The sequence below is a fragment of the Nyctibius grandis genome, chromosome 25 (genome assembly GCF_013368605.1).
Source record: "Nyctibius grandis isolate bNycGra1 chromosome 25, bNycGra1.pri, whole genome shotgun sequence".
NCBI lineage: Eukaryota > Metazoa > Chordata > Aves > Nyctibiiformes > Nyctibiidae > Nyctibius > Nyctibius grandis.
The window spans coordinates 5637866-5698813 of NC_090682.1; the positions used below are offsets into that span (position 1 = coordinate 5637866).

The 60948-nt window shown below is 41.5% G+C and overlaps 2 protein-coding genes across 3 annotated transcripts in view; both read left to right on the plus strand.

Moving 5' to 3' along the window:
• The window catches only part of LAYN (layilin), a 10426-nt gene extending 9277 nt beyond the window's left edge, over positions 1 to 1149 (plus strand). The window contains exons 9-10 of the mRNA XM_068418148.1: positions 1 to 69; positions 787 to 1149. The exon at positions 1 to 69 is cut by the window's left edge and continues 34 nt beyond it. Of these exons, the coding sequence (XP_068274249.1) occupies positions 1 to 69; positions 787 to 1144 (427 nt within the window). The 3' untranslated portion in view covers positions 1145 to 1149. The remainder of the gene's footprint in view (positions 70 to 786) is intronic.
• A 4337-nt stretch (positions 1150 to 5486) lies between these two features.
• SIK2 (salt inducible kinase 2) lies at positions 5487 to 50476 on the plus strand. 2 transcript variants are annotated; one of them, XM_068418276.1, is made up of 15 exons: positions 5487 to 5673; positions 13808 to 13924; positions 14931 to 14994; positions 23500 to 23661; positions 31754 to 31878; positions 34040 to 34163; positions 36244 to 36464; positions 37631 to 37783; positions 40201 to 40365; positions 42573 to 42801; positions 43529 to 43813; positions 43987 to 44150; positions 45229 to 45345; positions 46009 to 46100; positions 46803 to 50476. In XM_068418276.1, exons 1-15 carry the CDS (start codon positions 5524 to 5526, stop codon positions 47380 to 47382), a joined length of 2748 nt encoding a protein of 915 aa, XP_068274377.1. In that variant the 5' UTR covers positions 5487 to 5523; the 3' UTR covers positions 47383 to 50476. The 2 variants fall into 2 exon arrangements, with proteins under 2 accessions (XP_068274377.1, XP_068274378.1); XM_068418277.1 differs by having other exon boundaries at positions 36373 to 36464.
• Positions 50477 to 60948: the final 10472 nt, after the last annotated feature.

Sequence of the window (60948 nt, forward strand, 5' to 3'; positions counted from 1 at the left end):
CAGTATTCCTGTGCTGCTTCTCCTGATGATCATTACAGCCATCTTCTGTTTCTGGCTTTTTGCAAAGAGGTAAGTGACATTTTTGTGTAACAAGTGAACCTGTGATATCTTGTCCTGGCAATCATTTTACAGCTAGCTTCAGAATCCCGTAAGATGCTCTGGAGAGGACTGCTTTCAGCCAAGTAAATGTTTAAAAAGTGACATGGATGCTCCAGGCTGAGTTACTTGTGAAGTAAAATTTTAAGTAAATCACATTATGCCATTTTATTATGTTCACAGACATACAGTAGTTAGGGAATAGTGTAAAACAAGATGATGATTTTGAAGTATTAGCACTTAAGTTTTCTTATTAAATAAAAGATCTGAATTATCGGAAGATCCCCTTCAAAAGTGAAAAACATAGTAATAGAAATAAAAGGATATACATTTGGAGCAAATAACATTTACCAATTTCCTCTCCTTGCTTTCCCTGTGTGCACAGTACCTCTGGTGGGGATGCTGGCAATGGTTTTGGGAGTATCAGTGTCAGAGTTTTGCTACCTCAGCTGGCAGCAGGGTGCAAGGGATACCTCAGCAGGTCCTGCCATGGGGCTACCCTAGGTGTGCAGCCTGCTGCCACACACCTGGAATGGCAAGTAATAAAAATGTCATCCTGAGTCCAGGCTCTGAGCGCCAGCTTTCCTCAAGAGGCATCATTAAATTACTGTCAGAGAGGTGTGGTATTGTTTTGTATTTGCCTCTGTAAAAAAGCATATTGTGACTTGTCCTCTTTCCTCCATCCATAAGGAGGCAGGAGCGAATAGATGCAAGCCCAAAGGAGGAAGATGCATGGCTGTCTAACCCCAGGAGGAACAGTCCAAATCTGGATATTTACAAAGTAATCAAGAAGCAATCAGAAGCGGATCTGGCTGGAACCAGGCCTGACACTAAGAATTCTTCCTTCCGTACACAGGAAGATAAGATGCTTGACAGCCTCTCCAGGGATTATGATGATATGGCAATGAATACATCAACGAGTGGCTTTGTGACATTGGCCAGCACTGAAAGTGGCTTTGTGACCAATGATATCTATGAGCTGTGTGGAGATCGTGTGGGGAGGAGCAAGGAATCGGCCTGGGTGGAGAATGACATTTATGGATATTAAGGAAATGGACAAAAAAAAGCCTGGAATATGGATGACAAAGTGAATATCAATACAAGTTAACCTGACCTACCTATGCACTTGTTTTAATAATATTATATGTGATGCTTATCCTGGTTTTGCATTGTCCCTATATTCTTCTATTTTTTGAAAGAATATGGGTTTTTAAAGATCTAAACTGAAAAGAATGTATATCTTTTGCTTTGCATCAAGCCCCCTTTTGCCCCAGAAATGGCTCGTTAATATTCTTGGTTCTTTTTGTACTCCAAAGATATGTTTTTGAAACCAAAGGACAATCCAAAATCCCTATCTATTTAACTGACCTACTCGTCGTCAAAGGTGTTGAAAGTCAAAAGTCAATCGCTGGTCACACTTGGTTTCTCATAGGTGTCCCCCAGAAAGCTGCCATGGTTGTAGATTGGTCATTGTGTCCATGTCAGCCCATATCCCAGCTGTGTTGGCCTCCCTTACCATCTGCCTATGACACTGACAGACACTTCACAAGAAGGAGAGTAGTGTGGTTTCTGCTTCTTTCTCTCCCTCCTAGTTTTTACTGCCAAGGCAGTGTAAGTGAGTCACAGCACATAACTGTTTTACTTACGCCATTAGGTTGGTTTTAAAGAATCCCAGTAAGTGCTTTGGTGTTATAAGGCGAACTGTATTCCTTCACTTATTCTCCAGCAAAATCAGTTATAATAAATTGTCTGTTTACATATTCACATATTCCAGTATGTAGATTAAATAAGCATTAAGGTGAGGTACTGAGGATAGTTCATGGAATTTCCTCTCTGACAGTGTGAGGAAATGATATCTTATTTTACCATAGTTTTGAAGAAGTCATTTTGAAACCAATATTAGATATCGCCCATTTTCCTGCACTTTTGGAGGAGTAGAAATGAATGGCAGCAGGGCATAGCAACTGCCACACACCTAAATATAAATTCAGGTGAAATGAGAATTTTCCTGTTAGATATGGGGAACAATAATGAGGCCTTGTAACTGACGAAATATTAATTTTATTGTCCAGCAGATCTGTGTAGCAATCTTGAAGCATGGCTAGACTAAGTCATTATGTATAAAAATGTATTTGATTAAAGATATGGTTTAGTTGAGCAGTTCTGGTACCTGGCCCTGCGCGTAGCAAGTAATCTTTTTTACTTATTCTGTCAGATCACGTTTGACCTATTCACAAGCCAAATAAAAATAGTAAATGCCTGTTTGTCTGTGTATTAAAAAAACCCACAACACCCCAAGTTTCGCCATTCTGTATTGGTTGCAGTTATATCAACTTTTCAACAAAGTTTTTGTCCATAGATCTCAGGCAAGCACAGGACTTCTGAACACAGGAGTACTTACTGCAATAAGGCAAGAACTACTGGTCGCTGAAGTTAGTCCTCAGTGTTATGATTTAAACAGCCAAGGGAAATTTTTAAGCTTTATAGCCCTGTCTAGACTTCTCAAATCCTTAGTTCGGATTTACTTAGTGGAGTCTTAAGCAATCTTGAAGATTGCCATGTAACTCTCAGTCATTTCTCAGCCAAACACCCCTATTTAATAGCCTGCAGTATTGTGGCAAGGAAAGATTTCCGTTCATCTCCTTTCCCTGGTTGAATGTTTTCATTAAGAGTATTCACTTTGTTCAGGATACCTTGTGTACACTGTGGTGGGCAGAAAAGTGATGTCTGTCTATGAAGCATCTGAAATTAATTTAGCTCTTGACAGGGTTCCCTAAAAGTTTGCTCTTCTCCATTGCATGGAAACAAATAGGAAAATGAAGCAAAAGCAATTTGCATAAGCCAGGAAACAAAGGTGTGCCAAAGGCTTTGGCAGAAGGTGTTTGATGTTGGACTGAAACAACAGAAATGAGTGCATGACATGGCCATGAGTGCGCTCTGCCAATGTAAACATGCAGGAAGATGTTTCTGGATCTGTGTGCTATTGCTGTCTGTTGCAAACACGGAAATATTTCAGTCAGTTGCCACACTTCCTGGATGTTACAGGTGAGGTTGATGTGCACAATGGCTCTGTCCTGCGTATTTGCAGTATCATCGAGTGTCTGTCAATCCCACCCTCTTCCTCCACCAGACAGTAGTGCAAGATGAAGCCCTGAAAGAAGCAATCCCTTAAAAAAAAAAAAGTCTCCTACCTGTTTTGAAAATGACACCCAGTTAGCAACTATTTCCCATGAAAAGCAAAATCCTGGTATAGGAGAGTAGTTATTGCTGGGCGCTTGCAATGTCCAGGGTTGCTGATGCAGTAATTAGTGTTCCTTTATCAAGAAGTTGTGCGTCTATCCACTTTTACTCGTGTATCCTTGGTCTCTTCTCTCTTTTTTGGCAAGCATTAAGCATCTTTTAGGCATTGAAAAACAGGAAATGAGAGCAAAAAGCTCAAGCCAGGTATTAGAGCTTATGTGTATAAACACGTAAAGCCATATTTTGGCAACTGCGTGCCCTGGTCTTTTGAGCCGCTGGCTTACTGAACTCAGGCAAAGTCAGCTGCATATGCTCAGCATCTTTGGAAGTTATTAGAAGGCGAGGTAATTTTATAATTTCTTTTCTTTGACACCTCCGTTTAGTAGAGCATCACAGCTGTAATGTTACGTACAGGAACATTGACCAGAAGAGGGCATGTGTGCTCCACAGTTTCTGTCGTTCAGCAGATTGTTGAAAATGGCCTGGAAGCTCCTCTGTACCAGTGTCTGTGAGAAGCACCTGAATCACTTGCCTTCAAGCATAGCAAAAGCCATCGATGGTCGTTAAAGGCTGCTGTACAATGAATGTTTTTGTGACTGCAGTTCTTTTAGCAGCGTTATTAAGAAATGTTTTTTGTAACCTGAACTTTCAGGCCAAAAATGGCATTGTGGTGTGCAGCACAAGAAAGTTTCTGCAGAAGTTTCCTATTGCAAACACAAAATCTGACTTAATAATTGATTTTGCACCAGTTTGGTGAGATTTTACATGGATGAAAGATGGCAGGAAGCAAATAAATATTTTATTACTAAAAATTTTATGTATAATAAAGAGACTGAGAGTGAATATTAGGCAATATTTTGCACAATGTAGAAACAGTTACTTTTAACACACCAAGCTTCCATCATGCTAGAATTATTGTTTGGTCAGTGTTTCAGATTTCTGAAAAGCGTCCTATAGGGTGAAACAGGAGTGCAACTTCACAAGTAGCAGCTTGGGATGACACCATTTTCTATTCAAGTAGGATTATGGTAAGCTTGCTCATGCACCTATCAATCATTTAAAAGGGTGAATATCTGACTAACTCAAGTCATCAGTTAGTCATTGCCAGAACTTCTTAAGCAGATAAATAGAACAGTAACAGCGCAGTTATTATCCATGTCAGTCTAAGTCAGCAGTGTCATCTCAAAATGTCATTCCTTAGAGGAATCTCATGAACTGCAAGTGCAGTGAAGGACAAGCATTAACTTTTCACAGAGGCCTTCAGTTCCCTTTGCAGAACAGGCGTTGCTGTTTGACGCGTGACAAATTTAACCAACTTTCCACAAGTATGAGGCAGCTTTACATGTAAGACGTGTATACAAAGGGAAAGCAAGAGACATAAGTTTGTTTTCCAGACCTTTCACCAGCTTTGTTGCCCTCCTCTGGACGCATTCAAGGACTTTCACATCCTTAAATTGTGGGGCCCACAACTGCACACAGTATTCAAGGTGAGTCTTGTGTAATGCTGATTGGGATCTTGGGAGGCTGATGTACTAAGAAAAGGCATCTTTCTCATCTGGAATGACTTGGAAACGCTGCTCACTGACAGGAAGAGGGTATTTCTGTCAAGAAAATACATAGAGTACCCACAGAGCCTCTGATCCAGGTGCAGCAGCTCAAGCTCCTGGGGCCATGGAGACCATGATTCAGGGCCGGAGAGACACCTGGGGCAGACTCGTTGTTTGTCCTCATCCTGCTAACGAGAAGCTCCTGGTGGCCTCATCCCCTCTCCAACAGCGCGCCCAGGTGCGCGGGGCGACAGAGCTGAGAGCACGAAGGGAAGCTTTCCCCTGGCCGCAGCGGCAGAGCAGGGGGGGCACTGCTGGGGAGCGGGTCCCCGCAACGACGCGGAGAGGGCACAGAACAGCGCTGAGGGCCCGGAGCACCCCCGGGCGCCATGACGGCCCGCCACGGGGACCCGCCACCGCGGGGGCCGCCGGGAAGGGGAGGGGAGGGAAGCCGGCGCGGCCGCCGCGCCGCGGTGGCTGCGGTTGCCATGGCGAGGCCCCGCCCCCGCTGACGCGCGCTGTGACGCGCGGTTGGTGGAGGAGGGCGGAGTGGGCGGGGCGGCGCCGGCTCCAGGGCGCCGCAGACAGACTCGAGCCGCCGCCGCTGCTTGCGCCGGAGCCGCCGCCCCCCGCGCCCAGCATGGTAATGGCCGAGCCCCGGCGGCCCCCCCCGCTGCTGCCCCGCGGGCTCGGGCCCGTCCGCGTCGGCTTCTACGATATCGAGGGCACGCTGGGCAAAGGCAACTTCGCCGTGGTCAAGCTGGCGCGGCACCGTATCACGCGTAGCGAGGTGAGGTGAGGCGAGGCGCGGCGGCGGGGGCCGCGGTCGACCCTGCCCCGGCCTAGCGCGGCCGGGCGCCTCCCGCGGCCCCTGGGCCTCAGGGCTCGGGTGCCCGCAGGCGCGGGAGCTCTCGGGCTTTGGAGGTGCGCTGGGGGCGGCGGCCGTAGTGCTTGTGAGGGGGTGCCGCAGGCTTTGCGGGGAGCGGGCCGTAGGGGCTCCGCTCCGCGGGACGTGGAGGGGCGGCTGGCGCGGGGGTTACGGGGCTCCGCTCCCGGGTGCGGAGCGGGGGGCGGGCAGCTGGTCTCAGGGCTGTGGGGCTGTGCTTGGGAGCTGGGCTGTATTGGGGGGTGGCCTGAGTGGCTCGGCGGGGGCGGGCAGCAGCGCCCTTGCTGCTCCTTTTGTCCCTTCCAGCACTGGAGCCTCCTCCTGTGGAGGAGGCGGGGGATATTGTATTTACTTGAGGTGTTCGGCTGCGGGCAGGCTTGGAGCAGGAGCCCTGGCCGCCGTTCTTGTTTATTTTCTTGCTTTCATCTTCCCGGCAAGAGCAGCGATAATACCCCCTAGTCTGGCTGTAGCAGGGTGCCCCTGTGGCTCAGGCCATGGGCCGTGTGTGGCCGTCACAGTAGGTGCTCGGGTTGGGAGGGTGTAGGGGTGGGCAGCTGTTGGCTTGGTTCGTGAGCGTAGCCATCAGGTAGTGATAACTTTCTGTTAGTAGGGAAGGTTCAAACCTTGTGTTGTGCCTGTTTCATGTCCAGAATATTTTATGGTTTCCTGACCTGGCCAGTACTTGCAGATGAGCAGTCCGTTTACCTCGGTAATCTGTTTTGGCAAAGGAACTTTTGTGTGTGCGTCCCCTGAGTTCTTCAATGCATCATCCTACCAGTTAACCAAATTCAACCATTTTTAGTTTCTTTGTTTAACTGCCTCCCCCTGCCATGTATGTTACCCGGTGATTACTCACCTGTAGATTGTTAATATCTTATGTTTTAGCTATAGCAAAAATGATTGTAAGTCTGTGTGAATAAAATGCAATCGTGTTCACTTTTTAAAAACAGGTATCTGATGAGAGTAATGGCTTTGAAAGATCAGCTTCCTCTTATATTTTCTTCTTAGGTGGTTTTAGTTGCTACACCTAGAGGTAGGCTTTTTGTAAAGCTCTGTTATAGTTGCTTTCATTGTTTACTGAAGAAGAGCTTACTGTGCTGCTCTGTACCAGACAAAAGTAAATAAAATATTGTCCAAAGTACAAAGTAAAAAACTGAAAAGACCTGCAATTATTCAGTTACTGTGATCTTGTGTGATAAAATCATTCCTTACAGGAATGAAAAATACCCTTAGTTTGGACTTCAGTTAAGGAAAACAAACCTGCAATGCTAACATTGTTCTGGCCATGCAGTGATAGATGAGCTTTGCATCCCAAGTATTAAAAGTAATTTCTCAAGTTTCATAATAAGCTGATAATTATTTTTAAATCCTTACTTGCTATTACTGAAGAACCAAGCAAAGACCTTGCAATGTTACGTGTTCTGTTCCCCAGTTTGATTCCATATGCCCAACTTCTAAATTCTTCGCTTGAAGATAGTAAGTTGTCGTTTACTTTATAGTTCTCATTTCTTTGACAGACTTTGTGATGGGGATGAAAACTTTCATCTATATTTTTATTTGTCATTTTAGAAAGTATATTTGCTTAGTATTGTTCAAAATAACAAAGGTTACAGAAAACTTAGAGCTTAACAGTTCCCCAACTCTGGTGTGATTTTTCCATCTGTGTCCTAAGAAATTTCTGAATTCCAGTGCATTCTAATACAGTCTTGATTATTTTTTTAACCAGCGTTCCTTTTCTAAGGAGTCTTGTGTCCAGTCTGAAGCTTTTTTTTTTTCCTGCATGATTTTTACAGCAGATTTGACTGTCTTGGAGGCTTGTGTCAAGGTCTTTAATTTTTCACTAGAGCTACATTGACTTTCTGCAGTAAGAGATGCAAGAATGTTTATCTGGAACTTAATTGCTGAGTTAGTTGCTGGAAATATTTACTTGGTCTTTGAGGAAGAGGAACCCTATTAAGATCACTTCTAGTGATGTTAGGAGAAATTAATTCTAGCCAAATACTACTTTGAATAAGCACTTCAAGTTTGGACCACCTCACTTGATTCAGTGTTAGTTCACTACGCACATAAAGTGGAAGTCCTGCTTGTTAATGTTTCTAGATGGAAGGCTGTTTGTATTTCAAGCTTGTTCTAAACTGTTGTTTGAATTTGAGTTGCTAATTTCTCACATTCATCTGTGCCTTTATTAAACTTCCAGTGGAAGAATATTCAGCTTATTAGGTTCTGGAAAGGCTGTACCTGTGTACCATCAGGTCTGTACTGTGGGAATATCTGTGCTGTGTCGCTGTTGAGATTTGCTCAGAAAGCCCTTTTAAAAAGGACTATTCACTTGTCTGAGTTTCTCCTGAATCTCCCTATTTGAACCCTTTAAATTCGGAAACTGTTTGTTGTTGGGCTTCTTAGCATTGGTACTTCGAAATTGTATTTTATATGGCTTTGACCTATAAAAATATTTGCTTTTTTTTCTTACATGACTCTGACTAGCCAATAACTATGTAATTAAAGAAAGATGGGATCTTATTACCTTGAAAGGTCAGCACTTATGGATTATGTACAGAATCCATTCTTTTTGTGGAAGACCTACATATCAGAATGTAAAATGGTAACTTGGACTGAAAATGGTAAATATAGTTGCCATAAATTGTTAGCAAAGTGTAGGTAAAAATAAAATGAAACCAGGCATGAAGCAGAAGATACACGTAAGACAAGGTAGTAGATGGTGTGTGCAAACAAACTCCGAAATCATAACTTGAATCCTACATTAATGCAACAGTAAAATTGCATGACTAAACAGTCAAACAGAAGTGTGAAAGTTAAGAGAAATGGAGGGACTGATGTGTGTTTGTAGTAATAGAGGTAGTCCATGACCCTCTTTAATGACAGTCCATACAGGGTGCCCCAGAGGGGGGCCACATGGTTGAATGTGACCTTTGCTTTGCTTCTTGTTTGTGTGTTTGTTGCCGTTTAAGTTAATGACACGTGCTTTCCTGCCATGCTAATTTATCCTGTTGCCAAGAAATCCTGTGATCTCAGGGTAACTTTTGTTAATGAGGCATGTACAAATAAGCAAATTTTTTTCCTCAGGAGGAGACTAAAAAGAGAATAAAAGTAATTGGAAGCATAAAGTTCAAGTAGATGGATGTTTGCTTCTAGTGAAATATGATGACGTGAAGTAATGAACAGTAATGAAAAGCTGTTGGAATAGATGGAGGTACTACTTGGAAAAAAGTAATGCACTTTAAGGATGAAGGAAGGTCTTTGTGAATAGGCTGTGTGGAAGAGCCATCCTCCCCACCCACCCTCAAAACTCTGTAACTAATACCCCTAAGGATTAGTCATCTACAGAAGAATACCAGCCATTGCTTCTCAGATGAAAATGAAACCCTTCTGACTAGTATGTCCTTACGGTTCACAGTCATGCATTTAGCTGTCTGGTATGTTACAGGTGGTTTGCACTTTTCTCTGAAAATTATCAGATCCTGATACAAGATGTGATACTAGTTTAGATGCAAGTGCCTGATTGAGTGTGCTTAGGTACATGTAAAAGTGAATGAATCAAGCAGAGACAGCAGCTCCCTGTGCCATGCAGCACAGTTTTGAGTTAGTGGAGTAATTCAGTGGCAAAATTACACTATTGCAAAAAAAAAAAAACCCCAAAGACTGGGGGTGCTGATTTAAATGTTTGCAGCTGTGGTCTCTCTAGATCTGTTGCAAGGGAGAGATGAGGAACACATGTCTGGAGGCAGAGAGTGAGAGCTCACAGGTAGATCAGGTTGAGCATAATGAGCTGCACCCTAAGGACCTAGTGTTGCAAAATTTCTGTAATTGTCCTTAATTTGGCATGTGCCGAATCATAGTCAGTTTGCTTGTGCTGTGGCTATGACTGACCATACTAGAGAAATAAGAATTCCTTTCTATATACAGTCAGTCTCTCTGCACTGTCTTCAAAAGATTAAAGTGATGTTCCAACATCTCTGCAAGGTGCTAGTAGTTGTTAGCAAGCTGTATCTTCAGGAACAAAACACACTTTTCAGATAGGAAACTGTTCCCCATCTTGAAGCAGCTTCTCCACCTCTAAGAATTACTTCCCTTTTTCCTGTCATCACGACACAGCTGAGGTTATGGACAAAAGTGCGCTGTTGCTGTTGAATGCACTGTTCCTTCTCACATCGTAATGAAGAAGTTGCTGGATTTTAAGTATTTCCAAGTGGTTTTTCTCTAAATCTTCTATGGCCTTGGCAAGATGCGTGAAAACTGGAGATTCAGAATAGACTGAGATGTCTAATCTGCATTTGACTGTAGAAGCAGTGGTGCCAGCTGCTACTATGCTGCTTCTATAGAAGCATGCCTCTGTGTGCACATATATAATATACACATTGAGAGTTGTACAAGGATTGCAAATAGCAAAATTTTTTCCTTCAAGTAGGCACATGCTTTTCCTCTCTGAGTTCAAAAAGAACCACTTAACAGTACCCAGTAACTCCACATTGTAAGACAAAATATGGTTTGATGTAACATGGTAGGTTTGTAGTTTAAAAAACCTATTTAAACTGGAAATATAGCTTGTTCTTCATTAGTTTGCATCTATTCCTCTTGCATCCTAAATAAGATATTCTTAAGTAGCGGAGAGTTGTGCTCAGGATTATTTCAGATATCTGAGAGACCAAACTAATGTAGTTACGCAACGCACACTTTTATGAATATATTAGTGATAGCTGTCAACTGAATGATCTAGCTAAAGAAGTCCTGTTGTACCTGAATGCCCAGTGTGTAAAATGGAGAATATGTTCATCAGTGATACATGTTAGCCTTATAATTTTGGGAGTAGGTGGGTGATTGTATAGACAGTATAGAATGTTACTGTGTGCTTCTGTGGAGTGTTAACCTTCTGTGACTTGTTGTATCTACCATCACTTTTTACTTGTATGGGGAGGTAAGGAAAGGTTTCAAAACTATTGAAAGAGGACTTTTCTGGAGCCATTCTGCTCCAAGAAATGTGTGACCTGAAGGCTTGTTTTCTTGCTCCCATACTTTCAGAAGATGGATTTGATTTCAGTCTTTCAGTGGTCTTTGGGAATTGTTGTATTTCTAAATGTGTGCAGCAAGGAGATAGGATAGTGTAAAAGAAGTAAGTGTAAATATTTGTGCTAATCAAACTGATGATAGTGTGATGGATAGATGAACAAAGGTTCAGCATGATCCCCAGAGAGCAGGTTACTGTTGGGTTTTTTGGTTGTTTTTTTTTTTTTTTCCAAATTGTCCAACCCCCCCTTATTTATTGCTTTCCTGCAGTTTCACTTCTTTTTTTTTTTTCCCTCTTCTATGCTAGACCTAGCCTCTGTTCTTTGAAGCCCTGTACAGCTTTGCTTTTATTAGCTTTTCTGTACTGCACACATTTCCTATGTGCAAGAAGAGTAAACGGGAAAAAGTCACTGTATTTTTTTGCTTGCATTTGAAGAGAGCTTCATAAAATGCCTAACTATAGGGAGAAAATGCACAGTGATGGTGAAGTGAAATTAAATGAACCAGAGCCAGGGAAGGAGGCAGTCTTAAAAGTTACAAGTGATGGAAGTTTTAGGTAGAGCTTCTACACTGTGTTGTCTGTGTGAAGCTACTGTAAATACCTCAAGTTACTGAGAGGCTGATGCTGTCTGTGTAAATTGCTATTCTAATTAGATTGCTGTTAAACTTTAAATAAAAAAAAAAATGCAGCAGGTTTTTTTTTGCATTACTCCAGATGGGTGAAGGAGGCATTTAGACTTTTGTGAACACCTGATCTGTCCAAGATTGCAGATGCCTTGTTGCTTGGCTGAAAGATGTATTACCGTTTTGTGACAGGAATGCAAGATTGCTACAAATTAATCTTTTCATTGGTTTGTAAATAAGAAATTGTGGACTCCATTCCTCTTAAATCTGGAGGTCACCCACATAACAGGTATAAACTGGGACAGATGTGGAGAATGAAGGAGAAATCAGTTTGTCTCTGGTTCTAGAGAGACAGTATAAAATACATTAGAGGAAGTGGAGAAATGTGACACAATAAATATTTCCTGATGTATGTTTAAGAATTTGGTCTGGCTTTAGTGGTTTGTTTTGATTACTTTGACATTTTGTAACTTTCTAGCAAAGCGATTTCTTCTTAGGGTAATAAATTGTGCCTGCAGAAAATAAACAATAACCAGAAGTCATTTTATTAGGTGTGATCTTAAATTAGGCCAGGGAGACTTAAAGGTATGGGGTTTGTGTGGTGTTTTTTCTTAAGCTGCATGAATGTTTGCATCCTCTGCTGCCACATGGCATATAATCAGACCAAATAAGGAAGCAGCTTGCTGTTCGGCCTTTGTAAGTCAGCGAAAGGGGACCTGCTGAGAGAATGAGCAATTGCTGTAGGGAGTAGTCAAAGGGAGTGCAAATCTGGCAAGAACAAGTGGGAAGTATGCATTTGGATAGTCCAGCCTCATGCATGTTACTGTCCTTCTTTTGCCTGTCCCTTATTCCTTGCATATGTGAAGCCAGGCCTTTATTATCAACTTTTATACATATACCAAGTGTAAAACAGCAAATTAATATTGTAGTTGGAAGGAATGGGAATAGGATGTGGGGGTAACAAATAGGAGCAGAAGCAGGTGATCCACATGTTTTATTTACATGGTTTAGAGATGATGTCTTCATAGTCAAAAGACAGAAACTTTCAAAGGGAGTTCTGTAATCTTTTTGGACCTGCCATCTTGAGCATCTCTTTCCCTGTATGCTTCTCAGTGCACAGTGTACTGTAATGTGGAAGAAGGCAGAGTAGATGTGTTATGGAGAGCGCTGTAAATACAAATAACTAGCAGAAGACAACAGTGGGAAGCACGTTTTGGAAAGATCAGGCATCAGGATCCCCTAAATTACTGCGTGTTATACTAGGATAGAAGAAAGTTGCAAGAGAGCTGGGGAGAAGAGCAATGTGAGAGTGGTTGAATACCGTTTTAGGTACCCCTTCTTCCAAATGTCCACTTTTACATTTTGAAGGATAAAGGCTCTGGAGTAACTCAGGATTAATGGTGAAAACATTGTGGGATGTGAACCTTTTTTTCTTGTTTTCTGTCTAATGGCTGTATGTATTGTTTTTCTTATAAATGTGTATTGGTTTTTGATAAATCTAGTTTCAGTAAGTTCTACATTAATTTGACATTGTTTTAAAAAAAACCCCACACCTATCTTTTGAAAAACAGTTTTAAAAAATTGTTTGTGTTGGAAAATAGTCTTGTTCTGCTTCAGCTATGTAAGAGTGCATCCTGTATCTTAAAAACAAAAACAACTTTTCACTGATTCCAAGGTTAGATTAGTTTATTTACTCATAGTAGAATCTTATTTTTCTGGTGGTTGGGGAAGACAAGTGACTTTTGAAGAGGTTATCAAGCAAAAGCACACTGAAATGAAGTCAATAAATAGTTAATTCTGAATTCAGGTGGGTCCATAATCAGCCTTACTGGAGATAATGAGGTTCACCTCCTGTGGATTTTTGTCTCCTGCGTAGCATCTGTCTCCTATAGTTCAATAGTTCGTGAAATGCAGTTATAATTGGAAGCATTGTATGACTTATATTGTTTGCTCCTGCTTCAGCATAAATAATGCGATATTCAGGGTGAATAAACACCATTTATATATTCAATACTATTTAGTGTTGTTATCCTTTGCATGGTTTTTATAGCAGCTGTATTTTTCTTCTTGGTTTAATTTTTTTTAAATGTCTTCTGTTTGAAATTTTTAGCCTCCTAAGTGTGTGTAGTAATTTGTAATTCACTTTGCACGTATTGGTTAAAAACAAGGTCAATACCACCAAGATCTGTTTTCTAAACTAATTGAGATAGATCTGTTTGCAAGGTTTGGCTGACAGTGTTGTGCTGCTGTATTTTTAAGTGTGGGATGTGTATTTCTGAGCTAGAAGAATGCCCCCAGTTATCTGGTGTTGCATTATTCCCTTTATAATGAGGATAAACTAATGAGGAAAATGTTGGGGAGTTTTAATCTCACTTTTGCTATTTGTCTGCAGGTGGCAATAAAAATCATTGACAAATCTCAGCTGGATGCTGTGAATCTGGAGAAGATCTACCGAGAAGTGCAGATAATGAAAATGCTTGATCACCCACACATTATAAAGCTCTACCAGGTATGGTTAGCAGTGTCTTTTTTCCCCTCTTCCCCTCTCTTTTGCTCCTGTATGAAGAGTTTGCTTTACACCAGTGACTTCTGGCAGATCACCAGTCTGTGACATTTCTGCTTCCGTTAACTCTTTTAAGGCTTTCCTGAGAATATTCCCTTTGGGGTCTGTTACTGTTTTGTTCAGCAAATCATGTGGTGGTTCTGGGATACTGTTTCCTGTTTCAAATAAACCTTGCTCAAGAAACAAATGAAGATTTGTGCATGCTAAAACCAAAGTTTGAATTTAAGTTCATCTGATGATGTCTATAAAGGCAATGTGAGCACAAGGACTTGGACCTATGGTGTTGGAGTTGTTCTGCTGAATAAAGATGAAGATCCTGGTTTAGACTTCTTTAGCTTTAATTTCATCTTCTGGGAAAGAGACTGGCACTTCCTCTTTAAAATACCAATTCACCAAGTAGAGGTGGACCATCGGGAGTTAAATTTCTAACTAGCTTGAGTAATATCTACCACATTTCCTTCTAAATGAATGACAAAACACAAAAATGGTAGAGGAGAGTGTGAGAATAGTTAAATTAAGTCTGGAGATCAGCAAGATCACTTGAAGAGGAGGGTAATTGTTATGTAGTGCTAACCCCTTTACTGTTAAGGGATTGGCTTGTTAGAAATGGATTTGGTAGACAGGTGAGTTTTATTTTTAAAATAGCCTTTGATCAAATTGTCTCACTAGTTTGCTTGTATAATGTGCCCATCACTGTACTGTGTCCATACTACAACCTACACTGGATTTATGAAGTATTTAAAGCTTATCCTTGAGCTTAGCATGCAAATGCTCCCCTTGAAATTGTTGAGGTAACTTCAAAAAACAAAGTGAAAGATTGTGATAACTGTATATACAAGGCAAAGACTTTCACATCTTTACCAGAAGAGAGCAATGAAAATAAATATCCGTTTGGGTGTTTGTTTGCAGGAAGAGCAAAAAGCAATCTCATGTGTGATTTCTCTATCAACAGGTGATGGAAACCAAAAGCATGTTGTACCTTGTGACAGAATTTGCCAAAAATGGAGAAATTTTTGGTAAGCAGGAGAATATTTTTATGTTCAATATTTTAACGTTAACTTCTGAAGCAGGACTTCAATGTTAAATTTGTGTGAAATACAGTATTTTTTTTCAGTTGTAATACTTCACAATGCAACTTTTTTTGTTTTGTAGTGCTCAGCTTGGACTACAATAGAGATTTCATTCTACTTCTTTGGAAAAAGTTGTTAACTTAAATCAGTGCGGGACAATTGTAGTATATAAATATTCTGAGCAGATAACGCTTCACACTTGCTCAGCCCTCTTTTAGTGTACCTGATCACTCAAAGTGTGGAACCATAGAGAATCCTTCAGTATTTTGAAGGACCAGAAGAACTGAGAAAGGCTTACTAAATTTTAAAATCTTCTGCTGATGATTATGTAAAAGGGAGTTTGTGCAGTGGCTGTGCATCAGCCTTTACTCTTCCCAAGGACTGTGGAGCAAATAGTACAAGTGATTCTATGCTCGTGAGGCTTGTGTCCTGGTATTGAAGGTGATTCCTGCACTCTCTTGCCCTTCTTGGTTGTGGTAATGGGCACAGTAAAAAAAAAAAATCTTCTACATATATGTAACATGGACCAGGTTGTGGCAGCCAGGTTGTAGCCTTTGAGCTCTCCTTCGGTTCATCTTGAACAACTGTCATAACTCTAAAAAGTCAAGCTCATGGCATCTACTATGTCATTATCAGTTATCTGTAGGGCATTTTGTCTTCTGTGATTGTACTATGCATACATGTCCCAAGTTACTGTTTGAGATTTTTCTAAGCTATTGAGGCTAGGGTAGCAGTGAAGTCCTCTCACGGAGGGAGAGGCTGAATTTTTTTCCCAGAACTAGTTATATATAGCTGTGCTCCTTTTTAGGCCACAAAGAAGAAACATATGAAATGTGTCACTAAGTGGTTAAATGCATTTCATTTTGACCTGTGTTAGTGCCTTTAACTTAACTGACCTGTGTGAGCGATCAAAGTAAAAATGCTTTTTTCAGCTCCTGCACATGCAACAAAATTTGGGTGAGCCTATGTTCTTCTGACCAAAGATGAGCTTGCTATTCATAAACTTGTTTGAAATGGCCAACAACCTGCAGAATAGCAAGACAATGTTCTAATAAGGCTGGGATGAGAAAATATCAAGAATGTTAGGCCCATTCCAGCATACAGCAAGTTAGCATAGGTCTGTTTTGGGGTCTGGTAATGTTTGACTATCTTGTATGTTTCTCAGGAATGTGGGTTTGGTTGTTTTGGTTTGGGTTTTGTGTTGTGTTTTTCTCTCAACAAACAGCATGATTTGCTTTACACTGATTACTGTCACTGAAACACTGAATAAGAAGAAAGGAGATTCTGTTTTTCTTACCTTCTAAGCTGCTGTTCTCAAACCAGTGCTAATCTTGATGCTCAGCCATGAGTTGCAGGCTGGCCTACAATTCTTTTTTTTTTTTTTTCCTTCCTTCTGAAATCTTTCCATTCATCTTACTACTTGCCTTGGGAGCTACAACATTAGAGGTTGTTTATCTTGCAAGATTTATATGCAGACTTGCATAAGTGTTTAGCATAAGCCAAAAATCTATCTAAAAGTTACCTTTGTACCTACATCAGGTTAAGTTTGTGTATTTTGTGTACTTTTAAGGTTTCATATATGAAACATTGTCAGTACTCAGTCAAGATTCTATAGCTATTAAGTTGCATATACATGACCAGAAGTTTTTTTTTTTCCCCTGCTGCTTTATGTGAGAAAGTGAGGTGGTCACAGGGCAAAACAAATTAACAGAAGCCAAAAAATATAAAACTTTAATCAGCATGGCTAAAGGTTCTCGAAGTAACTTGTATGGTGATTCTTTTTGCCGCCTTATTTGTCTTGGCTTTAATGTGTATCATTTCCTGTAAAACTTTGACTTAAATTCTGAGTTCATTCTGAAGAAGCAAAGCCTTTTGGGCTCTGAGACTTTCCATGTTTGCAGACACAGTTTAGCTAATTCTCTTAGACCTTGATTTCTCATTAAAATAATTAAGGAATCTTTCTGGGTCCATTATTAGAGACTTAATATTTCTGTACAGGTTTTCTCTAAATTAATCATTTTTTTCTGATTTATTGGAATGATTTCTCAAGAGTGGCTCTTGTAATTAAGGATGGCATATTCTGCTATTGTACGTATTTGTCACTGTTATGTTTTTGGAGGAGGAAGCAGAAATGAAGTAACAGCAGAAACATATTAGAATTTCAGAGCAGGGGAAAAAACTCTTCTGTATTTTCTGCAGGCTCTTGAACAGAAAGTGAACTACAACAGTGCGTGCAAGGTGAAGAGCAAATGGTCACTGTGTAGCAATATGTAATAACAGCTTTGTTTTAAGTTTGAACGGTAGCCAGCCCAGTTGGTTTATTTTCCATGAATGAGTCTGGCACATCCTAGTAGAGTAACAGAAGAAAGGAATAGAAAGTAGCAGAGGAGCAGAAATATTCTCAAAGGTAAAGAAAATCTTTTAAGCTGGAGTATTTCATACATAGCAGATACTGTTGCTTTGTTTAGGAATTGGACTGAGGTGTTAAAAGTTATAACCTTTCTTGCTTAATAAAAGCTACTTTCACAAGTCTTATGCTTAATATCCAGGCACTTGGAGTTTTCATGTGCATTTTAGTTGCAGTAACAAAAATTGGAGTTGCTGAGAAACTTTCTATGAAACTGTCAGTTAACATCACCAGGCAGAGTGAAGTCATAGGGCAATGGAATAGAGTTCAGCATGTAGAGTCCTGGTGATTGGAGCGCAGAAGAGGTGGAGCCTGGCTGATCTTTATTTTTTACACTGGGGGACAGGGGGATGGATTCCATGGAAACAGCTCAAATGTTCAAAGTCCCTTCTTGCTGTCTGGGTGTGGGGTTTTTTGTGTTCCCCCCCCCCCAAGTCCTTATCATTCAACTGCTTCTGTCATAAGCAGGATATCATGTCCAGGAGAACTCTGATGTAACTGGAAAGTAGAGAAAAGCAGGGTAGTATTTAAAAAAAAAAAAAAAGCGGGGGAAAAAAAAAAGTAGAAAGATGACTCAAACTGTATGAGCTTTTCCTCCTTCCTGTCCTGATCCTTCTTTGGGTGTATTGAATTTGCCATGTCACATCTAACAATGTGTGAAATAAAGTGTTCCTTTTATAACACCAGTTTTCAAACAGTGCAAGTAGTGAGATGCTCTTCTGGAGTCCTATGCCCAAGTGTCTTCAAAGTTTCTAACACTTTGCCATTTGGGGGGATTTGGGATCCTGCTCTTCGGGGGATTTTACTTTGTTTTCTCTTATAAAGCAGGATGGTTAGAAACCTGTGGAACTTGCTATTTCTGTAGTTAATGAGTCTCCTGACAGCATTTAAGTATTGTGCTGCGTTTTGTTCTTTGACTAACCTTTGATTGCACTTGAAGAGGGGCTCAAACAACAAACCAACCAAACAAAAACTCACTCTAGGTTTATGGCAAGAGCAGCTTATTTAAATTTTTACTCACAGGCTAGTGAGGTGGGAGAAGTATAATGAGAAAGACAAACTTCAGTCTATTGGGGCTGATCTTCCTCTATGTTCCCTCTGTAATCAGTGAGGAGTGAGAGACCTCTCAGGGGGCTGGTTCAGAGCTTTGACTCACCTTCCAGAGGAGCCTCTTTTTCTTCTCTGAGTACAGGAGGAGCTGAGAGAGAGATTAGACTCCCTAGGTTGAAGTTTGCCTTTGTAATAGCTCTTCTGAGTAACTTTTGCTACTCAGTGACGTACAAAATTTGTGAGTGTTTATAGAAGCCCCTTTTCTGTCTTCCTCTTGAATAAGAGACTTTAAAGAACACGGCACACTCTTCAAGATGGTTGTCAGTAGCTGGTAACTGGCAAATGTTCTTTTAATACCATGTCAGGCTTTCAAGTTCACTGTGAGTAGCCTGGTATTAAACCTCACTGAGTCTTTTCAGCTCTGCTAAACCATCATTTCATAGTGCTGTCTGGTAGTTCATGGACAGGATTATTTTTCACCCTTGTACTAACATTCTTCATAGCTTCAGTGAAATTTTCTATACTCAACAGCACTTTTGAATTTGCCTTTTGCCAGTTAATGTCATTGCAGTAAATATGTTTAGCCTAGACACTTCAAATGCTGTTACTTTTTTGTTTTTTTTTTTTTTTAAGAAGGTCTTTAAACTTAATAAAATATTTGAATTAAAAAGGTTTCTGTTGTGCTTAATACTTTACAGATCTACAAAGTTTTTAACTAGCTGTTTCCACTATGTTTTTAGAAGTATCTTTACAGCCACTGTCTTGTAACAGTCTTCAGCATCGCTCACCTGAAGTGTCTAGAACAGCTGAGATGCAGATTATCTGTTAGCTAAACTAACTACAGTGAACCTTTTCTGAAGGGCCAACTCTATAGCTTCTCATCAGTGACTGTTTATATTACAAGAATCCAGACTGCGGAGGGGAAGCTGACTCTTAAGCCTAGAAGCAACGTAATTGTTCAGCAAGGGGACAGGGAATAGCCAAAATTTCAGTTGTGGCTGTTTCTACCTTCTCTTGCTTGCTGTCTGCCATACTGCATGTGCATTTTAAAACCAGTAAACATGACCTAACTACCTGCTTAATGCAAGAAATGTGAAGGCGAGAAAGACTAAGGAACAGTTAAGAGGCAAACATTTCAACTTCAGCTTAACTGCATTTGCATCCTCACTTTGTTATCTTGCATCTCATAGTTGACGTTCCTGATTGTTTAGGTGTTCTTTACAACCTTCAGTCTGTTCTGCAATTGGACAGTAGGTTGTGAGGACCTTGCTGCCTTTTAGGGAACCTACAGGAAATAATGAGATACTGTCAGCTATATTATTGTGCCAATACTCCTACTCTTACACAGGCATCTCTCTGCTTTACTGTGAAGAACCATAAGATTATTCTGGGATTTTCAAAAGTGTTCACAATGGAAACAAAATGTTTATTTCTTACTCTTGCCAGATGCCAGCCAGGACATAGAATCATAGAATCGTTTTGGTTGGAAAGGACCATTAAGATAATAGAGTCCAACCGTTAACTCAGCATTGCCAAGTCCACCTCTAAACCATGTCCCTAAGCATCACATCTACACAGCTTTTAAATACTTCCAGGGATGGTGATATCAACTAATTCATTTAAAAAATTACTTTTGTGGAATGGTAGTAATGCACAGAAATGCAAAATAAACTCCTTTAGTTCAGTCCTGTTTATGCTCTGTTTATGTATGGGGAAATAGATCAGCCCAGGCAGTCGGATGGGTCTCATCTTCTACACGTGCAAAACCAAACATCACTGAGAAGTAGATCCCAAAGTAAATCTGATTTTTGGAATAGCAAGTGCTGAACTTGCATAGAGGCTGGTAAATATTTGGAAAAACATTTCTTATACAAAACAGCAGCCAGATGTGAAAACACTCCTACATTAAATATGTACAGTAATGAGTCATGCAAAGTGTGCTATGGTTGTGCAAATGAAAAATTAACAGTGCTATTATAGTTTTATTGACACTTATCTGAGTGTTTCTCTTGGAAACATGCAGTAACTGACACACAGTTTAACCAAAGTGACCTAAATTCTGTACTGGAAGCTGAAGTAGTGTTCTTTTGTCCTCAAACCAACTTCTACCCAGAACGAGATTCCCTTCATAACTAGTCCTTTGTGATATTACAGTATCCTGGTTCAGTCGATACAGAAGACAGTCTTACAAGTATTCTAGAGTATTTCAGCATAAATACTAAGCCTTAAGGAGACATGTTTGATAGTACATACCTCTGTGCTTACAAAGTCAATTTCTCAGCATCTTACACCTGTTTAAGTGAAGAATAAACTTGAAGTATTTTCAGAAATGCTTCCCCATGAAGGAGACATTCAGATATCTCTTTGATTTCTTGGAGTATTAGTATTCATTTATGTCTGTACCTAGTTTTATCTAGCAGTTTGTCCTGGACAATTTCATACATGTTTGGAGCAGAGATGTAGAAACCTGGACTGGAATGGACTTGAGCAGCTCTCTGCTATGTCCTAGCCTTGGCACAGGATCAGCTGCACCATTCTTGGAAATCTCCCTAGAGAGAGAGGTTCCGTAACCTACTCAGGATCTGAGTTTTTTTTTTAATTATAAATATTCTTTCTAATGTAGATTTCCTTAGCTGAAATTCTAGCAGATTATTACTGCTTCTGTTAATAGGCATTCATAAGACTAGAAATATGATGTGTCCCCTAATAAGGAATTACTTGTTCCTTACTAAGCTTGAACTGGATGAGTGGTGTCTTAACTGTCTTACACTGAACCCAGATCTCAGAAGAGTTGAGGTTGGAAAGGATTTGTAGAGAATGTCTAGTCCAGCCCTGTGGCTCAGAGCAGGTTGCTCAGGACCTATGGATGGAGACTACACTCTCTAGCTAACCTGTTCCAGCATTTGACTGCCTGCACAGAAAAAAAAACCTTTTTCTTAGGTTTAAATTGAATTTCCTATGTTTCAGTTGGTTCACACTGCCTTTTGTCCTTTTGCTGGGTACTTTTGCTGAGAAGAGTCTTTGTCTTCCTCCTGTCAAGTATTTATACACACAGTAAGATTCCCCTCTGTACCGTGCCTTCCCCAGGCTGAACACCTGCAGCTCTCTCCACCTCCACTTGTATGACAAGCATGTCAGTCCCTTAATCATCTTCATTATCCTTCACTGTACTCACTTTGGTATGTACATACCTCTTTAACAGAGCCTTAACATACCAAATTTAAAATGTGTACAATTGTCCACCTAAATGAAAGACCATATTTTAAATGAAAAGCACTGACCACTGGGTTTGCTAGACAATGTCAGAGTCATATGTTTTGAAGTAAATACCATCTTAATCTTTCAGTTGTCCAGTAAACAAATGTACTTTGGACTACTGAAAAGGCTGGACAGGAAGCTGCCTTGTGACAAAGTCCTGCTGCTTTCTGCTGTGGATCCAGTTGAATCTAAGATAGCTTCTGTTTTCTATTTTATTATAGAAAAATGAAAAAAAAAAAACCACCTACCATAGAAACATGTAGCCAGAAGGTATGACATGAGGGTCAGATTTGTCATAGGTAAAGCATAGGTACCTTTGCTATTTCAGTCTTTGCAAGGTACGACAGGGTGCTTTGCTCTAGGTATCTGCAGTAAAAATTAGAGTCATGGTTCTTAGCTCCACAAGGGGTACATATACATATATTCAAACAGTGTCCGGATTCTAGCTATTGTGGCACAATGTCTCTAGCAAGTTTTGGCTGTCTTAAAGTGATTTCTATAACCCAGGGGCTGGCACACTGCCCGTCTCCCAGCCTTTCTTATTTGCCAGCTAGTTAATGCACAAAAAGTATCCTTGCACATACCATCACCTATTAAGATAGACTGCAAATGTTATACTTCCCTGGAGAGAAAGCAGTATATTTCAGAATAAATGACCTGTTCCATGTAGGCTACTAGACTTGGTGAAGTACTTGAGGCCAAGGTGGTTTGGAATATTTAAATAAGTCCTGACAGGCTAGAGCCATAAAAGCAAATGACAGCTTGGATTCGTTAACTTGTTTGCTGCATTGCTAACAAATGATGGATTAACAGCTTAAAGGGCTGGCTTGCATTCAATGTAATTCAGTTTGTGCCTTTGATATCTGACTTCACCTTGATATCATATGATTTGTCAGTCACTTTGTGACTAAATGATATTTAGCTTGCAAATATTATGATCTAGCCTTACTGCCAGGCTTTTGTTTGTTCTTGTGCTTTGCTGGGTTAAACCAGCTGAAAGTGTATTAAGACTTAGGTAGGTTAGAAGCTCTGAGGAGAGTTCTCCGATCTGCAGGTTCCAGAGATCAGATCTAATGTGCTTTGCTTAAAAATGTTTTTTGAGTGATGCTGAAATGAGTATACAGTGACTGAGATCTCTAGTCTGCTGCTTCAGATGGTTTAGGAGCAGCCCCTTCTGTGCTTGCAGAACGTGCCTGGGAGGTAGTAGCAGCAGTGCATGAGATCCTTTCAATACCACCACAAGTAAAACAAAGTTAAGTTACCTCGGTAATGGGGTACAGAACTCATAAAACACCTATGAAATAAGCCTGTTTTACTGAGCATATTAACAAGAGCGTTTATTAATGATTGCATTTGTTTATTTAAAACATATGATTGAAAATACAATTCAGAAGTCACTTTGATAATCAATATGACACTGTCTGGAGCACTTAATGGCAGTGTAGTCTAGTGACCCAAGTGGCAGCGGAGAACTCGTGATGTAGAAGGGTGCAAGGTCACTGAAGTGGTCAGTTCTATACCGAAGGAACAAGGAGTAGACTTTCATTATGCAGCAGCTTTTTCTTACTCTTTTTTTGCATTCTTTTGGAGGGGAGGGTGCAAGAATAATGGGTTGGAAACTGGGATTGGCTGAAATACTTTTTGAGTTTCCTAGTGCTAATTATTTGAGAGAAATCATTTAGTTTCAGGGTTGTTGCTTGCTGTCTAATCCATTTAAACGCCCTTTATTTTAACAGATTACCTTGCCAGCCATGGCCGTCTAAGTGAGTCTGAGGCCAGGCGCAAATTCTGGCAGATCCTCTCAGCAGTGGAGTATTGCCATGGTCGAAAGATTGTTCACCGTGACCTGAAGGCTGAAAATCTTTTGCTTGACAACAACATGAACATCAAAATAGCAGGTACTCAGAATGTAGATGATATTCAGTAACACCTGATTTTATGAAGGCTGTTCCAGTAATTCAGTTGCTGCTGCCCAAGATATTCTGCTGGGCTTAAGGTACAGAAAATCAGAGTGGTAATACATGTAATATTTTTGCATTATGGGTATTACAGTACATGTAGCTAAAATAATTCCTAGATTAGCTCTATTATACTTTCAGGAAAAAGGAAGTAATTTTTAGAGTTGTAGTCATTTTTTGTGGGTGTCATAACATGTCTATAATGCTGCCAGATGTTCAGGTTAAAACAGAGTTAATCAAATAACTTATTTCGACATTAGAAAAACTCAAAATGGAAGCTTACTGATTTTTTTTCTTTTTGCATGCATGATTTCGTTTTAATTATAAATTTAGACACAGCAGATGTTGCTAGCAATGGAGATCATTTTGTCAGTTGTCAACTCATTACAATTCCACAAATCCTTCCATACTGACTTTAGCCCAGTGACACTTGAAATGGGAAGGCTAGATAACATCTTGATTTGGTGGACTGTTGAACTTCAGTCATCAATAATACGAGAGCAGGAAATAAGGCTAGCTGCTGTAAGAAGCTGGTCTGTATAGGGGTAAAGCTTGCTAATTCTGAGAAGGATGTGTGAATAGACAGCCAATCAGGCTGAGAAAGGTAAAGTAATAAAACATTTTGGAGTTGTAGACCACTGCTGGATTATTTTACCCTTGAATTTCCTCTCTGGCATTTCTGAAATGAACATAATATGAGTATAATAACTAATGACATTGAGGTTGAATTGGTGTTGATGTCTCAAAATTCTGAAAACTAATAGAGCTGCTCGCACTGTTTGCTCACAGCTGTTGGTAATAAGGCTGTGTATTTGACAGTGAAAGGGTTTTGGTACTTTGTTGAGCTTTAATCTAGCGGGTTCATCAGCACTACCATTTGTAGACTATTTTTACTTTTCCCATTTCTAGCAGCTACTGACAACCATAGCACCTGGAGATTTATGACTGACATACAATTGTATTTACCAGGACAATGTATGGCTTCAGTAAATACTGTGTCTAAGGGCTACAAGTCATATGGACCCCACTTACTATGAGTAACTGAACTAAATGTAAGGGAAATTTTGTGCTATTTTTCATCTATGCTTGCTTTCTTCACCTTCTGATGTGCCACTTTTCTCCCCGCTTTCACCACCATGTGCTTTCCCTTCTAATTTATTTTCCTCCACATCGGTGTTCTGCACCGTAGCTTGTCACGTTCAGCCTGGCATAGTTTTTCAGAACTCCTCAGGGGCCTCAACGGTGCTGGAGCAGGGCTGTATTCAGAGGTATTCCTTTCATGGATGTCCTTAGCACTGCGGGGGATGCAAGTTCCCTGCCTCCCTGAACACTGCAGTGCAAGCATGACACAGACTCACAAAGACACTACTTCAAAGGCATTTCGGGAGACACGTTAACCGAAGAAAGGTTAGAGACATGAACTATTCTGTCGCAGGGTATTTCAATGCATAGGTTCTCCAGGGACTCAAATAAAAGCATTGATAAATGGTAGTTATTAGATTCCATCAGCTGCCGCTGTCTCTTTCCTCCTCTTAGCTGCTCATGTGCTCTACCTCTGTATTACAGAAAGTTAATTACAGGTGGTGTGTATGTAAATGATCACATTAACTGGCAGTGATTCATACAGTCTGACTCTTTCACGTATCTTTGTCAGGCTTTATCAGACTGATAGTAATTCCCATGTCCCACTTTGGTGATAAAGTAGCTGGAAGAAAGTTGTGACTGCTAAAAACTTCGCAGTGATTTGTGCTGAGACAGTTGTTTGATTTTTCTCTGTAAAAGCAATAGACGATGAATTCCACAGAATAGTTCATCTGTGATTTTGGAGTTATATGGTGCTGTGCAGATTCCTGAGAACAGTCTCTTCCAGTGGGTTCATGTTCTTCATGGTTCATTTATCAAACTATGGAAGAAAAAAGGGCAGCCAGGATCCCACCTCTGAGAGCTAGAATTACCCTCTAATTTGAATTCATCTAGCAATTGAAAAACAACACAGTAACTGATGAATTATTTTGATAGAAAGCTCTGCAGTGTCAGTGTTTGCATTGGGCCTCAGCACTATGCACGGGGCTGTCCTTGGTAATCGCTTCAAGCAGCTATGAAATCCACATAGATACTCATGGCAATTCCAGGCTCTTCCTAACTTCCAGTGGACCTCTTGATTCATTCTGATGCTTCTAAGACTTTTATTAAAAAGTTTTCACTCTTTAAGAATACAACATTTTTTTAGTCAAATACAGAAGCATGCATAAAGTTACTTCTGTGTTTCAGCTACCAGGAGAATAAACTAAGATTCAAAAATAAGCGTTCCTAAAACTGTGAGCTGAGACTGCCACCTTTTATGCTTAAACAAGGAGGCTGGACTGAAATGTAATAGTTTTGTGTTAATATTGCTCTAAAAGGAAGAGGATGGATAGAATTCAAAGGATCTTTCTTTTCAGTCTTAGTAACTGGACAAGAAACAGAGGAAGCATAAAGATCTTAAGGTGAGAGCTTTGATAGACTGTTATTTTCTAGAAGATACTGGGTAGTTGGGAGCAAAAGCTTCAAACTTAAATTTTAGCCAAAGTAACATAAAACAAGGTATTAATCAGTTAAAATGTCCACTGGAAAGGTTGCAGCTGAATAATGCCATACCAGGCAGCATCCATCAGGTTTGACATCGGATCTGTTTTTAGCACTAGTAAGATAAATTGTCTTTGTTCTTCTCAAAGTTACTGTCTGTAGGTAGCTGGATTGTTCATGTACCCTTTATGTTTTGCTGGTTTTTGAAGGAATCATAAGGACTGGATTTCAGTTACTGATCACTGATACAGCATTAGTGATCACTGATATGCTATGCTGTCATCAAATAAAACTTGATCACTGTCTGTACAGTGAAACATCTGCATTTGTGAAAATTAAATACAGCTTTGAATACAGGATGGAATAGTGAGCTTCTCTCTAATACAGGATGGAATAGTGAGCTTCTCTCTGTATACTTCCAGCCCCACAAAACTGCCAGATTAAGATGCCTTATAGATATCTGCAGAAATCATGCCATCTTGATGGTAAAGCTACTGTGTTTGAACCAGATCAGGTAGGAGACTGTTATTTTGAAGTAGGTTGTAGTGCTGGTTTGTCTTGCTGGTGGACAGTAAAATATGCATTGACGTCAGAACTGGCTGATCAGCATTCAGTTCATGAAGTGGGTCAGGTTTGTTTCTGACACACTCATACCTTTCCTTTATCAGCACCTCTCTCCCGATTATCTCCTTTGCTCATATTGCTATTATAACAAAAGATCCATGTGGCTCTATGAAGCCAGGCAGATTGAATTCTGTTGGTAATTTTAGAAGAATGGATTAATTCTAGCTCTGAAGCTAGTGTCCCTTCTAAAGGATTCTTATAGGTACAAATTAGAGACTACCTCATATTGCTAGATGCACAGCAGAAGTTGCAGTGGCTCTGGCAGGGAGGTTCCATTTCTGAAATTGCAAACAGGTCTGAAATCTTAGTCTGTTTCCATTTTTAACGGGAAAACAGATTCCATTTAAATGATGTACTTTAAAAAATTATACCTTCTAAATTCAAGATTATTCTAAGGGCGTAATGAGATTGAGAAACAAAATACCGCAAATGTTGAGAACCAATATTTGCAGATTGCACGAACACAGAGTTTATTCAACTGAACACAATGCTGCAAATGATCATATTTTTTTAACGTGCAGATTCAGGCAAATGTTAAGATGATCACTCCATTATATAATCTCAGTCTTCTGGTAACAAGACCAATTTCAGTCCTTTCAGAATTCTGTGGCTGGCATGGGGGTTTTTTTGAGGGCTGGCACATTTTTCCCTTAAACATCAGTAATGTTCTTAAAATCCATTTCTCTGGAATTAGAAATCTTAACAGTGTTCTTTGGTTAAAAATTATTACCTTTGATCCAGAATGATTATCGTAGATCAGCAATTGCAAAGTACAAACAAGGTGGAGCGAGGAAGAGACAGAATGAGAGGCTAGTGATTGTTTTGTGCTTAATTGAATCCTGGCCATTCTAACACTCCAAAAAGTGGGACAACTAAACTGACATTGCAGTAATTAAAAAGTGAGGAAGCCCAATGGACCAAGCATCCAGTATCCTGTCTAAATCCTGAACTTTTTCTTTTAAATGATACTATTAGTTCTTGAGTTCTTAAGAAATGGTTTAACATCATTTGAAGACGCAAGTGTAGAAAGCATAACGGAAACAAAAAGAGGTAACCGTAATAATTTATGTATCCTAACAAAAAATGCTGATCTCCCTGCACAGGTAATTATTTTGTCCAACAATAGAATATAACTGGATTTCTAAAAATAAGAGCAGATTGCTGAAATATGCAACACTCTTTTTAAGTCCTATGTTACATGAAAAAGTCCAGCATGAATTAGTAGGTATCTGGCTCTTACTGTGCTTTGTATTGTCAATGCATGCTATTTTTTCAGCATAAAATCATAACTGAAGGATACTGGTGTTCCTTGCCCATGAAAAGGGGAAGAAATTGAGGTTTTAGAACTGCAGATTAAAGACAGAACAAAGGAACCATTTTCCAGGTTTATAAGACACATACTCCTAGACAAGGTGCACAGGCTCATGAGGAATTCCATACTATGTTGCTGTTCAGATTTGTTAATGTTTCTTTTTGAAGCGGCTTCCATGTGTTGACACTCACCGAATAGCTAACTTTTAAATCCAGTCTGGATAGGCAAAGAGTTTCACTTTCTCAGGAATTGAAATCTTGTGCATTTCCAAGCAGGTCATGCTTTCCATAGCTGTGCTTACAAATATGCGTACATGTACTTGTGAATCTGATACGAAGATTTACGAGGATGACACCTGAGTAGGAGCTGCAGTTCAGAGATAAAGATTGATATTTATCTGCAGTACTAAGAGGATGTTGAAAATCTGACAAATTCAAGATAAGGGAGAGGTCAGATTTAATGACACCAACACAGATGGCAAAATGCTTCTGAGATAAGAAATTGCTTTATGTCTCCTGAAATATTGTCAAGGTTGCCAAGCCAATTACGTGTGAAGAAAAGTCTCAAAGAGAATAAAAAAAATTCACTACAGAAGTCTAGGAAAAAGGCAGGTGACGTACAGCGATTGGGAGATTTTTTGGTACAAGATTTTTTTGTTTCCCCCTCTGTTATTACAGCTGAAGTTGCAGTTGTTTCAGAACTGAAGTAGGATGTAAAAGGAAGGAGAGCATGAATATTGTATTCAGTGTTCCCTGTGTAGCTTTGGAATCGGAGCTGACCTTGGCCATTTGCACCTCCAGAGTATGGCGACGTGCCAGGATGTCATTGCGTAACTGTTCATGCAACTGCCGGGCATTCTGTGTGCTTGCAGAGCATGACACTGCTACGGATCTCACGTGTGGTCTGACCTTCAGATAGTCTTTCTGGCATTGTAGCCTTCTTACTGATAGGCAGTGGGGCTGTTCTTTGATTATGGACAAGTCTCAAAAGTTCATTGCTGTGAGATTGGGTATCTGATTTTCTGACTTTGAGCTGATACAGTGACCTTGGACAGATGTTGGAGATTTAACCTCTTGATGGTTCCACCTGTATCAGATATTTACAGTAGTGTAAGTGCGGCCTTTCAATACTTAAAAGGGGGCTTATAAGAAAGATGGGGACAAACTTTTTAGCAGGGCCTGTTGCGACAGGAGAAGGTATAACAGTCTTAAACTAAAAGAGGGTAGATTTAGACTAGATAAAAGGAATAAATTTTTTACAATTAAGGTGATGAAACACTGGCACAGGTTGCCCAGAGAGGTGATAGATGCCCCATACCTGGAAGCATTCAAGGTCAGGTTGGACAGGGCGCTGAGCAACCTGATCTTGTTGAAGATGTCTCTGCTTATTGCAGGGAGGGTTTGGACTAGATGACCTTTAAAAGTTTGGGTTAGAAGGGACCATCTATGATTCTATATCTTATTACATGCTAAGGAAAATCTTGAAAGACAGAAGAAAAAAAAATGCTCTAAAAGCCTTTTTCAGTTCTGATGTTCCCAAAATTGCTTCTTCTGCCTATGTTCATTTTTGATATATGTGGCAGGAAGAGTTCTATTAAAAGAAGCACTGGAGCTCTTGTGTCCTTGTGTTAGGAAAGCAACCAAATACCTTTACTGTTAAGTTCAGTGTTAAGTAGTCCGATTCAATGTCCATACTGCTTCTCTTATCTAAGCCTGGTAAGTTTTTGTTCAATATCTCTGTATTACTTTGATTCTGAGGGTTCTGTCGTGGTTTTATAGATCATGGTGTATGTAGAGAAAGCCCGGCTCTTTCCTCTGAGTAACACAACCTATACAAATAGAAGTAAATGAAGTGGTACCAGCAGTGTTTGTACGGTGTCTGCTAACCACAGTGTTTATCAGTTTTCTTATCTGCTGATCAACGCAGCATTGTATTAACATACCTCTGAGGTATTCAGCGCTTGATAGTACTACATCAACAGCCTGATTACTGTTTATCAGCACTGTTGACTTTCACAGGATTCCTCGAGTCACACCAGCATGCAGTATTACTCTGCAGGAGCCTGGTTAGCTACAAGGGTAAAAGCGTTATCACCTTAAGAAAATAAACACCTTCTGTAACCTTCTACTGCATATTTTGCTCCTGTGTGGAAAGAGTGGCAGGGAACAGTTAAATCATTGTTCACACAGGAGTAGACCAGTGATGAATGTAAACAGCGTTGCTGTGCTTGAGTGTCTTTGCATGTCATGTGCCAATGCTCCATTCTGTATTTCCTTCGGAGATACAGCTGAGCAGTTAGTGAATTGAAGCCAGTTTGCCTGAAAGCCTTAAATCCAAAGAATATTTGTCCCTGTTACCAGATCTCTCTCCTTGAGAACTTCTCCTGCTTTTAGTATTAACAGCATTTGTTGTCACAGAGAACATACAGGGTGGCCTGCAATGCAAGTGGAATAGAGGACTAGGCAGTACAGAGCGCTAGTGCTGGGAGCAAAGTGGAGAAATGTTGGCTTCATTGAATTGCATGAGAAAACTCCACTAGACTTCAGTGGAGCAAATATTTTGATTCATGGTGTGAACAGGTGTATCCAAACACTGCACTCCAATGGCTTTTAATTAAAAGCCTGATGAATATTAATGTATATTAATACTGAGGAGTGTCATGGGAAGGAGTGTATGCAGAATGGGTATCTGCAGTGGAGGTAGGATATTAATGTTGTTTGTTGTAATGTTCTAGAAAAAAAAATGCAACCAGGGAGAGCAGCAGCAGAGGAAGCTAGAAAAAAAATGCATCAGACTCTATCTGACTTCATGTCTCTATGCAATAGTAGGGCTGTCATTTTGCTTTTCACTATTGGATTATTACAAATGGTGACTAATACTGAAGTCCCATGGGACCCACGTCTGGTCCCACATTAAGCCATAAAAAGAAACATTTAAAAGAACTGCTTAGTTGTGGAATGGTAAATTTCAGTTGCAGATTGAAAGGGCTATAGACAATCTCAGTAGCAGAGTTTCCTTCCTAGCAAAAGGCTTTGTGTTTTCCCATGCTTGTTGCTTTTGGCAGAGTTCCATCCTCCCATCTCAGGAGTTGATGCTTGTGTTGTCAAAAGTTGTCGTGTATTCAAGGCTACAGAGTACCTAAAGAAAACTCAGGAAATCTCAGCTCCAGTACTGAATCTCATCTATCTTTTGGCAAGTAAATAAGCTCATACATATGCATGATTCAGTTTGTTGAATTTTAGTGAGGGCTGTTTATAAACTTGGATTTAGCAAACTGATAGAAGTTTACTCAAAACTCCTACAGGTTGTGAAGTTTTGCAGTGTGTTTTAATAATTACATAGTTGTCATGAAAATAGCAGTATAGGACATTCAGGTTCCAAATAAATATTCTCAGTGGGAGTACTGCTAAAAGGATTTGTGATAGAACCTTTCGTGAATGAAAGTGAGCTTTCAGGCCTAGTCCATGCATGTATTTATTCTTCGTCATGCAACTGCAGTTTGGAGTGACTTTCCCCTTAATTTCTCAACAGATTTTGGATTTGGAAATTTCTATAAGAGCGGTGAGCCTCTGACGACATGGTGTGGAAGCCCACCATATGCAGCCCCAGAAGTCTTTGAAGGACAGCAATACGAGGGACCCCAGCTGGATATCTGGGTATCATTATTCTTTTTTTAACTGGATTCAAGTAAATTTTAGGAAGCTGGAATAAAGGGGATAATCTTTGATTTTTTTCTTAAGCTGCAGACAAGCTGTTCTTCTTCAGCTTTATTTCTTGAGTGTCATAAAATGCCTCTTAACGTTGAATGGAATTGAAGTTACCTGCCCAGGTAGCTATTAAATGTACACTGTAGGGGTGTATGTTAGTCCAGTAGAGGAAAAACTCTCTCCTCCAAAAGCTCTCCTGACTGAATGCATGAACTTTGCTTTTTTCAGTGCATTTAGTATCTTCTGTGTTAAGCGGGAATTGAACTTGTAAGGCTGTAAGTTCTTGATGAGGTTAAAGGGATTCTGAGCCACAGAGACACAGGAGAGATGATGACTGCTTTGCTCTTTGAGCTGGAAACAAGCACATTTGTGCCACAAACATTTCTACTGCAGGCAACTGCATGGTTTTGAATTGGTGTGTGTCCATGCGTACTACTCTAAGGGAAGAGGACAGAGAGCGCAACCCACATTCTTATTCAATGAAAAAGGGACTAAAATGAAAAGAAGTTCTGTGCACCCTTCACGCATTGTCAGAGACTGCTTTTCATTCCTAATTTGGTTTTGTTTGGGGTTTTTTGTTTGTTTGTTTTTTAATTTTAGTATTCTGGTACTTACAATGAGAGATTCCTATCCTAAAGCAACCAGAGACAGTACAATTTGGCAGTCTCTGCTCTGGCATCAGGTTTGCAGTGATAATATTGCACATAGCATAACAACACGGGCACTGGCATTTTGGTCAGAGCCTGTTACACAAACAGGGCAGTTCATAAGAAGTCACCTTTCGACTGCTAATCTAATTTAATCTGTTTTAACAAATAAAAACTGTGCTTTTAGATACATATATTTGTGTATATGCAAGTATCTCTCTATATACATACACGTTTTTTATATATGTAGCTAGCTAGATTTTTTAAAAAAGGCTACAGCCTTTCTGAACCTTTAGTAACTGGTAAATGAACATACAGCAGACCTCAGCTACGCTTCCTGTTTCAAGTAGCACGGGCACTGTTTGAATGTCAGAAATGAATCTCTGAACTTTGGTAAATATTCTTTAAATATTTAAGATCCTAAATAGTTAACACATTCTCCCTGCCCACAAAGAGCAGCACAGGTGTGTTTATATTTAAGATAAAAACATCATCACTTATCTTCTGAGATGAGTGAAGGATTCTGTATCTCTTTGCAACATCCAATCACAGAATAGGTCTGCTGAAAGTGCTGAGCTTGCAGGAGGAACGCAACAATCCACAGTTCAGTTTTTGGCAGGTTAAGGAAGGAAGGAAAGGACTTTTTAAAATATATATTTAATTTTAAAATCTCTGCGTACTTACAAAGTTTTGAGGTGAATGTTGAATGCCTGCTTTTTCCCCTTGAGAAATCCAGTGCTGTGGCTATCTATGCCAACTGATTGGCATGAGGGTCTGGTGTGGTTATTTCCTCTAGTGTGGCGCTGTATTTTTTTGGCATATACTGTAAGACTATTTCCACTTGCAGTGCCAATTAACTTGCATACTTTCAAAAATTAGTCTGGCAGTTGGAGGAGAGCTCTTGTCCACATTGTCTCCTTTTGCTCATATTAAATAATCCCTCATGCTCAGCGCTGCACACAGCAGTGCAGAATTATGAGTTGGTGTTCCCCTGAACTGTTCATGAAGTTACCAGTGTGCCTCTTACCCAGACTTTTGCATACTGGTAAATGGAAAAGGTTACAGTTTCTTATTTTGAGCGGCTGCTGTTTGAGGTTTGGTTTTGTTCTAACAACATTGAGATTAATAAAAAGTATCTCTAATTCTCACCTGAAGTTGGGGCTCACTTTTCAGGTATCATTCAGTCATCTGCGTGGAGCTTCCTGCTAGCAGCCAGAGTCTCTAACCCATTACACTTCAGCTTACCTGCCTATCAGCACAAGGTACTGCAAGCCTAGCCATTTTGGGTTAGCTGAGTGTTCTTAATGTTTAGGGATCTTCACAAATCTAACTCCTTTTTTTGTGTAAATTTCCTGTTTCTGCAGAACATAATTTTAATTTTTTCTGTGACAGGATTTGGCTAGCCAACCTCAGAGATGTTGCTTGTAGCTTGAAAAATGAAATGAATATTCTCTTTCTTACAGAGCATGGGTGTAGTTCTTTATGTTTTGGTCTGTGGAGCATTACCTTTTGATGGACCAACACTCCCCATCCTGAGGCAACGAGTGCTTGAAGGAAGGTTCAGGATCCCTTATTTTATGTCAGAAGGTAACATTGTGTTCTCTTATGCTCTTAGTGTGGTAAACCTTGAGTAAATTTTAGAACAACCTCTGTTGCCGTACAGCAAAGGGTGGTCCATCTGCACAGTAGATTATAGTATGGCAGACTATTCGGTTTGCAAAGAAACACAAAGAAGCCTAGGTGAACTGTATGCCTTTGCAGTTAGGCTTCTGCTAGGCAAACCAACCCACTTTTCCCTGTGCAATGCATGGAGATTGCAGTGCACCTGTGCCCATGGACACGGAGAGAGTTGAAATGGAAGCTGAAGGATCTCATCCTATTGTAAACAGAAATATGGGGTTGCAGGGGGAAAGGCACATTTGTGTAGCAAATAGCTTTCGTCCTGCAAGGCCATATACATTTTAATGTGGAAAGAAAATACTCTGAGAGCAGTACCACTGTCAAACCTAAGTTGTGGATTGGCTGTTTCCTGGTTTTTGACAGCATCTGCTAAACAAAAGCAAAAAAGTGCACAACCAGTTCAGATGCCAGGTTCTCATTGTCATGTCTCTGGCACTCCCACATGTGACTGAGGGATCTCTCCCTCACTTAATTGCCCCGTCTGTTGGGTGTCACTCTCCCTCATGCCTGTTCAGACAAGAATAAGTGGGGCCATTTTTACACAGGGTTTTATGGTGTCCTTCAGCTTCCCTATATTAAACGGTCTCCAAACCAGATTACTTCAAAACAACCTTCCTGAATCAAATCCTCTTTCAATGTACTACTTTCTGTGCTTTTTTTTAAAGGGAATTAAAAATCTGGTTTTTTCAACCCTGTTGTTAAGTGTTCTGTGGTGTAAAACATTCTGGCCTTCCCCTTTTTGTTTCTGGTGGGATATACTCCTGCACATTGCCTCGGAAAATAGCCACTACAGTGTAGCTATAGTGCACTTGGTTGCTTTTAGCAATGCCATTATGGCACCATGGCAGCCTTTCAGCTTCCTGGGCACATTTTGTGGCCAGCGCTGAACTCTATTGTGTTTCTGTGACTTTGCTGACATAGGGATGCGAGTTAGATCCAGGTATCTTTGTGTGAGTTGTGATGATTGCTGTGACTGCAGTGTGGATGGGCTGTTTCACAGGCTGTTTGCTGCTCCCCTTGCAGATCACATGGTGATGCAGGGAGTGGGGAAGGGTGTGCCTCTTAGCGAAACTGTGAAAACAAGAGAGAGAAACAGGAATAAATAGCCAGAAATCTCTCTCTAAACTATTTGTCAGAACTACCTGAATGGACTGACTCATAACAACTGTACTGTAGCCATATCATGGTCAGCTAGAAATGCATGGCAGATTGATAAGCTCCCTTAAAGGAACTTACACAGACTTCCTATCAGATACAAACTGCACCTTCTTCTCTTGTGCCCTCATCTTCCAAAAACCAACTAAGATCTGAAGAAAAAATGTGATGGTTTTAAGGCTGTCCAGCATGTAGTAGTCAGAAAGCAGCGATGGTTGGGTGTCTTCAGAATTATTGTGGCACCTAAAGCTACTGATTGTGCTTTGGTCCTGGAATTAAAAGACAAACCTGCAGATCCACTGGCTACTATTCACAGCCACAGAGACATCATTTTTACCTTTGTTTCTGTGACCACTAGGGTGGAAATAAAAAAAAAAAAATCCAGACACTAACCCTAGTTTTGCCAGTCCCTCGTTTTATGAGCCTGGACAAGCTATTTCAAACTGCGCTGGAGAAAGGATGCTAATTACTCCCCACCACATTTCACAGAGGTTGTTTGAAGCTTTATCAGTTAATGTTAGCACTATACTTAGAACAGCACAAGCAGCTTCAAAGAGGTATTAAATATTACCATTACTCTCAGGTGGGAGCTGTATAGAAGGAATGGCACTGTCAGCCATAAAATGCATTTAAAGAAGCTGGGGGTTAGTCCTTCTTCATGTGACTTTTAATCTTGTTTTGAGAGATTGTTTTAGCCTTCAGGAAATGTATTTAGCACAGAAGTTAGGTAGAAGTAAGGTAGTTTCCTGTTGTCATGCTCTATATTGGTAGGTCTCCAGTGAATATATGCAAGTACCACTTGGCAGGTTGGTAATTATTTTTTTCTCAACAGAGTGTGAACATCTGATTAGAAGAATGTTGGTCCTAGACCCATCCAAACGGTTAACTATTGCTCAGATTAAGGAGCACAAGTGGATGCTTATAGAAGTTCCTGCACAGAGACCTCTTCTTTATCCACCAGGAGAGGAGAACGAGCCTTCCATTGGAGAGTATAACGAGCAGGTCTTACGGCTAATGCACAGCCTTGGAATAGACCAACAGAAAACTATTGAGGTAAAATAGACTCATTTGAGATATTTGTTCCTGGGGGGAAGGTCTCCTGTTCTGTTTTTTTATGACTAGAACTTATTACCTGGGTTGCTTGCAACATTCTTTATTTCAACAGTTGGCGGGGGGGGGGAACCCAAACTGGTGGTAACCCACGGAAAAGAATAATGTGTTCTGGTCACATATCCCAGGACTAGGTACTGTTGTATTAAATTTTTACTTTACTTTAAACAAGTAAACCTTTCAAAAAATTTGATGTTGCAATTGCTTTAAGCTAGAGGGCGGATAGAAATAGAGCATGCACTATGTAAAAAAAATGATAGTCCAATAGGGCTGCCTGTTACAATGGTGATACTTGCTGCTGCTTACAATTGGTCATTTCTAGAGATTTGTTTGTTAGCTAAGTCGATTCTTAAGCACAGAAGTAAAAAAAAGGACCCATATTAGGTTCCACACTGTTAGATTTCCTGGGTGGGGCTGGATAGATCATTACTTGTCAAATGCAGAGAGAGGAGGGGAAATCAGAATTGAAGGTAAATTAATTTTGAACTTCTGAGAGGGTGGAAAATGAAATTCAAAAAAGGAGAATAAAGGAAGTAAGCAGCTGAATGTCTCTGTCCAGTCCCAAATCATGCTGCTTACCACACATAAATACCAAGACTCCCTATGGAGTTCAGACAGTCATTTCCTTTAGGATGGTTGATACTTCAAACCATGGTGGAGGTTGGCAGATTTCTGCTAGAAGCAGCTAGTTTCTCTACTTTGCAGAGGCTCAATTCCCCATTGCTTCTAGTGACTTAGAACTATATATATATCTCTATATACGCACACTATATATATTCAGCGGGGCCTGGAGCTCAGTCCCTTCTCCAGGTTCAAATCTTTGCGGGTTCAGAGTAGCACCTGAATGTTGGCTACAAGTACTGTTGCAGCCCAGAATGCAGCAAGCTCCTGTGAACTTGCTACTAAACTAAGATGAATGCTTTTCTTTGCCTGGCACTCTGCTTTGAAACTTTCTCAATTCAGAACAACATCTGCCTACCCCACTGCCTCTTAAATTCCACACCCCACACCTCCCCAGATGGCAATTCTTTTCTTCTTCCTGGTCTCATAGAACATAAAAGATAATGCATATTTGGCTGCACCCACACTCTTGTGCTTCTCCTTTTCAGTCTCTGCAGAACAAGAGTTACAACCACTTTGCTGCTATCTATTACTTGTTAGTGGAAAGACTCAAATCACATCGGAGTAGCTTCCCTGTGGAACAGAGACTCGATGCTCGTCAGCGTCGGCCAAGCACCATTGCTGAGCAGACAGTAGCTAAGGTAAGGTCTCATTCCTAGCAGAGGTGGGCTTAAGGCTGTGCAAGACATTCTTCTCTTTCAAAATGGTGTTTCTACATAGATTCACTTAGAAATCAGAAAATAGCAATGGATTCTGTAGTATGTAAACTTGCAGCATCATTTTGGAAAGACATTTTTGGATTTGCCTCTTGTCAGAACTGTATGATGACAAATCAGTTGTCTGGCATGCCTCCTACAACTGCTCCTGCTGCCTCCTCCCCAACCCCTGGGGAGAAAAAAAAGCGGGGGAGTTGGGAGGGGACTGGATAAGTTTTAAATGAGAAAGGGAAGTTGACTGCATTCTGAAGCCCAAAATGCAAACAATGGTTTTGGCTTTAATGGGTATCTGCATGGTTTAACCTTAACTCCCAGTTTATTTCCCAGTTAAATGGGAAGTGCTGTGCTTGTGCTTCCAATTGGAACACTTCCATTTTTGAGAATTTCAAACCTTGTGCTGGGAAGTCATGGGTTAAAATGTTAGAGAAATACCATTTCTGGAGGCTGTGCAACACTTGGAGTATCTTTAATGTGATTGACAAACAAGCTGTTGAATTTATGGAGAGCTATGCTAGCATGGGAGCTAAAGGCATGTAGGCTCTACTTAGTGTTATAAACATAGTCACTCTAAAGGGACCTGTTGAAAATAAAATTACGTTCTGCCCTGCTGTTCTCTAGATAGGCTTCTGTCTCTCATGAAATGAAGCATGGCAAAGAATAGTAAAGAGGTACCCAAAAGAAAATATTAGGATCAACCTATCAGGTTAAGATGCTAATTCATTGTGATATCTTAAGTACCCGATAAGAATATCATTGTCATGAGACTCCTAATGGCTCGAGACTCTGAGATTTGTTCCTAAATAACATCATTTCTTTCAAGATTTGTACCACCTTTTCCTCCTGTGACCCAGCAAGAGTCCAATTTCATGGGAGACTTTGCAGCATGGCTGCAAAACCTCTGTGTGCATAGAGCCAATGTGATGCCTGACTAATTGATTTAAGTCTTAAGGATGTCATGTGTATTTTATCAAGAGCAATTCTGGGTGCTCCTTACATCTGGTTCCAGCCCTTCCCTTGCGGAAGGCTGTCCACTTAGTATCCTCTCTAATTGTACTGACTGATTCAGCACAGGCTCTAAGGCTATTCAGTCTGCTGCTTCTGTAGTAATTTTCTTCAGAAAGAAAGGTCATGTACAGTTTATCGTGTCTTATTCCAATAATTCTCAAGGTTTTTTTAATGTGTTCTTTTGTTTCATTGAGATACACATTCATTGTACAGCTTTTGATTTCTATTAATGCATAACTGGAAACATGAAAGACTTGGCTTAAGATGACTCAGATTTATTGTGGACTCAGAGTAAATATTCTCTCAAGTTCACAGCCTCCTAGGTACTGTATTGCTGCTGTATAGAACAAGTGCCCAGATTCCACTGCCAGAAGCAATCACAACCAACCACGCTGCTCCTTTTTCACTTGAGGCAGCAAGACACTATTTGGTTTTGGATTCTGTTGAAATGAAAGCCACATTGCTTCAGCCATGAAAACATAGAGCCAGGAACAATATGGCTGACAAAGATTAAAACCAGCTATTTTGTTAGATAGTAGTTCTAATGATACAAGGACACAGTACTCAAAAGCAGATTATTAATTATAATATATATTAAAAGCAGGTGGAGACAGATGAACAACAAGGAAGAAAAAACCTCCTAGCAGGCAGTTCCTTATTGTACTAAATTCCTGTGCTTTATAGCCGTATTACTACTTTTTCCTCAGGACTGCAAGCAATCTTGCAGTTACCTTGAGTAACAAGATAATTTGTTTTCACACATGGTGGCACCACAGGCTCCTGTATAAGGCTGCTTGTTTCCTTTTGGACAGGCAAGTTGTGTGGATACTGCACTTCAGGAAATTAAGGTTAAGAAACAGTGAAAACCACTGTTTTCCTAATTGTGCCACGCTTGCCTTCCCTGAGGCACACCTCTCCCTTCAGCAGTGCTCCCTCTGTTAAAGTATCTTCTTTTAGATCCAGCCTGTTCTGTTCTTTCTCATGCTTTTTCCTACAGGAATCAGTGCACGTTAGAAAAGTCACTGAAACTAGCACTATGCCTCATGGTAATATTAAGGGGGTTTGTAGTGAATACAAAAAGGAATTCTAGCATGTCAGGAGTTGAAGGGCACCAAAGGGTCCCAAACACTGTCTTTACTGTGTGTATGTGTTTTGGGGGCGTGGTGCTTTTTTTAAAGTCTAAAGACTAAGAATGTAATTCATCAGGTATGAGGAAATAAAGCTTATACTTCTGCTTTGGAAATGGGCTAGGTATTGTTTATTTTTAATTTGTGACTTTGTATGTTGTTTTCTACCTAAAATTCTTCTGGTGTTTGAGTTCGTAAAATCTTTTTTAGGCACAAGCCGTGGTACCCTCAGTAAACTTGCATTCACAAAATGCAAGGTTGTTGCAGTCTCCAGGTCTCCCCTCAGCTTCAGGAGCAGAAGCCTTTTCATTCCCTCCATCCAACTGCCAGGGAGAGACGGCATTTATGGAGGAAGAAAGAGTTGAGACACCAAAGGTACAGCTTAAAATCACCCTACTGTTTTGTCAAAAATAATTAAGGCTAAAAAAGATTGTTGCCTTTTAAATTACTGCCTAGTAAAAGCACAGCTAGTGGTAGTAGCTGTAGCTCTTCAGTAATTAATTGATGATCAGTTCCTTCTGACAGGGTAGAGTTCATCATCCTAGCGCAAAGCACTGTGGAATCAGGGCCAGAGCATTTGCTAATCCAAACTAATGTCACTTCATTGACCTTAGTGCGCCTCCTGTGTCTTGACACTTGCAGGTAGCTGAGCTGGAGAACCCTGCTGCGTCTCTGCTTTCAGTAGCCTTTTCCTCAAAGACCCAGTGTTCTCAACCGGCTCCCAGGCACTTACTCTTAAGCATATGCTGTCCCCAAAACTCCGGTCTCCAGTAAGTTCTCGGTCCTGGGTAACCTGTCAGGATAGACAGCAAGTCAAATACAAAGACCTTTAGCATCTAAACACTTGATTTCTGCATTTCTTGTACTCGCTGGACAAAATACATTGTGCCTGTTTCCCTAAATTTAAATATTCTGAGCATCAGAGTTCTAGGTATTCCACATTCTTTTTCTGCTTCTCTCTTGCATATAACTTTCAACAGCTGTGTCTTTTTTTGATCAGTAATCTGCCTCTTGTGTTCTTTGCTTACATTCCAGTCTTACCATGCTGTCATTTGTAACAGAAAAATCAGCCTACAAAAGTGGGGGGTTTTCCTTCTTCTTAAATATATTTTTAAGAGTCCTGAAGACTGCTCATATATAGCTTCTAATACAAAGGGTTTACTGCTGAGTATCTAGAGTAACCTACTCAACTACTCATCCAAAAATTCAGACCAATAAGAACAGGAAGGTATAATGGAACTTTAACCATAAGCTTCCATTGCCAGCTAAAGCGATTAAAATACCATGCACTTAAAATTCTGTATCTCTGCCAATTTCATAACAAGCCAGCCAAAAGAGTTACATTTTTGTTAACGTTTTGTTGAATGGTAAATACCCAGCAGGACCTTCTGACTGTCACAAACTATTAGAACTGCAGCATCTCAAATAGGTTGTAGCAGTTCTGAGCCAGGCCATTTCTATAGCTAGGAATGCCTGTAAAATCTTCACTGGAGACCATGTAAAACCACATAACGTTGCAGCTCCATCTAATGGGTTTTGTTTCCTGTAATCAGACTGGAAGACTTTGTGTAGGCTTTCCACACTTCCACAGTTAAGAGACTTAATTGAACTCAACTAATAAGATGTGATGGCTCCACAGCCTTACAAATGTATGGTTACAGCTTAAGTCTCTGAAGGGAGCTACAGTCTGATCTGTTTTGCCATGCAGCTTTGAGGTCTGTGACAACACTCTGCAGGGTAGCAAAGAATAAGTGAAATACATGGGAGTTAGCAGGTAGAGCTTTTGTGAGGAAGGGGAAATAGATTAAAAGAATTACATGTATGAAATAGATTATTATTCTCATGAAACTTTTGTTGTTTTCTCTTGTATCACATCACATAACTTTAATTTCAGCCTATTGTATTTTGCCTGGTGCCAGCTAGGGGTTTGATTTCTTGCTTGCCATTTTGAAGCTTTTATTGCTCACTTGCTGGTTAGTTACCAACACTAAGAGTGTGGCCCTGGTTCTCATCACTATTTTAAGTAACTCCTTGTGTGGTCTCTTACAGCTGGAAAGGAAAAAGCTGTTCAAAAACATTTGGAAATTAACATTTCAAACTTTATTTTGCATCCCCCTTTGCTTTTATAGATGCAGTTTGACCAGAGTAGATCAACAAACAGTGACTACAGTGAGATGTCAAATCACAATTGATTTGGGAATATTCAGTGTCCTAAGTATTATAGAATATGCCCACTAAAGACTTCCAAGCTCTGATCCATGTGCCATGGTAAACTGCAGAGAGCCAACTGCCCACATGGTATTGGTTCTCTTTTTCCTTTCCAGCAGTTCACTAAATTGTACTGTGGAAATAAGAGTTTTTAGATTTAGGGAGTTGAGTACTAAGAGAATGTCAGTGGTGATCCTAGCTAGAGGGATAGTCTCAACAAGTCTTACTTAACTCAGTAGATTATAGTGAGGTTCACACATTTTAAATATCCAGGCTGCCTGCAGTGTACATGATAGGGAGAGATTTCCTGCACTTTGGGGTGATGCTCTGTGCCCATAATTGAAAGCTGTCCATCTTCTCTTTGTGCCATTTAGGTAAATGGCTGCCTGCTAGATCCCGTACCTCCCATGGTGATTAGGAAAGGATGCCAATCCCTGCCTACCAGCATGATGGAAACTTCTATCGATGAAGGAATAGAGACAGAAGGCGAGTCAGAAGATGACCCTGCACAGGCATTTGCAGCCCTCCAAGCAGCTCGCTGTGGGAAGCGACGTCACACTCTGGCAGAAGTTACCAATCAGCTGGTGATGATGCCAGGCACAGGTACAGAAGTTAGCATGGACATCTCAAAGCTCATTTTCTGCTCTCAGCACTCAATCTAATAAGCCCAGGATGAAAACCACTAGGTTTTAAGAGTGACAAGCACAAGACAGTTTCTTGGTTTTGTTACTTAGCATTTACTATAAAGGCCAAAGGGCGGGGCGGGGGGGGGGGACAACAAAACACCCCAAAACCTGCTGTACAGACAGTATAAAACCAAAGCAGCAAATATACAGCTGGCTACAGTCATGTACAACCCCAAGAGCAACTGGTAAGGTGTAGCAAGTTGGCTTGTTCTTTTTCACATATCTAAATGTCCCTAAGTCATTCATCCCCTTAAGATATGCTGGCAGAAGAGGACAGTGGGGAAACAAAAACCTTTGGATTCTCAGGTATCCCAAAACCTGCAAGATGACCAAGCCTTTCAGCTCAGGCTACAGTCTTGTCAGGATTATCTACAGAAAAAAAACACTGAATGCTCTCCAAACAAGCCAGCGAACACCATCTGCCTAGTGTCTTATCACTGCAATAATGTAAAAGCCAGTAGCAAATCCCCATTCTGGTACTGCAAGTGTTAAATTACAGTTCCTTTATGAAACTTGATTTTTTGTTTAGTTTCCTCTAAGACAGTCACTGTTGGCAGGAATTACTTGAGCCTGTGGCACTTCCTTTGCTTTGCTAAATTATTGCTGCACTTTCCTTTTATTCTGGCTTTTGTTTTTTGTCACAGGGAAAGTCTACTCATTGGATGAAAACTCATCTCTGGGCAGTATTGATTCAGAGTATGACATGGGATCCATTCAGAGAGATATTAAATTCCTGGGAGACACCCCCTCCTTGAAAGAAATGGTGCTAACTAACCAACAAGCACCCAGAATGACACCACCTTTCATAGGTCTGAGACCTGCCAATCCAGCCATGCAGGCGCTTACCTCCCAAAAGCGAGAGACCCACAACCGCTCTCCTGTCAGTTTCCGAGAGGGGCGCAGAGCTTCTGACACATCCCTCACACAAGGTAATTATAACCATTGTCATGATGCATTATACCTAGACACGGTAGTAAATGTACTCCATACCACCAAGCCGCCTTGTGACTTGGTTGTTACTCAGCTTACCTCACATTTGCTGTGCTAACCAGATAGGAATTAACTGATTTTCTGACAAGGGTTTCGCTCTGCTCTTCTGCAGGAATTGTAGCATTTAGACAGCACCTCCAGAATCTGGCACGAACCAAAGGAATCCTGGAACTGAACAAAGTCCAGTTGCTGTATGAACAGATGGGATCAGAAGAAGAACCTTCTCTGACATCAACTGCCACCCAGTTGCAGGACCTCATTAATAGTCCTCCACAGGTACTTAAACCAGAAATCAAGCTCCATCTTTCAGGTACTAATACCTTGGGACAGCTAAGGAGAGGATAAGGTTTTCTGAAGATCTGAGAAGAGCTAATTTACAGATAAAGTTCCCTCTTCTCCCTTCTGTCTTCTGCAGCATAGAGGATAGGCAGTTGCAGGTTAGCTTTTGCCATCCTAATGATATCAGTGAGATGGCCTGGTTAGCTTTCCAAATCCAGCGTTTTATTATTCCTTTTAATCTGAAGGATGTTTTAGATTTAACAAAGCCCAATAACATCTTTCCCTGTTGGACTTGGTCTGGTATAATTGTAAGAAGTGCAAAAGCGGAGTGATAGCGGTGAGCCTGCTTTGCGTAGTGAAATGCTAAATAGCTTCTACCACCTTCCTAGTTACTTGTTTCAAATGGAACTGGTTACAGCAGTAACTGTTTCTGTTAAACCCCAGGAATAAAATGGGTCAGAAGTACAGAGGCACTGTAAGCATCTAATGTTCCAGATGAAGCCTGCTATTATTAAAGCTCCAGCTGTTAGCTTTCTGATTGGAGGAAAACTTCAGTTCTGACAACCACAAAGTTGTAATGTTTTCACAAGAATCTCTCACTTGATGTAAACATGCTGCAGTGGCTCATGGTATTCTCATGACAGCAATTCACTCCCCTCCCATGTCAGCACTGCCCAGCTCACTAGAGATGCCTGCTCCGTGCGTATCCTCTCCCACCAGTACTGAAAGCTTTTCGCCTTCTGTTTTGAAGCTGTGAAATGAGAGCGGCACAAAAGCACATTCAGAGTTTGGACAGTTTCTAACCCTGTACATGTACTATTTCAGAGGGCAAGTCAGAAAATACATTATATTTAATAGCATTTTAGTTACAGATGTGAGCCCTTGCCATTTTGCAGCACAGATAGTTCAAAGCTTGGTAATTTAGGCTCCTCGCCATGCAGTGAAAGAGGTGAGTGACACCAGAGACCAGTCCGTATGGCAACTATGAAACCTCTGTCAGGGAAAATCGTTAAAGAAAGGGTTGAGGCAGAAAAGCCTTTTCTGGGGATGAAACTTGTTCCTCTTCTCTCTGCAGGAGGAAGCATCTCAGCAGCAGCAGGAAGCTGCATCTGCTTTCCCTAATGGTGCACATCCCCCATTATTATCCAGACGGCAGAGCTTAGAAACGCAGTACTTACAACACAGGCTCCAGGTACCATACCTCCCCCCTCCACTGAATTAAACCAGCTGCTGTTACTACACAGCAGACTGGCCTTGTAGACCTTATTACTCAGGAAAATCAAAGACTAAATTAGCGGAGAACACCTGAATTTGAAATTATGCTGTATTTTTCTTTTGTCAGACACTGACTCTAATTATGCAATAAGTATACTATATGACTGCTGTTTTCCTACTTGGTCTGTTATTGTAGAGTGTTCTTGAAGCAATTTGAAGTAACTGCTAGTGAATACCTATTATCTGTGTTGCACCCCATAAAGGTTATGCATCAGCATCTGAGCCACTTTTGACCCCTTGGGACTTACTGTTTCTCCCCCCCTCTTTTTTTTTTTTATTTTGAAAACCAGTTTTCATATAGCTTAAAAACTTTTTTCCAAGCTTGCACCTTCTCTTTCACTTGGGAAGAAATCTTTCTGTGGATTTTTATGGCACAGTCTATCATGCAAAGATATTCTTTGTCTAAGGGTTAGAAGCCAATAAGCAGTAGTGGCTGTGGTTTTAGGTAGTAGCTCTATTGCCCGCTACTGAAAACGGAGCTGGGCAGTTACACTGCCATCAAGGTGACAATCTTTCACTTGCTTTCTGGACGAATGCATTAAATCAAATGCAATTTAAAACAGCCCTGCTTTTCTTGCAGAAACCCACTCTACTATCAAAAGCTCAGAATACTTGCCAGCTATACTGCAAAGAATTACCCCGGAGTCTGGAACAGCAGTTACAGGAGCACAGGTAAGAAGCTTTCAAACTATGCAGATAAGTTATTTATTCTTACTCTCAAGAGTAATAAAAGAACTGGAACAATCTTTGTTAATTTAGAAATTATTTGAAAACAGAAAGCTTCACTTCAAAATTTGTAAGGACACAGTCCTTCTTTTAAAAGAGGGACAGCAGCCCTGCCATGTGTTTACAAATTTCTGTGCTATGAGCTCTTTATCACCTAACGCTACTAGGGTGCAGGTAAACTGCAAATACCTGCATGCTTAATTTAGTGCTAATGGGTGTATAGAAGCATAGGAGGAAGCTACCGTACTACTTACATTGTTGTACTTAATTTCACCCTCATCCTCCCCAACCACCCACTGTTTATAACCTACATATTGCAGTACTTATCGTAAGTCAGAACACGGATCGTGTATTTCTGCCTGCTGGGAAGCCTGGCCATCATTTAGGTATTTCCTGTCTCATTCCCATGACCTAATAATTTTACAGTAAAGTAAATCAACTTTTTCTTGTCATATAAGATCAGTTTAGAAGTGACACTCCTCTGAAAGTTACAGTAAAGAGTGAATAGATTTGAACATTGCTCAGGATTTTCCAGTTCTGTACTTCCCTCCCTGCTGGAACTGTTTGAGTGACTAGCATGCAGGACTCATGCTAGTGCCTTAACACTTCAAAAGGCAGAAATAATTGCTGTTTATGTCCTTGATTCAGGCTGCATCAGAAGCGACTCTTTCTCCAGAAGCAGTCCCAGCTGCAGGCCTATTTTAACCAGATGCAAATAGCTGAGAGCTCATACCCAAGGTCAAGTCAACTGCCACTTTCATGCCAGGAGGAGCAACAACAGCAGCAATCAACCCAGTTTAGCTTGCAGCAGCCTCTGAGCCCTGTGATGGAGCCTTCCTCAGAACAAATGCAATATGACCCCTTCCTTAGCCAGTACCAGAAGGTACAGCTGGATCCACTGCCACCCTCCCAGATCACCAGCTCATCACGGTTGTCATCACCAGTTCAGGTGCAGGAGCCGCCACAGTCCCTACAATATTCGTATCAGACTTGTGAATTGCCTGTTGTCACCTCTTCTGAGCCAGACTACCCAGACCAGTGCCAGTATTCCATGGACCCAGCACAACAGAGCAGTGTAGCATTGCCTGACAGCCAGAGCAGCTCAGCATCTCATGAGTCCCAGACAAACTATGACGCATTAACCCTCTCGGAATTGCCTGGACTCTTTGATTGTGAAATGATGGAGACTGTAGATCCACAGCACAGTGGCTATGTCCTGGTGAATTAATACTGCGAGGTGACTAACATGAGAGTGCAAGACAGGACAAATGGAGAAGCATGTGAATTTGTTTTTTGTTCCTGCCCCAAAGTTCATGGTAATTTTTCAACCCTTGAATTAACAGGGAACTAAAAATCCACCTGACTGGAAAAAAAAAAGCAGGAGGTGGCAAGAAGTGTTTGGCCACTAGCTCCTCTTGCTGGTGGCAGGGGCTAGAGAACAGGTAGTGCAGTTTCATCCCACAAAGAACTAGTTTGCATAGAAGGAGGCAAAAAAAGTGAATTTTAGAAGAAGGAAATAGCCCCTTCTAAAAAAACTGGGGAGTTTGTCAGCATTCATCTAACATTCACTTGGAGAAACGAGAATGAGTGCACATTGTATTGTACTTCTTGGCAATAAAAGCAATAGTTTTCATTGAAATTCAGGGTAGATTTGGGTCTGCACTGATGGCAACTCTAATACTTTTGAAACAGTAGCACGAGGTGGAATTAAAGGAAAGTTGCACTTTGGCATCCAATTGCTGGTTAAGCTACTGATCTGGAACTACTCCATGGTAAGTCTCCGAGATCACCAGGCACCTCAGGCAGCCTCCACTTCCTCCTGCTAGCAAGTAAACAGTATTTCCCAAGCCTGCCAAGGAACTCTTAATTGTCCACTAAGGGAAGCTTCTGGATCTCTGCTAAGTGACTTTGTCAAAAGATACCTGGAACTGACACAGGGCACCACAGTGGTTTGTAGGGACCTCTGGGTGGGGATCAGAATACTAAAGGATAAAGGATTCAACAAAGAGATAGAAGGTAAGAAGCACCATGAGAAAAACCAAGAGCTGCAGCCAGTGGCATTAAAAAAAAAAATCCACCTGAGTGGCTTTTGAAATCAACGCTTTTTGCAGGCAAGCCTTTGTGGAGGGCTCTGTCTTGGAGAAGTTCTGCTCACTGGAAAGGATCCATCTGTCCTTCTGTTGCATTTTAAAAACAAGCAAACAAACTGTGTTTTGAATTTGCAGTATGTGTTGCTGGTGGTTTATTGAGCTTTGTATATTTGGACAATTATTTAGGGTTTTAGAACTTAAGGATAAAAACAATGAGCTTAAAAAAAAAAACCCTGTGAAGTGATAGTGCTGTGCCTTTTTCAGTTCTTTATCAGCCTATATGCTTTTTTCTGAAGAAAGTAGACAATACCCCATTTATATCCTTGCTGTAGCCAAAGTCCCTTCAGAGCACACGTTCCACCATGTGGAACGTAATGTTTAACTTTCTTAGTGTGTTGATCACTCATGTATATATTACATTGAAAGTATTACAGCAATATTTAGCATCACAAACTGTTGATGTATCAACCATTTCAAGAAATGCTAAGTTCAACAAGCAGTTGTGTCTCCAGAACTTTCAGTCACGAAATGTGAGTCATAGGAGGATTGTTTAGGAATCTGCAGAAAGTTTTGATCTCTACTTTGGATTTTGTCTCTAGCCTTTACGTATTGTGGGACATCACAGGATGACAGACAAACGAGGCTCACAGCTAGACAGTTCAGCCCTTTTCTGGGCAAACATTAAGCACAATTGCAGATTCATTAAAGCACAAAGAATGGCAGAGAAACTGTGCTGATCACGTATGTAGAAAACACCACTGTTTGCTGGGAAGTCTGGTGAGGTCAGGTCTTTGATACTACAAATAATGAGGGTGTAGAAAGGTGGATAATCAGCCAGCATTTACAGCAATAAGACTGCATTTAAATATGGAATAGTAGGACTTCAGTCACTGCATTGTAGGCTGCGTGAAGGAGGGAAGGGTTTAACAACTGACAGAAGGCACCTTGCTTCCTGTGTGCTACAATTAGAGAGGCAACTCCTGTTGCTATGTAGCCTGCTCTGATACTGGTCCAGTTGTGCAGCTGGACTCAATCTGTGAGCACTCAGCTTCTACCTCTGATATCAGTGATTCTCAAGGCATCAGCAAAGGACAGTTTAAAGAACAGGGATCACGTCCATACACTACTTAGGTGATGCAAGATAAAGAGGGCTAGAAAGCTCTACTTTAAATAGCTGAGATAGATAGAAAAGGTGTTTATTGTGTGGTTTCCCTTCAAAAGGAAACTCATCTGACACAGTAAATAGCTATGGAACACAGAAACCCCTATGACACCTTAAGCAACTAACAAAGGGCAGGGAAACAGCTTGACAAATACTGCAGCATAACTGACCAGGCATTTCACTACTGCGAAAAAAAAGGAAAAGTGGCAACAGAGAGTCCTGTCCTTTCATTCCTTATTCCCTACCCTACAGCATAATAAACACTTTCTGGAATTTTAATATCTGCCCAAGCACTCAAGGAACTATGTGGTGAAAACTGCTAACGAGACAACACCACCTCTGGAGACAGGCCCAGTTCTGCTCCAGGAGCTGGGTTACTGCCATAACTATAACCACTTCCTTCCCCATCCAGCTCCAGGATACTGTACATTTCAGGACTCGAAGGTAAAAATAATTCTGTTCTTGCATTCTGCTATTCATTTATCAGGATGTGCCAACTAGTCCAGGCTCATTTGAGCTTTGCAGTGCTGGTAAGGGGGAAAGCTACAGTTATTTTTAGTGTAGTTTAGCCTGACACTTCCCCTCAACCAAAAGCATATTTAACATTTCATGTCATTTCCTTTAAGCCAATTAGAATAAAAGGCTTCTAATGCCTTCTAATATGGCAGAGTATCCATTGGGCACCACTTCGTATTACTTTGAAGTGGCTTTTTTGTTGAAATCTGTTATGTCTAACATTAGAGAACTGCGTACACTACTGTTAGAGTAATTATTAGCTTTATTATCTTGTATTACAGATTCCTTTGAAGAGACTTTGGTGTGCTGTATATGGGGTAAAAATTTCATATGGAGAAAAGTGCAATATGTGTGTGTGTGTGGTACGTTCTTTAATGTATTTTTTTAAGGAGTTAGAGGGTTTAGTCTCTGCTTTGGGATAAATGCACTAGTTTTGTGAGCTCCAGTTTGGCAAGTTCATCTGTAGTATTTACATGCAACTGATATGCTGGACTCTGTAAAGCAATTAGAGTGTATTAATACAAAATAAAGAATATGTGCATTTCATTTTTAAATATCTAGTGAGCTAAAGCAGCCCCTGCTGCTCTTGTGTTCTTAGCAACCTCTTCATGTATTATATTGAGGTTATTTTCTCTCTGAGGCACCAAGCTACAAATGATAAAAAAAAGAAAATGTCTGCTGCAAAGGCTGGATTTTCTAGCCTGAAGTTTACTTCCTGTCATTTTGACATGCTTGAGGTAGTTGATACGACTCACTTTTGAAGGCAACTATGAATGTACAAAGCATTCTTAATAGTTTCAACAAAAAAAGCTGCGTTTCTGTACTGCCTGCTATGCCATGGAATGTGAAACATGTCAGGAACATGCCTCCAACACAGGCAAGGTCATCTGTCAGTGGTATATTGCCTTGACTTTGAAAGAGGAAAGTTATTCTCAAAACTACTGACAGTTTTGACACTTTTCCACATTAATCAGTATACACTATCCAACAGGTGACACAAAAGCAGTTTAATGCTGATTGTATAATGCTAAACCCTAGGAATGCTGTGTGGAGGGAATCCATCATAATTTCCCTAGTAACATAATCACAGCATGGCACCATGTCATCCCATGCTCCACTGAGAAGTACCAGTCTGGATTTGACCAGAAAAAGCACTTACAGAGGGAGCAGCTTGGGATCAGAATTATTACCTCACAGAAAGAAAAAATAGATTTTTCTTTTAGACGTCATAGTGGAACAATTTCCCCAAATCTCAAAAGTTACTGTGAAATTCTTGAGGTTAGATTTTTCATCTGTTTTCTGTTATATCAAGTACAATTAAAGAGAGATTGTGTTCACAAGAAAGATCTGCTTACCTGCTTTTCTAACTTTCCACATTATCCTTACCTGTAAAAACATTCCTTCACTGTACAATATTTGTTTTAGCAGCTCTGCAACGCAAAGCAGTTTGGGACAGGATGGGAGAACCTCAAAAAATTAAACCAACTCTTTGCTGGGAAAAACAAGACTCCTCAATTTCTCACTAAAAGAAACAGACCCAAATATAAACACTGTCCTAAACACTTTAAAGACTCCTTTACCTGTAGACAAAGGGGGTTGCAAAAAAAAAACCACAACAACCCAACCAACCACGAGGTTTTTTTAATGTTACATGGTCTGGCCCACACATACTTTCCACTGATTTAATTCTTCATAAAAAAAAAAACAATTGGATTAGTACAACCTAATGCTATAGCTATGGTTATACCATGCAGCATCACTTATATGGGTTGTACTTCCATAGGTGTACAGGACTATATGGTTGGAAAGAGGTGTCAGTACCACGGGGAGATTTTACTGACTGTTCCTAAATCAAGAGAGTTTTGGAAAGCTACTCATGCAATAGTAAATTACAACTAGGTCCTGCTGAGCTAGTTACGCTACCAACTGCCAAGAGTCTGTATTTCTGCAGTCCACATACACAGTTTAAGGCAGACTAAAGAATCACTGCATGGGACACTGCAGTCTTTTCTAGAGACTGGAGAACTTCACGCCACAAGACTGTTACAGTACTTTCCACTTTCATTGATAGAAGATACATTCAATTGCATCAAAAAACAGTAGGCAAGGTTGGAGAAAATTTTTCTTCTGTGGAACTGGAAACAATAAGATTACACGTTTTCTGCTCTCCCCTTTCTCTGTTCAGACAGCAGGTTTGACTTGGCCTGTAAGAGACCTGAGAAGAAAAGCCCCGCTCCCATGAATAGAACAAGACATAGATATTCATGAACTGCGTTCTGTTAAATACTTTCCTTAAAACCTTTTACCCTGATCTGGGATGTAATAGGCTTACTCTGACTTAGCCTAAGACAATCTAGGACGTTCCTCTTAGAACAGAGGCTTCTTTCCTCTAGAACTATAAGCAACCGCAGTGAAAAACTCAACTCTGTAGCTTGAAGCACAACACCACTGTCCTGTTGAGAGTAAAAACTGAAAGTGAACCATAGCTGTTCTCTCCAGTAATTCAGGCAAATTTCACATTGACAGAAATAATGGGCAACTCCAGAAGAGGCTCTGTGGAAAAGCAAAATGAGGTACTCTTCACAGGTGGAGCATCAGAGACCAGTAGATAACTAACACAGAGAAAAACTTAAGAGTTCTGTCATAGGACTGCAACAACAGTTACATGATACAAAAGGTCATGATATGTGTGTGTATATATGTGGAAAAAAAAAAATCTCAATAGTTCTTTTCTCAACATCACTAGCAGCACTCTTGTGACCCTCAGAGTTTATTGAGGAAACCCTTCCAACAGGAAGAAAAGTGTGATTCTCAGAGATGTTAAGCAAAAATTAGTGTAGTGCCAGCAGATTCACCTGTCCTGCAACACTGAAACTGCTGTGCCTATTGCATTTGTGTAGCAACCTCAGCTACAACTGGCCGTGAACAGCTGCAGCTGAGCAGTTGGTATGACGCACTGGGACACAAAACACTTTGCAGCAGAATTAGTAGCTTGGTTTGTAACAATGCTGACCAGCTGATTGATCATCTTCCACATTCCTGTGAATCAGAAGCGCCAAGAAGCCTTTAGACTACACACCCGGACAGGATACCAGTAACACTGTGCCTTAACTCTACACCAAGCTCAATGCATTCAACATAACTCTCGTGGCTGCTTTCCCACCTACCCTGCTCCTCTGCCGATTCCTAAACCTCCTGATACTGTCTTGGGCAATGATCCAAGCGAGAAGGGTGAAGTGCCATATCTGCCTGCATGGCCCCACTTAACCAGAGACATCAGCCAGAGATCACAGGATGACTCGAGCTGCACAGAGACAGGGACTATTAGTCACTCCTTCCCCACAGCACCACAAACAGGCTACGTACAGGACAGAGAGAACGCAAATGCACTTTCCCATACATAGTCTTTCACTGCTAGCAGTCAATGCAAAACCAGAGAAGGTCACATCTTAAGGGGTTACCTCAACTAACCTTACAAGCTGTCTGGAAGACACTGCCCTCCCCCAAAATGCAAAGGCTAAGCCCTCCTTATCCCAGGGGAGACAGGAGAAAGCCCTCCCCCTCCCTGGGATAAGTTCTGACTTCCAGACTAGGTCAGAGCCTTTAAATCCCTTGCAGAGTTGCAGAGCACAGCATTTCTCTGCTGGGCCTCAGGCCAGCAGAGCTTTCCTTTTCAGTGTTATCTGGCTGACAGTGCTCATTTAAGTCCCTGGCAGATGGATCAGCAGCAAGGCTGTCACAGGAACACAATACACACAAGGTAGCAGCCAACTATCAGCACAGTTTATGCATGGGGTGAAAGCAGAATGCACACACATCTCTTCTGCTGATTAGCCTTTTACAATCCAAGTGTAGCTTTAAAACTGTGTCTGAATTCGGTGCATAACATCTCTACGGGCGTGAGCTTCAGCCTCTGTTCACCTTGCACCAGCGTCCTAACCACACTCGGGATAAGCCTTTAAAAGCTTCATCCCCAAGTCCTTTCGGTATAGAGCAAAGAGGGGCAGGTTTGAAGATTAGTTCAAGGAGTGGAGAGAAAACCCATGGAAGAACTGGTGCATTAAGAAAGAGGGAAAGGGTGAGTGTCTAGGAGAGGGCTGCAGGAGTAAATAGCCCCAGACAGCAAATACTCTCAGTGACAGCTCAGAAAGACGTGAACCCCCACATGCACTGCAAAAACCTGATCCTCTGCACGTACAGAGCAGTAAGGACTTCTCCAGATCCGAATGCAGACATATTGCCAGAAAAGCTCCAACAGTGACACAGCCAACAGCTGGAAGCTTTAGTCTTGCAAGGCTTCAGCCAAATCTAGACACTGTTCCTCCTAGTACAGGCACATTTGTATACTTGGGTAGGTAAACAGCACCAAACAGCAACAGGGCTGCATGCATTTACCTGAAGCTATACTGAGTTGGCCACTGGAAGGACACATCTACCCAGCTGCAAAACAGAGCTGGCCAATTTCCTGATAAAAGAGCAGGTTTGTCAGCTGAAGATGAAGTCTTCCTCCCTCCCCAGCTCTGCTTGCCAAGATACTAACTCAGGATTATCTGAAACATCATAGACAAGCTGCAGAGTTCAGCGTAGTCCTCAGATAAACAGCATTGCCCAGTCCTGTGCTGCCCAGAGGAACACTCCACATCACAGACATGCTTCTTCCCAGCTTCAGTCGAGCCCTCCACCACCTACATGCTAAGCTTGCATGCAACAGCCATGCTGGTTTGCACTTTGCTCACGTCAGGGAATTGTGACACTTGAGGCCAAACATTATAGCACTGACAAGAGTCATCTGCTTTACAGGACAGCTAGTGCAGGACTGTTCGCATGCAAATACAAGCTAGTTTCCTTCCTACAGCTCCTCCCAAGAGGCAGACTTTCTCCCACAGCAAAACATCAGGCCCATAAAAGCAAGCACCAAAATAATAAATGCTTCACCAGCACCTGTTCCTGACAGACCCAACGCCCTGCAGCACAAACAAGGACAAGTTTATTTCATGCCTATTGCTGAGCATACCTCCATCTAGCCCTTGTGAGGTGGCAAATGTAGTCAACAGAGCAGAGCTTGAAGAGCAGTACGCTCTTTGATTTTTTTTAATCAAAGCTGAGACCAAAGCACAGAACAGCAGCTCCACATGACAATACCAGGATGACGAAAACACTCTGTCCAAGCCCCATCTCCTGCTAAAAAGAAAATGGAATTGTGCTGCGAGACACACTGATTTCTCTTTGTTCCTCTACAAGCGTTGCTATCGATAAAAGGCTGTTCGGTGAAAGGGGACTTATACACCAGATCTGATTTTTCCAGTTTATTTCAAAAGTTCTATCTGTCCATTTTTCCAGGACTTTCCAGCAAGGATTCAATACAACATCCCTAATGAGAAGGCTCCATTTCCCATAGAGCTGTCACTCAGTGTTAGGAAAGAGTTTAAATATGGTGGTTTGAGAAGAGATCTCTTTGCTCAAAAAGGTACTTAAATGTGGTAATTTTCTGCAAGGAAAATGCCATAATATGGTTTTATGTAACAGTCCCTGCTGAACTGATTTATCAGCAAATAAAGGCTACAGTGTTTTGATAAGAATCCATGTGGTGTTGGTTTGCAGAATAGGAGCAAAATGAGTTGCACATGGAAAGCTAATAGGTTTGTTCCCAAAATACTTACAAATGGACATTTACTTAGCTGAGAATTATATGCCAAGTTCTGGAAAGGTTAGGCGCATTTACAGAGTTCATGAGCTCTCTGCAGCTTGTCTCCCGCAGGCTGCTATAGTGGAGAGAAGCTGAGAGTGTGCAGCTGCTGACGTCAATAGGGTAAATAATACCATGTACTGAAGTCACCTGGGCATGCATTACCCTTTCCACAGAGCCTGCTGAGCACACGGTGCTGCAAAGCAGTCTGGGAAGCCCAGGTGCCTGCTCACATGGAAAATGCTACATCAGATCAAGTAAATATTCTCCAGGACGACCACCCCCCAACAAAAAAATAAATACCGTGAGCTTCTCAGGGCTCAGGGTTATCTCTTTGAAAACACAGCATACAGCACCATTGCTCAGATTGTGTACCAAAAGCCAGGTACTGTGATATATAGACACCAAATACCAAAACCTCTCAGAAGAGAGCAAAGGCAACCTTTCCCTATTCTAGGACAGGCTGTTCTGTTTGCAATTAACAGCTTGCATCTTAGTCACTTGGAGAGGCCACTCGCTGCTGGTTCTCGGGAATCAGGAGCTTGCATGTCCACAAAGGCTGCAGAGCTCTTTTTATGGCTCTGCAAGACCTGGGGTCCTCTCCTTCAACAAGCCAGCCTGCCATGTGTGGTCTGCATGAGGGACTCATGCAACCAAAGGGAACTGCAAAGCAGTGCTGGCCAGCAAATACCATCAGGGTCTCAAACCACAGCACCCAGAAAATGGTAGGTACAGTAACAGCAGATAGTGCAGGCAAGTAACTCTTTAAATGCCTATAAAGGCAGAATGACCCCCACCTCCACTCAGAAAAACAGTGCCAAAGCTGGAAAGTGAGTGCACAGCATCTCCCAAACCCCAGCCCAGCACCCTAGCCCACACCGTTTCTCCAGCAAGCTGAGCCTGCTGCCTTCAGAGCAGGCAGAAAAGGAGCTAAATCCAGTGGTCCTGCCTATCAGGGTTCAGGCATGCATTCCCACCCCAGGTTCCCAGCCTGGCAGACTGTAAGCTCCAAGTGTGTCAGTCTGTCGGGGAGGAAGAGGGCAACAACAACTGGAACCACCACATGCAAACCCCTGGCTTTAACCTGCTTCCCTGGATATACTTGCTATGAGCAAAAGCAGGAGGACATTATTATTAATACAGCAAATCAGTGTTCGAGTCCTGTTAGCACTGCTCACATCACTGCAGCTGCATTAAAGGCTGTTAGAGACACATATGAATTATTTATGCTAATCGGGGTGCTGACAGCAAGATCTGGGGGCACAGCCAGGGCAGCGGCGGCAGCTTCCTGCTCCACAGTACCTTGTCGTGACCAGAGGCCAGCTGCTCTCCTTTCTTGACAAGCGTTTCCTTGGAGCGGTTGCCATGTCAACACATCTGTCTAGGCCATCCTACTTGTCAAAAGTCTAAGGTAATTTAGCACAGAAAGCCAAGGAAGGTTCTGAAGTGCTTTAACCCTTTTCATGCACTGAGCAAGCTCTTCCCCAGGAAGATGGCTGGAGCGACAGCAAGCCTGAGAGAATTTGCAGAGCTGCCAATAGAAATAGAACTAGCTGCCAGATTTCCCCTGCCAAGGGATCCACCAACTCCTCCGGATGCAGTTAAGCTCAAAAAAAAAAAAACACAACCCTGAAAAATCACCACACCACATGACCAAACCCCCCAAAAAACCAAACAATAACAACAGCAGCACACACACACACACAAGACCCCAAAAAAACAACAGCTCTATACTAGGAGTCCTGGTCCGGCAGCAGTTGCCTAGAGCCTGAGTCACTGAGGCACAAACCAGCCAGCCTTATGCCCGGCAGCAAATGGTTCCTGCTCAGCATAAGCGGCAGGCTCACATAGAGGCAGGCTCTGCACATCCTACTCTAAACCTTAGAACAACATGCCCTCAGCCAGCACGCCTGCACACAGACCTCACCGCAGTAAGGCTCCTTGCTACAAGGCATATCAACTCAGGATTCCCCATTGCTAGCCACAAGGTAAATCACCCTTTTCCAGCAGACACAGAAGATCACTGAGGGTTTCCACGAGCACCACCAGCTGCAAGATGATGCTGTGGTACCCAGACCCTCACCCGCTGCTCTGACAGAGCCAAGCCCAGCAACCTCCAATGACCTGCACGTCTCCAGCCAAGCCTGGCTCAAGGACTGGGTTACACCAAGTCAAACCAAACGCTGGCTATGTGCTCCTGAACCCAGCACACATGCACATGGGACCCTGCTCCTCCCTGGACCTGTTTGACAGATTGCACTACCCTGAAGGAGCAGCTGTACCTGGCACTGAAGTGCTGAAGCTCCTACCAAGCTGAACTGGACAGAAGTTAACCCTGCATGTTTACAGCATTGTCTGCAAAAAGAAAAATCAAAACCCCCCCTCCAGAAAGCCTCTAACAATAGTGAGAGCAAGCAAAACCCAACTAAGGTATCATGAAGCCAGAAGGCTATTTTTCCCCTAATACCTCGGGTTGCCACATATCATTCTGATGCCAAGCTCCAGTTAAATAAACAAGATCCTGACCTCCTCCTAGAACCACACGGCTTTAACCTTTACCCTTTCTAGTTTAACTCAGGCCCTTAAACTCTAGCTCCAAAGACACTCTTGTGGCCCCAAGCACTTCACTTTGTTTTATTAATGTTTATTTAAAGTAATCACATATTTGAAGAGAGGCCAGAGCTCTGATTCAGTACTGCCAGTCTAAAAAGATTAGATATTTCTCAGTTCCCCAGAATGATTTAGCCTAAATATTGATGAATAATAATTAACTGATGCATTTAACACTCCATAGAGCAAGATGGACGTGGAAAGCAAACACTTTCAGTGCCATTCATTTCATTTCAGCAGAAGCAGTTACAATGACAACAGGAATTTTGGGGAAGGCTTTCCAAAATCACCATCATGAAAGCTCACACAACCTACTTCGAAGAGCTTACAGAGACAGTCTGCTCCCTGAGCAAGCCTTTCTTGAGCTCCAAGAAGCCCTGATAACTCCCTTCTGACCTGCTCAGATGACACGATTTGATTAAGATAAACACACACGCAAACACAGCAACAGCAAAAAAAACACAAGGGTTCATAAGCAGCTCATACATGTATTACCCTTGACTCAGAACTGGAGGCTGAGTGAAAAGTACAAAGTGCAAGAAATACCCATGCATTTTTGCTTTATTTTTAACATGTTGCCTAGAGCCCTGGCATGACATATCCAGATTTTTGTCTTTCCCTGGGGTATTCGTCCCAGAATACCAGTCTTTAAAAGGGCTGATTTTTATATCAACAGTTCTTAGAAGCCACAATGGCACTTTTTTTTTTTTTTCTCCAAAAGAATTAATTGTAAACTGCCTAAAAATAAGCCTGGAAAAACTCAGAGGGGAAAGCAACGTCAGCTTCTGGCAGCTTTATTACAGCACTCTCTGTACCGTGTGGCCTCCATTGTTCCTAACTGGGTCACTGGGGGATGAGGGAAACCTACTTTCCAGGCCAAGAGACCTCCTGCAGTCACTGAGCAGCTCAGAGATGTTCAGTTATAAAGCAACAAAGGGAAACAGCTACACATTTCACCTGGTAACCAAAAGGACCTATACTTAGTGGCTACTTCTCCACAGCAACCCTCACCTCTGAAATCAAGTCATCTACATAAACAAGGGCATCCTATTTTCCTTGAGCAGACAGCAGTGGTTATTGGTATCTGACTGTAGGTTTCCAGCAATCACCTCCTAGGAAAGACTAGAAACCCCTCAGGGCAGGGGCTCTGAAGTCTGTACAGTGCCCAACAAAGACATGGTACAAACAGGACACAGAAACACAGCACCAGCACCACAGGCTGTGGTTACAGGGAGTCACTGGAGCTGTGGAGCCACTGTCCTTTTTGCCAAGCACAGCCACATCTCACACAGCACATGCTTTACGTGGACACAGAATAAACAAGGCTCCCTGCAGCCAGGGGTGCAGCTCTCACTGTTCTGCCAACACACCAGCCCTCAATCCTGCTCGGCAGTGACCTGCTTCAATCAGCAGAGCACCTTTCTGTGCTTTTGGAGCCCTCAGCCACATTTCAGCTGCCCTCCCCACTCCAGCCAGAGAGCTTCTTCCTCCCAGCACACCTCTACCCCACAGTCAAGCCCCCCTCATTCCTCCAGTCTTACCTCCATGCCTCCAGGTCTCAGCAAACCCACGCAGCCACCACACACTCTGCCTGCACCCAACTGAACCAGGTAGAAACTTCTGGAGTGCTCTCAGTGCCACCCAGGTGGTGGCAATCAGGGCTTGTTAGCAGCAGCCAGGCAGGCACAGGTGCTCCAGGAGCACAGAATGAAGGCTGAGGGCTGTGCACCTGCCCAGAGGGGCAGGGTGACATGCTCTGGGAGCTGTGCACGGCCTGGCAGAGGTGCAGAAGCCACGGGGGTGAGGCTGACATGATCCAAACATCAGTTTTAGCAAGCACAAAGTAGAGCTCTGGGAAGAGGCAATGTAATACACATCAAAAGTTGTTTCTTATTACCAAACGCCCTAGTCTGTGGAGAGCATCCCTCAGAGTGTGATGCTGGCATCTAGGGTTTGGTTCATAAATTAGAAAGAAGTCAGGATGTTGCCCTCACAAGCACTGTTCCTATGCAAAGGCCTTCCCATAACCAGCAAGGACCCCAGGATCTGGGTCATGCCGGGTTTCACACAACAGCACAGAACACACTCCTCTAGCTCTCTGGAAACATAGCGTTTTTTCTGGAGTGAAGACAGCATGTGAGGGGTTAATGGGCTAGCACACCAATTCAGGCTGTATCTAAACAGAAGGAAAAATGGCCAAACCATTTCTTAAGAGGAGAGGCAGCCGATGGGCAGTGGCATCTGATCTCCTGCTGCCAACAGGCAGTTCAAGCACCCAGGGTGTTTGGAGCCAGGATCAGCTGCTGCATTTCGTTTTCAGTCGTGCCCTTCTCCCTGTTTTTGAAGTAGGTCTCAGTCACAGGGCAGGCAAGGCTAAAAGGTTTGCTGGGAGGGATTTGTTCTGTCAGGGGGGATTTTGGAGACAGTACTACCAAGTTTGCAGTCTCAAAGGATAGAAATGCTCAGTAAAGTAAAAATGTGGGGTTTTTTTTTACAAACAGAATGTAACACTCCCTATTTTATAACAAAAGAAAATATCCAAAACCTCAACACCAGCTCTGAGTGGTTTTAAAAATATAACTGGGAATGATCTGACTTTTCTAACCAGACTGTGAGGATAAGACCTTAGTCATTAGTGACAAGCTTAGCTCCAGGCACCAAGGGTATTTCCAAGGTCACGCAAAAATACCCAACAAGTGAGATAGTGCGTAAATTTAGCAGAGTCACATA

Coding starts and splice junctions, on each gene's coding strand:
- SIK2 (XM_068418276.1), top strand. CDS start 5,524: ATGGTAATGGCCGAGCCCCGGCGGCCCCCCCCGCTGCTGCCCCGCGGG. Junction 5,674..13,807: donor ACCGTATCACGCGTAGCGAG/GTGAGGTGAGGC, acceptor ATTTGTCTGCAG/GTGGCAATAAAAATCATTGA. Junction 13,925..14,930: donor ACATTATAAAGCTCTACCAG/GTATGGTTAGCA, acceptor CTCTATCAACAG/GTGATGGAAACCAAAAGCAT.